The 51,300-nt window shown below is 37.1% G+C and overlaps 1 protein-coding gene across 1 annotated transcript; it reads left to right on the plus strand.

The window, feature by feature from the left end:
• The first annotated feature begins 1,800 nt into the window (after window positions 1-1,800).
• ADAMDEC1 (ADAM like decysin 1) lies at window positions 1,801-26,599 on the plus strand. Its single transcript, XM_054498517.2, has 15 exons — window positions 1,801-2,069; window positions 5,470-5,603; window positions 13,266-13,384; window positions 14,257-14,333; window positions 15,066-15,144; window positions 16,865-16,941; window positions 18,413-18,599; window positions 18,826-18,888; window positions 19,627-19,698; window positions 20,014-20,180; window positions 20,535-20,616; window positions 21,318-21,448; window positions 22,313-22,490; window positions 24,604-24,689; window positions 25,894-26,599. The coding sequence occupies exons 2-15, from the start codon at window positions 5,516-5,518 to the stop codon at window positions 25,898-25,900; spliced, it is 1,413 nt and encodes a 470-aa protein (XP_054354492.1). The 5' UTR covers window positions 1,801-2,069; window positions 5,470-5,515; the 3' UTR covers window positions 25,901-26,599.
• Window positions 26,600-51,300: the final 24,701 nt, after the last annotated feature.

The raw sequence follows: 51,300 nt of genomic DNA on the forward strand, positions 1-51,300 counted from the left end.
AGACATACAAATATTGGTTGTATTTCTATATGCTATCAATAAATAATGGAGAAATAATTTCATTTACAATACCATCAAAAAGCTAAAAATATTTCAAAATACATTTGATTAAATTCGTCCAAGTCCTCTATTTTAAAAACTACAAACCATCAATGAGACAAACATTTAAAAAGACCTAAGCGAAGAAATACACGTGTTTATGCATCAGAATATCAATTATTACCAGTTTGACTCGATGATTCAATGCAATCCCAATCAAAATCCTAGTAAGCTCTTTATTGGGAACTGATAGGTTGAATCAAAATTGGTATCAAAATGTAGCAGACCCAGAAGAGCCAAAACAAACGTGTAAATAAGAACAATGGATTACATACACTACTTGTATTATATATTATATATTATGTAATGTATAAAATATATAATATGTAATTATATATTAAATATACATTATATATACAACCTATGTACACTATCTATATGTATAATGTTAGAAGAAATGTGAGAATTGTAAAGGCAAAAAGATAATGTGTTATACATATTATATATTATATATATGTGTTTTTTTCTAGCTCATCAAGGTATCATTAATGCAAGATTTATTTCATTAATCTCCATAGCTAGAAGTATAATTTATGTGCATAAACTTGTATCTTTATTTTTGCTCTGAATATAACACTAAGTTTTTGCTATGTTACTTCAGTCTTAGCAGTTATAATTTTAAGGTAAAAATGTTCATAATTAGAAAAAACAGAAAAACTGGATGTACTGACATTATATGGGTCAGCAAAATTGGTAGGATCCAGACAAGATATTTAAACATTTTTTGTTTAAATATGTTTTAAATAGGGTTGTAATGAACATAAAATGTTTGAATGCATGCAAGCCATTTAGAACAATGCCTGGCTATATAATTGTTAGCTAATATTACTATTAACACAGCTTTATCCAGTAGGGATTCCTGGTGGGTTTGGACAAGCTCAGATTGGAAAAAATTATCTCGTTAGATAATTCCAATATACTGATAGACCACCGAGGTAGGGAACATGATCCCTCCCCCAATGCCAGTCATAAGCAAATAGGGATTCCTGAGCATCAAAGGAGTTCAGAGCTTGGCCACCACTATGTTACTTCTCATCTCGAACCTCTTTACAGTATCATATCCTTGAGATAGGCTTCTTCTTTGCAGCAGTTGAAGCCATCATAGAGGTCTCCCACAGTAAAATATTTGAAATTCTTTATCAAGCACGTCTTTTCCCACCTTAATGACCTTGGAGACATCTATTGCATATCTGGGTGATTTGAAGTATACTAGATCATCTAACCTCTTTGAGTCATCTATAAAATGGGAACCACAGTCTTTGAACTGACTACTTGTATCTGTTGTTATGACCAAAGAAAATCATGTATGCAAAAGTCGTTACTTGTGCAAGATATTATCATAATTTTTGTCCATGTTACTGTTCTATTTTCATTTGTAGTTTGACAACATTTAAACATCTGCCCCAAATCAAAAATATGTTATTATGCAACATTCTAAAATGTTAAGTTGCAAGCTTTATGGGAATAAAATTCTCTGTAATCAGGATGTTGGTTGTGATTTCTTAGTTTTAGGATCATAAATTAAATCCTATGTTTAGTCAATCCTTAAATATTGTCTTCATAAGGCTCTGTATATATTCTATTTCTCATTCCCTCCAGATGCATTGGGTAAACAATTTCTTCACTGTTATCCCACAGTTTTGATTTATAAGCTGATATTCAACTATCTAATAAAAAGCATCTGTATCTTATGCAGAGTTTAGTTTCCAAATTTTTTAATGGTGTTCATATATTCAATGAATATTTTAAACATCTATTATCACCATGGTGCTGTGGTCCTGAAGGGTGCCCCAGGATATATATCTCCTGTTTTTAATGGATTAGCAAACTGCAACTTCCATCAAGACACCAAATTGGAAGATTTATATAGTGGCCCAAGCTGAACCTTAGAACTCATTCTAGATTCGTCTGTCTCTTCCAACTGGGAGTGGCTACATATAATCAATCAGCAAGTCTGAAAATTGTGTAAGGTAAGTATCTCTCAAATATGTACCTTCTTTAAGATCATTTGTTCCCCCATAACTTGGCCCCTGCATGTGTTATAAGTTTTATATCACATACCTATTACTTTTTTATTATAAAGTTCTGGGATACATGTTCAGAAGGTGCAGTTTTGTTACATAGGTATACACATGCCATGGTGGTTTGCTGCACCCATCAACCCATCACCTACATTAGGTATTTCTCCTAATGCTATCCCTCCCCTAGCCCCCCACCCCGCAGCAGGCCCCAGTCTGTGATGTTCCCCTCCTTGTGTCCATGTGTTCTCATTGTTCAACTCCCACTTATGAGTGAGAACATGTGGTGTCTGGTTTTCTGTTCTTTTGTTAGTTTGCTGAGAATGATGGTTTCCAGCTTCATCCATGTCCCTGCAAAGGACATGAACTCACCCTTTTTTATGGATGCATAGTATTCCGTGGTGTATATGTGCCACATTTTCTTTATCCAGTCTATCACTAATGGGCATTTGGGTTGGTTCCTTTATGTTATGTTCAAGTCATGAGGAACATACACTTCAACAAACAGTATGATTTTCTATATACTCATGGTTTTGCTCATAGTACCAGCTCCACTATTGCTTTTCCAGATATTATCTGATTCTCTCCACCTATCAAGTGATATGCCCCTTCTAAAATAGATTTCAACACAATACACAAACATCAATCATGATACTTCATATTTCTACAGACTACCTGTTTGTGGCTGTGTCTCCATTATTAGACTTTATTGTGGGAATATCTGAATAGCAAGGACAGTGTCAGTCATCTTAGAATCCTTAGAAATGTAGTAGCAATTTATTAGAAACAAAACTTTAATATGATTTCAATAAATATTCAACTGCCCTAGAAATACTAGTTGTATAATTAATAAGCAAATTAGTTTCCACTAAATAGCCAGAAAGCAAAATTGTCCACAGCAATAACGGTCACCAAAAGATAGCCAAATCTCACCCATTAGAGAAATTGCTGGATCAAGTGGTAGTTCGACTTTTAGCTCTTTATGGAATCTCCACACTGTTTTCCATAGTGGCTGTACTAGTTTGCATTCCAACCAGCAGTGTAGAAGTGTTCCCTTTCACTGCATCCACACCAACATCATCTATGATTTTTTTATTTTTTTATAATGGCCAGTCTTATGGGAGTAAGGTGGTATTTCATTGTGTATTGCATGTTTATAGCAGCAAAATTTACAATTGCAAAAACATGGAACCAGCCCAAATGACCATCATTCAAAGAGTAGATAAAGAAACTGGTGTGTGTGTGTGTGTATATATATATATATACACATACCACATACACATATATGATGTATACCATACATACATGCATGTATGTATACCATATATACACCATATATTTGAAGGAATACTACTCATTCATAAAAAGGAATGAATTAATGTCATTTGCAACAACCTGGATGGGATTGGAGACTATTATTCTAAGTGAGGTAACTCAGGAACGGAAAACTAAACACTGTATGTTCTCACTTATAAGTGGGAGCTAAGCTATGAGGATGTGAAGACATAAGAATGATACAATGGACTTTGGGGACTTGGGGGGAAGGATGGGAAGCTGGTGAGGAATGAAAGACTACTAATTGGGTTCAGTGTATACTGCTCAGGTGACGGGTACACCAAAGTCTCACAAATCACCACTAAAGAACTTACTCATGTAACCAAATACCACCTGTTCCCCAAAAACCTATAGAAATAATAAAAAAGAATATGTTTAATGAAGAATTAAAAAAAAACAATAACTGATGCTAAAAGGATCTGTGAGCAAAGAAGTTGGTACACATGAAGAATTTCAAACATCTGTAGAAAACACACACACAAATAATGAGTAACATGGGGGTCAAAATCATGATAAACTAAAATACTCGACAACAACAGGTAAGGCGCTAAAGGGTAGGGCACTGATAAGAGTTCACCATTCCAGGATTCTTTTATCGTTTGATGATAGAGACATAATTAGCATTATACTTTGTTAAAATATTAATGGCGGGTCATAAAGGATATAAGAAGAATGCCTATCTTCTGGATCAGAAAGAGAAATGCAAAATTATAGAGAAAATGCTACTATTTTAAAGGAAGGTAGAACAGCAACAAAATGAAGAATATACATAGAGAGGGGATTTTTAAACTTCCAATTAGATGTTAGGAAACTCCCAGATGTATCATTGAAAAGTAAGTTCAGCAGTTAGAAGGTATGGGTTTTTAGATGGGGAAAACTATACATAATGATTTAATTTGGCCCTAACTTTCTGAAAAGCACTGAGTCAATGTTTATCAATAATCTCAAGTTGATTCACCCTTTTTAGCTAAATAATAGCACTTCTAGACATTTATCCTGAAGTCACCAGAAATTCAATTAAAGAAATATACACAACCACACATTACATGGACACTCAACATATGTACAAAATATGATATTCTAAAGTCATTAAAATTATGTCTTAATATTCAATGTCATGAGAATGCTTATGTTATAGTGCCATGAAAAAAAAAATAAGTTTCTTAAACCCTTTGCCCAATAAGGTTAGCTTTCCTTTTCTGCATAAGAAGATGAAAATAAACTGTAAAAACATAAACAGAAGTTATTTCTTGATGTCGGATCATTGGCAGTCAACTTTTTTCCCATAATAAACTTGTGATATTATAATCATGAAAATCTACCATATTTGTCAGAGAAACGTTGTTATTTTCTAAGGTAGAACTCAAAAACTACACATCAAACGTACTTCATATGTTGTATAGTTCGGTTAAGGCCAGCACTGTCAAGGTTATGTAAATTTCTTGTATATTTCTTATACATGCACATTTCTTTACAATTTTACATGCATGTGCATATGTGTGTGTGCAAATGCATATGAATTTTATAAGAATCTTGAGGCAGTTAATATTATCAGCATCCCCTGTTGACTCATTAGGAGACTCAATGTTAGAGAGATTTGCAGTATCTTGGTTTGTAGGACTTTACCTGGTGCTTTTTAGATTCTGTATTCACTGTGACAGTATCTCAAAATATGTACAGAATACTGATATATGTCCTAAATATGTGGATTTATTTCTATAAGGATACTGAACAACAATCGTAATGGTCCAGTTTGGTGAGTATGTAGATATGCACGCTAGCACCTCAGTCTCAGTTCACACATTCCCACTGCTTATAGGAGCACCAGGGGCAAACAGTGTCCAGATGTGAGTCCTTAACGAGCTATAACCACAGCCATAAATATCTCTCAAAGATGAGGAACATTCTCATGATGTTGACACTGCAATTTTTTGACAATTTCCCAACACTCTTAAGAAACATTCCCCAATCTCACAGGAAAAGTGGGGGTTTTAATGTTCTTGTTCAACTTCTAAAGAGAAATTGGAGAAGATAAAACTGGACACTGGGGAGACTACAACCTCATGCTGCGTGGCATCTCCCAGCTACCTGCGGTAGCCACCATGTCTTGGGTCCTGCTGCCTGTACTTTGGCTCATTGTTCAAACTCAAGGTAAGTACCATCACACCAGCATTTTACATAAAAGTCAAATTATTTGATGAATATTTAAAGTGCCTTTTGAAAAAAAATGGCGTATGTTTTTATGGTCGAAAGATCACTACCATTTGCATTTTGGTATATTTTCTACCTCTCTCTCTGCAAAAGCAAACTATATATACATATGTATGTGTATCTTTTTGAGTGAAGATATTTTAAACCACTATATGAAACACGGCTTCTAAAATTTGTCCTATTTTCTCCAATTGTTATATATTTTAACAAATTTTATGTTTGCACAATATTTTCGAAAATAGAGGAACAAAAAGCTACATACTGTTCCATTCATTATGTCTTTTCTCTAGTAAATAAAATTTTATTAACATCTTCATGAATCACGGCTGTTTAAAAAATCTGCCCTTTGGGATATTTCGTTGAGAAAAATTCTTAAAAGCAGAATGACAGGGTCCAAATGACTAGTTCTGGAAAAGGAACCCTTTTTGTCTTTGAGATTGATCATTGATATTATTGATAGATGAACCATTTTGATGACACACTATACACACCCTACAAATAATTTGCAAGTCACTGGTTATTTTACTAGTGATCACATAATAAGCATGTTAAAAGCCAAGCTGTAAACCTATGTATTTCCATGTATAAACACATTTGTGCTAAACCTTGTATTGAAACAGGTAAAGTACATAGCTGAGGAGTTATCCAAGCTCCCTACAAAATTCTCACTTGCCTAGAGGTTGCCGTGCAAAAGCTGCACACATACGGCTGGCTCTAGCCTTCATATTCTTTTACATTTCCTCATTGTCCATCACCAATACTATACCCAAAAGAAGGATAAAATGGAGTAATTATTATACTAATAATTATGCGATATATACACATAGTTTACTGAAGTCTTTTCAAATTTAATTATTCAATCCATATAAACATATAAAGACAGGCTTATAGTCAACACTTTGTGATTTGCATAATGATTTAGTAAAGATGTCTCTGGAATTGTATTTCTTATTTAATAACCCTACTAGATCTATTTTCTTTTCTAAAACACACCATCCCAATGACAACACAGAACTAACTTCCTGGCCAAAAATCAAATCCATGTATTCAAGACAACTTCCTAATCATAGCTCTGCTAGGATGAAAGACAGGGAAGAGTTTAAAATAGAATGAGGGCTAAATCATATACAATTGCATTATTAAACCAAAATCAGATATAATACATTATAATTGCATTATTAAACAAAAGAAAACATTAATTGACCAACTGAACAACTGTGCCTGTGCTGTCTGATGAGAATTAATTGTACCTAGAGAGAAGTCACACAACATACAATGAAATAGAATTTGATTGAAATAAAAAGATAATCTACACATCTTTTTTTCCCCCCATTCCTTAGAGGTCTCAAAATACTCATTGATACATTTCTAGAAAAGTGAAATTTGTTTCTATTACTATTGTTCTCTCAACATTCTGCTGAAAAAGTCACTGAAATACTTCTGAATTTGATGACAGTCTACGATGCCCATAGTGCCCAAGTAGCCCTAAATTTTTAAACATTCCTCCCTATTACTTTAGATAACCCAATAGTTAACAATAAAAGCTATTATTTTGGAAGATATTCATTAGGTTGCAGTTAACTAGATAATTTTATACCTGGTAATGTTGTTATGTTTACCCATACACAATCTTATCTGGTAAATTATTCTTCTTTCGAGCTCACAACTTTCTGGAACTTCCATAAAATCTTACCATCATTGTTAATAGTGCATCAAACAATCATTTTCAAACAAACTTGTACTCATTGAACTGCTAAGCAAAATGAACTTCAGCATTACATTTGTTTTGCTTTATGTGTATAAAACCACACCAGAAGTTTCTGGGGGAAATGGGAGGGATTGCAAGAAGGTTTTACTGGGTGTTCCGCCATATTCACCAATCTACTTCTCCTTGTCCCTGTATGATCAGCCTTACCGTCTGACCTATCTCTATCTGACCTATCTGTGCTGGCTTAACACCGCCATTTGTCTTCTAGATCTTATCCCTTCTCATACAAGGACATTGACCTAACATTTTCCCTTCTTCCTACTGTATCTATTCCATATTCTCTATGGAATCATTCCCATCAGCATATAAAAATTCTCCCAACTTAAAATGAATATCCTTTTTCTTTCTCTTCTGCCGATTAACGTCCTAAATTTTCTCTCTCCTGCCAGGTCTGTCCCGCAGACCCTGGCTGACCGATGAAGTGAGTACTCAGACACAGGTATGCAGTGTAAGAGCAGCTAGCTAGAGCTGCCTGGCCTTAGTGGCCAGAGAGCAGCTGTTATGTTTCGCCAGGCCAATTGATTCTGGTTGGCTTGTTTTTCCCACAACTCATCATATTCTGTCCACCAGAGGGGGTATTGACTGGTCTCTAAAGTTGTTTTAGCTAGCACTGACCAGTCCCATGGGGTCATATGGAAGTTGTCTGCTGTGGCCTCAATTAATCATTTCATAAATGGGCTACTGGCTGTTTTCTCTAATGCTTTTTCTTATTTCTTTAGAAGTGTTGAAAGCAATGAGTTCAGGTACCTGATTGCCTTGTTGATCTTGCATCACCGCGCAAGTTAAGAGCTCCCTTCTAATTCCACTTGCCTAAGACAGGATAACAGTAGTGTATCCCTTGTATTTTTTCCAATACATTGGGAGAGAGGGCTCAGGGAAAATATTTGTCTCCTCCGTGGGCCTTTACCTGGTAACGGCAGGGCTGAGGGAGGAGGAGGCGGTAAGGTAGATGATGGTTCTTCCTCCCTTCCCTTTTTAGGCTCTTCTGTGTAGAGTGGGGACAAAGCAGCCCTGACTAAGGCCCATAACATTAAAGATGTTACTGGGACCCGTTTCCCTTGTGCATGATGTTAAGATTTCTCCCCACTTGTTCCCAGAACTCTAGGTTTTGCAAGCCTTCTTCTGGGAACCATGGGTTATAGAAAACAACAGTTTGCAGTAGGTTCCTTAGTTGTGCCTCTGAGACAGGCTCTGCTAGCTTTAAGCAGCTGTTTCAATACTTTTATATACTGTTGCTGTTGAGCTGATAACTGTTGTCCCATGACAAAACCCTAGCTTGAAAATCCCCTCAAACTTGGAAATCCGCAGCAGGCACCAATTACTTACTGCGCAGTCACTTCACTTTCATTCTCGAGGGTTTCGTCACAATCTGTTGCAGCATTCCTCACACGGGGCACCACCTGCCGGGTCTGTCCTGCAGATGCTGGCAGATGAATGAAATGAGTATTCAGACACAGGTATGCACTATAAGAGCAGCTAGGTGACTGCTTGGCTCTGGTGGCCAAACAGCAGCCCCGAGAAGCTGGAGCTGCTTGCTTTTATTCAGTGCAAGCGCAATGCCAAAAACCTGGAGCAAAAACAAACTGTAGGTAATTAACATTTATTGTTCCCCTTTCAGGGAACGTCAGGTGTGCGGATGATCAAAGGTCAGTTCCAGGTCAACATAAGTAGATGAGCCTGTTTAAGATAAATTCCCCTACACTCCCTTGTACTTACTTCTTGCCCTCTGCCTCAGGGTTATAGAATAGCTGCCCTTCAGTTATTCTTCCCCGGGGCTCTGCAGAACCTTACGAACTTTCAGAAGGTTTGCGTCCTTTCCCTACAGTTTTTCCCACCACCCTGACCAATCCCCAACATTCCTTTTGCATAAAAAATCTTCAAAGGTACTGTCTATACACTTTCTCTCTAGTTAGTCTCATCCCATTCTCTTCTATCCTACTTCTACAGAGTTTTCATCTCCAACACTCCACCAAGACTGCTCTTACAGCTTCAAGGATGTTAAATCCAGTGGTCATTTTGGGGGCATCATATTCTCATGTTTTTCCTCTCTTTCTTTCTCCGCCTTCCTCTCTCTTTCCTTTTCCATGGCATGAAACACACCATTTCATTTGGTGAACTCCTACCTCACACTGGCCTCCTTTACTGGTTCCTCCTCTTCTCCTCAATTTCCTAATGTTGGAATAGCCCAGGGCTCAGTGCTTGATACTCTTTTCTTCTGTAGCAGCTTTCAGTTATTTTGTGATTTATCTAATCATTAGCTTTAAGTACCATCCACAAGAGGACAACTCCCATCTTTTTGCTTCCACGCTAAAATGTACTTTATTTCCAACAAATCCACTTAGATGCTGTTTCATGGTGGGCAGGTCTATGCAAACCTGCTCCAAAGCCCAAGGAAGCTGAGATGCCAAAGAAAGAGGCTAAAAGATCCAGTTTCTTAGAAAGCAAGTTTTAATAAGGACTTACAAAGAGAAACCATGTCTGTGTCCTGAGTGGTGACGAGACAAGACAGATGGTGGATCCCTATTCCATTACTCTCCAGACCCAGGGCCTTTATACTGTAGGGGAGGGGTGGTTCAGAAAGGATGTACGGGACAAATGAGGTATGATAGCATTACAGTTGTTTGACCTAAGGGCAAGATTTATGATAAGTACCTGCTCTTACACAAGGAACAATGGATACACTGGAAATCTTAGAGGGCTCCCAGAACAGGGATTAATCAGAAGCCAACTTGCCAGATTAGCATCCAAGATGGAGTTGCTTTGGCCTCTACAGATGCCTAGTAGACATTTCAAAACAATATACCCACAACCTTTCCCACATATCTGTTCTTCCTTCACCTTTCCTCAAGTCTGCCAATGGCAATTCTGTTTGCTCAAGGCAAAAATATCGAGTCATCCTTGATTCCTCTCTTTCTCTCATGTTCTATATCCAATCCTTCACCAATTCTACTGATTTCACCTTCAAAATATATCCAACATTTGACCACACCTCACTGCTTCCACTGATACCACTTTCATCTAAGTCACCACCACCTCTCTCTTAGATTACTGCAATATCCTCCTAAATGATCTCTCTGATTCTACACTTGCCTCTCTGCAGGATATTCTTGACAGATCAGACAGGGCAATCTTATTAAACAAAAGTCAGATTATGTTACTTCTCTACTCCAAACTCTCCAGTGGCCCCCATTTCACACAGAGTAAAAGCCAAATTTTCTATCAGGTCTTGCACAATCTATTCATTTCCATAACCAACCTACTTGCATATTCTATTATTCACTCTTCTCATTCCAGTCCAGCTAGATCCCTGTGGTTTTTTAAATGCACTCTCTATTCAGGATCTCACATTAAAACCTTATTACTAGCTGTTTCCTCTATCCGGAACTCTTTGTTCCCAAAGAACAATATGGTTCAGTCCTGCATCTTCCTGAAGTCTTGGCTTAAAAGTGATCATCTTGATGTGACTATCATTACTTCCCTACTGAAAATTGCAACACTCACCTCCAATCCAGCATTCACAATCTCCTTTACTCTGATATATTTCATCACCATAGCACTTATCATCTTCCAACCTGTAAATATTTTTTCATAATGTATGCTTCATATGTATAAATATATGTAATATAACATCATTTCCCAATAGAATGTAAATTTTATAAGGGCATGGATCAATGTCTATTCTATTATTTTATTTAACCTGACAGCCTCAAACTGTGTGTGGCCTAAAGTCAGCATTCAATAAATATTTGTCAAATGAATATTTCAGTTTTCACATAAAAGAAATATCAGAGAAGGTAAGTTGCTTACTGTCTAGAAAAGAATGTAATACTTTTACATTATTTTTTCTTCTATGTAAAAAATCAAATGTAGTGATTTGAGACATCATATTTAAAATAAGAGTATAATATTGACCCAATGTCTCCATGTTTAAAATACGTTTTTGAGTATTAAGAGGTTGAAATTTCACTCAACCTTGTTTGACTATCATTTTGATAGTCATTAAAAAGACACTGTTGGGATGGGCACAATGGTTCATGCCTGTAATCCCAGCACTTTAGGAGGCCGATCCAGTGGATCACAAGTTCAGGAGTTTGAGACCAGCCTGACCAACATGGTGAAATCCTGTCTCTACTAAAAATACAAAAATTAGCCAGGTGTGGTGGTACGCAGCTGTAATCCCAGCTACTCAGGAGGCTGAGGCAGGAGAATCGCTTGAACCTGGGAGGCAGAGGTTGCAGTGAGTCAAGATTGGGCCACTGTACTCCAGCCTGGGTGACAGAGCGAGACTCTGTCTCAAAACAAAACAAAACAAAACAACAACAATAACAAAAACAACACTGTTGGATTTCATTGTATTTTATTTTTTTATTTGTTTTTTACTTTATATATCTTGCAAAGGTTTTTGGCTACTCACATTGTAGTCTACTCTTATAGTTTCCCCAAAGCCAAATAAGGTAGATAGAACAAGAAGCAAGGTAGGAAAACAGGTATTTTGAGGGCTCTTCCAAAATTGCATGATTATTGCTAGCATTGGGACTAGACATTATTAAAATTCATTCTCATTCCAAGCGCATGGCTTTTTCCACTAACGGACTCATATTCTCTTTTAATAAAAGATCATTTACTCATACATTTCTAGATTTCCTGTTTTAGTATGTGATGAATCCTTCTCAGGACAGCATTACAGCAGAACTTTGGGAGCTGACTAGGAGGGAATTCTTGCTTTGTGATTTCCTTTCATTTTCCGTATCAGCAGGTATAAAATCTCCTGTTTTCCCTAAGATCACTCTGTCATACTGAGTGGAAAACTGTCTCTAAGCACAGATACTTATGTATGAAAATGTGAGCATTCAGAAATAAGACTGACCTTGTATGAATGATTGAATAATTAAAAGAAAAAATAGAAAAAGTATACTGCCATCTTCCTAATAGGGTACTAAATAATTTTATATATTTTATCTTATTCAAGTTTTACACTAACCTATACCTTAGATAATAATCTGGTACGAAGCTGAAGTGACTTCTACGAGGTTATTTAGCTAGGGCATAAGACCACATCTTTTGGCTCCAAGACAATTTCTTTTCTACTATTTGTAAACAATGAAAATCTGTCTATGTAATGTAATTTCAAGTACATCAAGAAGAACATTGTGTCCATAAACAATCTTCCTACTTCCTCTCTGAGGCTTTAAAACTTTCAAAGAGAGGCCAACAAAAACTTCATTTCTTTGAAATCTAAAGTCTTGGGGGAAAATGCTGAGAGAAAAAGAATCATGGCTTATTGCCACACTGAGGAATAAAATTACTGCTAGTAGAGTCTTTCCTAAAAGTAAATGATTATACACAAATGAAAAACTTAATTTTTTAATCAGGAATTGTGCTTCAGAGGGAAAAGGGTATAAAAAAGAAAAAAAGAAAAAGTCTTGGAGGGCATAGAGAGAAAAATTCACAATTTTTAAGAAGACTCTAAAGCAAGAAGGAAATGAATTACTACAGGCAGAATTCTAGGCTCACACAATCCCTGTTCTTAATCCATAACCTGTCCTTTCTGGGCATGGTGGTCCAGAGTTTGCATACACTGAGAGATCATCTGAAGAATTGTTTTGTAATCTTCATGTCTTTTCAGAATAGATGGAGGGAGAGCAAAAAAAAAAAAAAAATCCTTGTTATCAAAGCTGAAGGAGAATTAACTTGTTATTCATAATGTTTGTTTTCTACATAGGAATGTAGTCTTCACTGCTCTTTCAGCAACCCAAGAAATGAAAACAAAACACAACACGACTAAAACCAAAACCTTTAAATCTTTTATGTGAATATTATTTCTCTTTCTCTAGCAATAGCCATAAAGCAAACAACTGAATTAACGCTCCATGAAATAGTTTGTCCTAAAAAACTTCACATTTTACGCAAAAGAGAGATCGAGAACAACCAGACAGAAAAGCATGGCAAAGAGGTAAGCAAGGTGAATGACTGTGGTAGATGTTACAGTCATCCAAAGAGACAATAAAAAGCCTTTTCACTAACAGAAGTGATGTTACAGTTACCATCTAATAGTTTCATATTGAAGCCCATGTATACAACTCCCCTATGTTCAGGAGACAGCTCACAATTTCTCAGAATGCCGCTATGGTTAAGCAGCAGAGAGTCAACAGCCTCACTTGATAAGAAAGGATAAAGCTGCTTAGACATTTCTCTTAAGTTTGAGAGTGAGGAGAGAAGCCCGGGAAGGTCAGCCATCTTTAACGGAGATGTTCCTGGCCAGCCTCACCACTCCTTTTCTCCAGTGAATTGTCTTTTTCCTCAGCCATTTTGTCAATAGTGAAAACTTAAATTTTATATCAGTAGTTAACACAACATTTTATTATTGATTAAAGATACCAATTCTTTGACTATTACATTGTTGCAAGTATTTCCCTCATTTTGTAATTGTTACCTAATTCTTAGTGGGTTGAGAGTTTTTGTTGTTTTTTAGTATTTAATTTAACGTATTTAGTTTGGTTTTAAAGTAAGAAAAATACACACCTTGTTTTGATTCCCTGGCTGATCCTGAGACAGTATACTGTACATTAGGGCAAATGAGAAGTCCCTATCTCACATATTAAAGCTAGTTTAATCTATAAGTGTTATTATCACATAATTGTACTTTTTGGAAGTCCACGTTAGTGCATAATTTGTTTTGTCTTCCATATTTTAAAAACACAAAAGAACTGCTTTTATCCTATATGCGTTTGTAATTGTTCTTCTAATACATACTACATATATCATTATAATTATTTTAGTTATGCTCAGAAATGTAAATTGTTTGATGTAATTAAATGTTTTCAGGAAAGGTATGAACCTGAAGTTCAATATCAGATGATCTTAAATGGAGAAGAAATCATTCTCTCCCTACAAAAAACCAAGTAAGTTGTACCTCCAAAAGTCTAATCCCTGGATTAGGTTATGAAATTGGGGAGCAATCTTTTTGAGGCTCCATTTAGTGTGGTTTGACATAGAAGACATGAGGCATTTTGAGCTTTAGATGATACTAGTTTGTGCTAAAAAGGCTGATTTCCTAGGAAATTATATACAAAGTGTAAAACAAAAGGAATGGCATATATAAATGACTTTCTTCTTTGACCTTCTGAGAACTTACTGAACTTCTTTTTCTACTCAGATAAACTCAAGACTATGATGCAGCTTTCCATTCTTTTATGAGAATATGTGTCCAAGGCTGATTCAAAATGCATGGCCTAGAGATAGATTCCAGGGGATGGGGTTCCTCCTAGTTCTATAGCAGTTAGTAAACTTCTCCCTGAATGCAATGGGCCTATAAGCATATTTATGACCCAGCACCCTTCAAAGCTTCTGTGGAGGTGGTGTCTTTGGTGCAAGAAATCTCAAAATTACTAATTTGAAGACAGGGATCTGCAGATGGGAAGAAGATGAGGGGACTTCCTCCCTCAGATTTAATAGGAAGAACTAACTCTCTGATTTGCTTCAGTAGCAGAGCTCCAATGTTGGAAGAGGATTAGTAGGTCAGAACCTTAGCTATTTATCACTGTAAACACTATCACTCTTTTAGCGCTGAAGTTCAGGAAGTTCTGCCGTTCTTCCCATCCTGAGTGGTTCATGCAGCTCTCTGCTCTCTACAGGCATCTCCTCGGGCCAGACTACACTGAAACATTGTACTCACCCAGAGGAGAGGAAATTACCATGAAACCTGAGAACATGGTAGGGTCCGAATACTTTGTGGGTCTGAGTTTTAGATGTTATTAGTTTGTGCTAATGTTAACTAAGATCTCCAAAAGGCTCAATTATTTTACAAAATTCATAGGTCCAAGAACAACTTCAAAAACTAATCAAAGGACTTGAAAGCAAGGTGCTTATCTGTGATCAATGAGACAACAGTTTGGAAAATCACATTCAGCTTTTAAAACACAGGAGCAGCAGAAGGCTTCCAAGTGTCACATTTTTGGAAGCAACCAAAAGTCCACTTGTCCCTAGACCATTTTATCCATAGGCTAGAAAAATTCTTCTCTATAGGTACTTAAAACCTCATGTCACTATTTACTATTTTCTGGAGATACATGTTTTTATCCTGAGGTCAGCAATGAAATATCAATTATTAATATTTTTATATCTGATTAAATCATCATCCCATAGATAATACCAGGGCCAAATGTCAGGCATTAAGAATCATGGCATAAAACCTAAAGTATAATAAAAAAAAAAAAAACAGAATCATGGCATAGAATATCAGGAAGAGAATACAATAAATCTCAGTCAAGAGGTGTTCATGTTCCCAAGCTAAGAGAGCTTCTCAGAGCCATCCTACAAGGTACCCTAAACATACAATTCTCTATATAAAAAAAAAATACTTCTGCCACAAAATGGTTCTTTGTTCCCCATGCTCATTAAAACTTATTTCATGAACATCTGAATTTTTGCTAACACTATCTTCAGCGGACAGTGTCTGATAAATTAATTTATGCTCAATTGTTAATAGCTGATGATACATAAATGAGGAATCTTCTCAAGTCTTCTATGAGAAAATGTTTATGTTGACGATATCTCTTCCAAAAAGGGAGAAAAGACCACAGATGGAATTTCATACCCTGAGGCAGGTCAATTTATTTTGCACTGGAGTTTTTTCACCACCTTTTTTAGATCACTCCACATAAGTGGCCCCTTAACTTTGCTGATGTGGACCAACAATCATGTCTGAATCTCTAATTGTAGACAAATAATTTTGTGTTTATGAGGCTGATAAAGGGATTCCACTAACAGACCAATTAAAACAGCGATTAAATCAGTTAGTCTGAGGAGCTCAGGAGTGATAGTGTGAAATATCAGGGATTCCCCAGTCTAGAAAAATAAATGTCTCATTTTACTTATTTGTAATGCACAGTGCCTTTGGCAGTCAGCACAGGGAAGCCAAATTCTTGAGCACTGACCCCCAAACCTGAGGACCCACTGGGAGTACTGTACATCCCAAGAGGATTGGCTACTTCTCAGAGAAAGCATCCACTTTCACTATGAGCCCACCTAGGTTTAACTTCCCTGAACTCCTCCTTAGTGTAAATTAATGTCAGAAAAACAGCTCAGCCACCAAATATAGAGCAATTCCAGTGAAGCAATTCAGTGAAGCCCACCTAGGTTTAACTTCCCTGGACTCCTCCTTAGTGTAAATTAATGTCAGAAAAACAGCTCAGCTACCAAATATAGAGCAATTCCAGTGAAGCAATTCTGAAAACCTCTGAGGTTCTTGCTGTTTGTGTTTCTGAGGATTGGTCTGGCCACAGTCACTACTTGAAGGATTTTTACATATTCAAGATGGTAGCTTTCCTCACAACTGTGATACATGTATTCTCATAGTTTATACATCACACACACACGCACATACACACACACACGCACATTTCTGAAGCATAATTTCTTTTTTCCACTCCAGGAACACTGTTACTATAAAGGAAACATCCTGAATGAAAAGAATTCTGTTGCCAGCATTAGTACTTGCGATGGGTTGAGGTAAGAACTACCATCAAAATTACTCAAGATCAAGAAGCTTTTTGTTACACAGAATTAAGGGCTACTAGATACTGTCTTCTTACTATTTTGGTAAATTTTTCATTGCTGAAATGCTGAATATATGTGGTTAAAGTGAAGAATAAAGTAGTACCCTGACAATCATTTCATAATCTGCTGCTCTAGGAGAAGTCAGGCCTAGCAATGTAAAACAAGAATGCTACACTCTGGACCTTGATGATATCTGGATCCACTTCTGTATTTTCCACCCTACTCTCTGAAATAGTTACTTCCTGTTTTCTAAAACATTCTTCCCTGCAATTGTCACAGTTGAACTTAATTTTAGAATTATATGTGTTTCTGTTTACATAAATAATTCTTGCCAATGCAAGAAAGTTTGGAAAGTAAGAAAAAGCACAAATAAGAAAATAACAGGCTGGGCGCAGTGGCTCACGCCTGTAATCCTAGCACTTTGGGAGGCCAAGGCAGGCAGATCACGAGGTCAGAAGATTGAGACCATCCTGGCTAACACGGTGAAACCCCGTCTCTACTAAAAATACAAAAAAAAATAGCCGGGTGTGGTGGTGGGCGCGTGTAGTCCCAGCTACTCGGGACGCTGAGGCAGGAGAATGGCATGAACTCAGGAGGCAGAGCTTGCAGTGAGCCGAGATGGCGCCACTGCACTCTAGCCTGGGTGACAGAGCGAGACTCCGTCTCAAAACAAAAAAAAAAAGAAGATAACAACTACCACAAAAGGTGACCTCTGAGTGATCACTGTTATTAACATTTTGTCATGTTTGCACCCTTATATACACATATAGACAAATGTATCTTTCACAGAGTTGAAATAAAAAAAAAAAAACCACATTGTTCTTCCAACATGGCTGATAACACACATGACAAGTTTTTCACATATCACAAAATACCTTCAGGGATATAATTTTGAACAGTTAAGTTGGATTGTAATATTTTATTATATGGATTCACCTTCTATTTATGAACTAATTATCATACTATTGTGATTATAGAAAGAGGGATTCTTTAAGCTACTTCTAATCCCAACTTGTTACTCTGGTTGGCCTGCTGATCATTCATGTTCCCCTCTGGGGTTCTTGCTATCTAAATATTCCCTTACTCCATTTTCCATTATAGTCCTAGGATCTGCCATGAAATATTTGTTAAATGAATCAATAAACTATGGAAAAATATTTACCATGGAGCAAATTCCAAATTATTTGGGGTTGCTTCATCTTTATAATTCTTGTTCAGAATTCTCTTGGTAAATAAGTTAGGCTTCATTTTATATCGACAAATAGTGATTCTAACTTACATTACCCAAAGTTAGCTGAAAGGTCTATGAATGACAAGGCTATGTGTGAAATTGGGATGGAGGGGCAGACATCAATCCATTCTTGGACGCAAATATGACTCTGTATGTCAGGAATCCTGAAATATAAGTCTCTATATCTCCCAGAGGATACTTCACACATCATCACCAAAGATACCTGATAAAACCTCTGAAAAGCACAGACGAGAAAGAACATGCTGTCTTTACATCTAACCAGGAGGAACAAGACCCAGCTAACCACACATGTGGTGTGAGGAGCACTGACGGGAAACAAGGCCTAATTCGAATCTCTAGATCACTCAAAAGCCCAGAGGTGAATACAATTCCCTTACCTCATCACTTACTTCAACTGTCACAGCAAAGATAGGCGATATACTACTATTCTTAGAAATGAGTAGTATGCGTATGTATCAAGCCTATAATTTATTTACTTATTTTTCTATTTATTTTCTATTTTAGGGAAAAAAGTCTCCTTTTAAGCTTTGGAATCTTTTAGGATAAAGATAATGATTAACAATGTTCTTTTATTCTTTGTAAAGAAAGAAGACTTTCTTCGGGCACAGAAATACATTGATCTCTATTTGGTGCTGGATAATGCCTTTGTGAGTATGAAACACACGGGCCTCTCGGCCAGTTCAGTCACCCTTTAAGTATACTTATCAGGCAAAAGTAAGCAACAAACTATTTTAGCTAATCATGGGGCGTTTGTCCACCTGGGTGTCTTGGCTGTTCACATGCCTTGCCAGCAATAGTTATTATCTCCTCATCCCCTTTAATATCCATCTGCCACCAAAATATTTAGATATTGGCAATATACTTAATACCAGATAGCTACAGGCAATCAACCAAAAAAGAAAAATAAAAGGAACGCATTATTAAAATATTGCAATACTTTGTATCTTAATATAAAATTAAAAATATTTAATATAAATATTATGTCAATATAAAATCAACACAAAACTCTATATAACTTAGAAACTATATTGATAGATACAGAGGGAAATACTAGAATCTACATTTCTATCTAGCAAATATTGTTTTGTAATCAAATTTTAATCACATGATTCGGTTTAAAAACCTAAAAATTGTTAATTTGATGTATTCAACTTTAAAATGAAGAACACTAAAATTTTACACGAATGTCTAACTTTTATCAAAAAACTCTTAACATTTGAAATAGAATTTGCCATAACGCAGTCTTAAATTATTTAATTATGGAATGAATAGATGTTAATTGTAGTGAAATGCATAATTTTTCTTAAAATGTGAAATCTTGTATGCCATCAGCTTTCTCAGTGTAATCTGCTATTTCACTATACTTTGTGTTTTGTATTTTACAGTATAAGAACTATAATGAGAATCTAACTCTGATAAGAAGCTTTGTGTTTGATGTGATGAACCTACTCAATGTGGTAAGACATTAGTCACGTAAACCTCATGTTTCTGCATAGAAGCCTGGAACTTCCCTATGATTTCACCAACAAGAAGTTAAAAAGATCACAAATGCCTTAAGTTAAACAGTTCAGGGAAATTTTAGCAGAAGAAGCATCAACATCAAGGTGAAATCACATGCATGGCAACAAAGACAACTTTTAAAATTTTTACTTTCAAAATGGAAATTCATTACTTGCAGTCCATCACTTTATCTATCACTTGTGGTCAACAAAAGCTCTCAAACACGAAAGGAATCCTGAACATTTTTATGAAGATAAATGCTCTTTCCACAGATTTATAACACCATAGATGTTCGAGTGGCCTTGGTAGGTATGGAAATCTGGTCTGATGGGGATAAGATAAAGGTGGTGCCCAGCGCAAGCACCACGTTTGACAACTTCCTGAGATGGCACAGTTCCAACCTGGGGAAAAAGATCCACGACCATGCTCAGCTTCTCAGGTGAGCACATGCTGGCCAGGTGAATGTAGGCACGATGGATAGCTATCCCCAAGGTTCCTTAGCAGGGATTTCCACTCTGTAATATTTCCCTGATCAATTGTCAGAGTGCTTGACATTTTACCACTAGCAATTCACCTGTGAGATTACTGGATCAATAATCCGATGACAGAATGAGCTCTTGGATGTAAGATAAGCATCTGCGGTCATTATAACGCTAAGGAATAGTAGAAGTTTTTTGGGGCCTAGTGAATATAAAAAGGCTAGGGCAGTGAGGCAATTCGTTAACGTAATTAACAAAAGCTAATGGTTACAAAGGCTCAGATTGTGACAATAGTATCTGTGACTTTCACACAGCGGGATTAGCTTCAACAATCGACGTGTGGGACTGGCAGCTTCAAATTCCTTGTGTTCCCCATCTTCGGTTGCTGTTATTGAGGTTTGTAAATTTATAGTAAGGCTCCCTGTGGTTCTGTATTCTCTATGAAGGCCGGCATAATACCTTATATAGAATGAGCAAAATGAACATTTGCTGAATCAGTGAATCAAGGTAGAAATGGAACTACTGGTAGGTCATTGCACTGAAGATCCCTTGGATTATGAAACAGAACATCTCCTTATATCAGCCTTGCTAGAATGTGCCATGTCATTCTTTAGTTCACGTTAGAAAATCAAAGCAGGAATATTGGAACAGAAATGGGATCCAGTAACCTCTGTGGCCTGGACTAATACTAGTCATCCCCAGTATCTATGGCCAGAGAGGCCAGACAAGGAAGAAAGGTGCATGCAGGTGTTATGTGGCCAAGCACTCAAGTGTCATAGGTATCATAGCAATAAGTTTTGGAGACCTCTGATATGGTGCCTATGAGTACTTCCTATGAAGAATGTAATTAATTTAACCATGATTTACTGGTAACTTAGTATCCATTAGTTCAACAAATATTTATTGAATAAAATGTATTGTATTCATAGGACCCAACCACTTCAAATGCTCTTTCAACATTTTGCAATACACAGTGACAGGGAAAGGAGCTAACGATTCACTAATTTTCATCTCTTAAGCCATTTTTAAAGTACTGCACGTTGGCAACAATTGAATAAAAAAAGAATAAATAAATGTGTCTACTTTTTTTTTTCCAGGCTAAAAAAAAGAATAATGTGGCTCTTGTAGGAGTGATGTCACATGAGCTGGGCCATGTCCTTGGTATGCCTGATGTCCCATTCAACACCAAGTGTCCCTCTGGCAGTTGTGTGATGAATCAGTATCTGAGGTGAGACCTTGTCATCCTAGAAGAAGAGAGATGTTTTCCAAATCTTAAAGAATTCGGAAGCAGTCTACAGATGTTGAATGGGCATATTTTTTCCCAAAGATCGTGTGTCCCATTAATTCAACCTCCTGTGTCTTGATGCACAAATTTTAAAAACTACCAGGGCTCATTCTTTAAGATTTCCGAATATGCCAAGATAGAGCTTGCAAGTATGATGACCTTATAATTTTAACTTAAAATAATTCCAACTTAAAATGAACCCATAGTTTCTAAAAGTATTAATCTCGTTATGATGCTGACAGGATCTTCTTATATTCCCATCATCAATCAACCAATCAATCTATTTTTGCATATTTATGAATTACCTGTGAATGCCAGGCACTTTGCAAAGACTTTAGGATAGAAAAATAAATAAAACATACTTTGTTCTTGAAATGCTCACAAGGAAAAGAGAAATATTTCCATACAGCCCAGAAGCCTGCAACTACTTCCCTTCACTAGTTCATTATTATTATCTCTTTCCCCTCATTTCTCAATGCAAAATGAGTGGATAATTACAAATGGTGATGGCTGTCACTGCTGTCCTTTAGAACAACACTAAATGGCCACATGGAAATTGAAATCCTTCCAGCTCTATGACTTAGGCTCTAGGAAAAAAGATTTCCAAATACCATAGTATGCATGCTCTACCACCCACAACATTTAATACAGGGCAGTCCTAAATGGTTGCCAAATTTGGAATTTCCATTGAGCTCGGTAGGACAGTTAGATAAGTCAGAGTCTCATGTTTCTTTATCTTTTTTCTGTGTTTCACATAGAAGGCACCACACTGTATATCATATTATTTGAGTTTTCTTCTGATTACAGTTCAAAATTCCCGAAGGATTTCAGTACATCTTGCCGCACACATTTTGAAAGATACCTTTTATCTCAGAAACCAAAGTGCCTGCTGCGAGCACCTATTCCTACAAATATAATGACAACACCAGTGTGTGGGAACCACCTTCTGGAAGTGGGAGAAGACTGTGACTGTGGCTCTCCTAAGGTATTATGTATTAGAGTTTGACTGGGGCAGAAGAATTATGCAGTTTTCTTTTTGTTTTCCAATATTCTTTTGGAAATTCTTTCTAAAGAAAAACTTGGCATCATAGTTAAAAAGTAGATTTGCACTTGTGTTTTTGCTACTGAATTTAGTCATCCTTTGAAAGGCATTTCAAAAACCAGGACATGATTTTGACATAATTATGTGAAGTTAAATGTAAAGAAGTAAATTGTTAACTGTAACATGTCACTTATGATCTTTCCAAAACGTGTATTAGTCAGAAATCCCTAAATGACATAATGTCACAGTTGATCATCTGTTGAACAGTAACAATTAGAGATCTAGAAGTAAGTTCTACTCAGAGGGAGAGTTTGTCTTTTCTCATCAAGCCAGTGTGTAAACCAGGTTGTAAACAGAGAAGAAACAGGAAAAGAAAAAATAATCACAAAAATCTGTAGAAAATGGGCTATTAACATAGAACATCCAGAATAAGCACTATGATTCTGCTAATTTCTATAAATTAGACTCCTTCAAGGCATTTGTGTACTCTAAAGAATGCTGATCACTAGCAATCCCATTGGCTTCTGAAAGATATTTCTGTTGTCGTAACAAGTTTCTTTTACTTTTAAGACAAAGACTAAGAATTCTTATTTGAAGAGACTTGCACATAGCAGATAATCTGAAAATTACTTTTATATACACCATCTCTTCTATTACTCACAAATATACAAAATATTGTCATTGTCCCAATTTAGAGACAAAGTGAGGCTCAGAAAAGTTACTAGTTTCAAAGATACACAGCTAATCATTGGTGAAGAAGGATGCAGCCCAAGAAGTATCCATTACTTAAGATGGCTCTGTGACAATGAGCATGGCAGCTAAACTCTCTATGCTTCAGTTTATGTATTCAGAAATTTTAGGTGGTTAGATTACATCAGAAGACTACACAGCCTAACTTAGTCATTTGTGAAGAATATTGTAAACTTTCTGTTAATTATAAAGAGGCATGGAATTTTACAAAAGATTTGACATTTTGTAATAAATTAGAGTTATGTTTACCTTGTTCTTACTTGCTTACATCCCTCTGTGGTTTCTTGGGTGGAAGACAATTGAAGATACTCAAAACCCTAGGTACTTCTGGTTTCAGCAAGTAAATGGTATGCATTTACAGAGAAGAAAGGGGGAAAGGATGAAGGAAGAGGCCAAGAGAGGACCATTGTATACACAATATGTAACATCTAAAATTCTTGAATTATGTCAGTCAACTCCTGTATTATTTTCATATCTTGTTGATAGTTTTCTTATGTAATTGAATAAAACCAGAGAGTTCAGGCTTAGGAACAACTGAATTTCTAAATAACTGTTTTCTTATCCAAAAAGTAGTATATATACTTCATACAGTATTGTTTATTGAGTAATCCAATTTCTCATAGATCTGATATCCAAGTTTATTATTCCTAGGTATATAATTAGGGGGTTTCTTTTTAGATTTTAAAAATAAGCTTTCTGTCCAGATATTTCTCCCAGGCATCACACTATTTTAAAGATTGTAACTTGACAATGCATTTTAATGTCAAGTCTCTTCATTGTTTTGTCGTTACTGTTTTTGTTGCAAATTTGCCCTCAAATACCATTGAGATTTGATGGAAATGCATTAAATTTATATTTAACTTTGAAAGGCACTGATATTTTTACAACATTAAGTATTGTCTTAAAAGACAAGTTGCCTTTAAAGTTTCTGAGGAAATTTATATATAAAGTTCTTCATGGAGTTCTTGCACTTTTGAAAGGCTTTCTAAATTATTTTCATACTTTTTTTCTGCTGTATGTTCAATTTTTTTTAGTTTGGACTTACACATCATACATCTAGACAAAATTTATTTTTGAAAAATTCTTGAATAATTCTATTTCTCACCTTTTGAGAAGTCTTCATTGCTGATAATATTTTGTTTTCTATTTTTCAATGTCCTTGGTCATTTTCACTGGAATTTGCCTATCAGAGTAATTTAGCTTAAAAAGTAAACTTTCATTGCCATCTTGTGCCAGAATTCTATCACCTAGTCTATGGGAAGAAAATGTTGAACCCACCTTTTTCCATTGTGTGTGTGCATTGAAGGAATGTACCAGTCTCTGCTGCGAAGCCCTAACGTGTAAACTGAAGCCTGGAACTGATTGTGGAGGAGACGCTCCAAACCATACCACGTAAGACCTTTTGTTTTCTTTGTTCCAAAACGTTTTCTCACTTTTATTTCAGATTTGAGAAAAATATGCCACTGGGTTCTATAATACACTAAAACACAACGTATTTTATATTTTTCAAACGACTCAATTTTGGAGAGGAAAACTAGCAACCATTATGAGCATGACTAAGGATTGTAGACAAACACTCATGAGAAAGTAGCTACTTTGACATCTGTGAGATTAGGGCTGCTGGAATCTGTGCCAAAAACTGTTTAAATTCCTGTTAGAGAATGAAGAGTTTAATACAAACCAAAATGAGAAAAGAAAAGTGTATTTAAAAACAGCCGCAGTTGATGAGCTCGTTTTATTCTTGGTTAAAAGCTGATAGTTTTAATTTGCAAGGCTGTCAGAAAATCAATAGCATTTAAGAACATGCTATAAGATTTGACAATTTTACTCCCTTTAAAGTGTCTCAATGAGTCATAATCCAGGTAGTAGTTCTGCGTCTTATACAATCCTATATGAGTTGGGCTAGGGAACCCAATTACTTGGAAAATGGTTCTTGTTTCAGTGAAAAATAACCTCTAAATATAAAAATGGCAACAAGAAAAGTCAAAAATAGGGGAAAGACTCAGGATACATTTTCTTTACTCCCCTTTCCCGATTCTTTTCTGGAATTGAAACTACAGAGACAGTATAAAGAAAATAATTGACTCAAGCACCATCAATTATCATTTCATTGGGAATGGATCGGCAAGGTCAAAGATAAGGACCAACGCTTGTTTATTTACCAAGCACCATTTAATACAGCCTACATGAATGATGGAATTAATCCACTCTGCAGGGAATTCTGGAAATTGCGCCCAGGCCAGAAACACAGCACCACAAAAGAAAAAAAATCATCCAGCTATTTAGGGGCTTGGAACCCTAGGTGAACATGCCCCTTACTGTGTAAGATAGGCAATTTATACCATGGAAGAAAATTGGAGGTGGACTCAGGAAACTAAAATTCTAGTCTTTTCTGTCAAAAACTAGCTGTGGGACTTTAAGTCGAGATAAATTAGTTTTTTTCCCTCATAAAATATAGCTAATGGTATAGTCTCTTAAATAATCTGAATTGTTATTCACATAATTTAAATTCTATACATTTTCATTATCATTATTACATAATATTTTATAACTTGTAATAACCCTGGCTTCCACATTTTATTTTTCCTTCAATCAGAGAGTGAATCCAAAAGTCTGCTTCACTGAGACGCTACCTTGCCAGGACAAGAACCAAGAACTCTAACTGTTCCAGGAGTCTTGTGAATTTTCACGCATAATGGTCTTTCACTTGTCATTCTACTTTCTATATTGTTATCAGTCCAGGAAACAGGTAAACAGATGTACTTAGAGACACTGACTGTTTGTTTAGGCCTAATCTTTCATGGTTTTTTGTTTTTTTTAAAGATCATGAATTTGTGACTTATTTCTGCCCTTTGGAGAACAAAACAAAGTAGTTTTCCATCAAAGCACCTTAAAATGCACTGCTGAACTATTCAGAGTTAACACTCCAGAATTGTTAAATTACAAGTATTATGCTTTAACGCTTCTTTCATCTTACTAGTATGGCCTATAAAAAAATAATACCGCTTGATAGGTGAAGGCTTTGGCAATAGAAAGAAGAACAGAATTCAGGTTTTATGTTATTCCTCTGTGTTCACTTTGCCTTGCTCTTGAAAGAGCAGTATTTTTCTATATCATGTCAAGAATGATTAAATGTAAATATTTTTCATTCTATCACGTATATCCTATGCACACATCTCCTTCATCATCATATATGAAGTTTATTTTGAGGAGTCTACATTGCTTACATTTTAATTGAACCAGCAAAGAAGGCTTAATGATTTAATGAACCATAATGTCAATAAAAACACAACTTTTGACGCTTTTCTGTGTGGTCATTTTCAAAACTGAGTATTTTCAAGCTTCTTTGTAGGTTTGTGTTAGGTGCTGAAGCCTCACATCACTGGAAAATCATCGCTCTGGTAATTTGATAATATTGTCACAGATAGCCAAGCAATGCTATATAGATATGAGAAAAGGAGGTCATATCATGTTTTCTTGCCCAAAATGGCATGATGTGAGGCCAGTCACACAGGAAGACTAGGGTTCTTCCACAGCTTTCTTTCTCGAAATAATTTTTAACAATTAATGAAAGTTACCTAAATTTCCACAGATGCCTATGCTGGGAGACTAGAAACTTAGACACATTTTTAAAGATTGGGCTTTGAAACCAAGGGCCTCCTGGAATGCCCTGCATGCTGGTGTTGGCCATCTCCCCCTTCATGGCCTCAGTGTCATCGATGGGCTGGCACTGCCAGTGATTCCTGTGAAGCTGCGTGCCAGGTGTGCGTGTCAGCCCGGCTACAGCCCCAGGATATGCCTTGCCAAGATCTCCACTGCCCACGGGTTTGATACGAACTTCCAGCCAATTCTTCGAAGGAAAAAGGGCTTCTTAGGGCATCCTTTCCACCCCACCCCCAACCCCTGACCTTGTGCTCAGGTAGAGGCTTCTTATAGCAAAACTGACTGAGCTGCAGGGATTAAAAGCAGCAGCATGCTGGAGACTTCTAGTACAGGCTTGTGAACATCAACTGTTAAACTTTAAGGAATATTGTGAGCTGGTTGCTAAACATAGCCACTACTGAAACCCAACGTGTATAAATTCATAATTAAATAAATTCTAGCAAAAGCAAAGGAAATACTCAAAACTTATCACTCCCTGTTCTACTACATTTGACTCGTCTAAGCTCTATGGTTATTTAATTCTAACATAGTTATGTGATGGAAATACTATATAACCGTGTGCTACTGACACCTCTTCCCTGCTGTCTGACCAGTGACATCACGTTGCAGTGGTATATGATAGGAGAACTTTAGCACAGAATAGCCAAATGCTACAAATCGAGGTTTGATTTATTGTTTTCTTTATTGTCTATACTTAAGAAAGTGGTGGAGTTTTAACTTAAAAGTAAGTCTTGTTTATAGCAATTAAAATGTGAAAGCATAAAATTTTGAAAGGATATTTTTTCATTATTTGAAAACTATCATCCAACTCAATAGTCACTCACACTTTTAATGAATGAGTGAAATTCTAATATATGTCTTTATTCTTTCAATTTTACTCATTGATGTAAGCAAAAATATCAACCAAAATGTTGGAACTATACTCATTCATTGCTTGCCAGCATAGTTTGGCTAAGGCATAATAGTTCAACAGAAACCAATGAAAGCATTCTGTTAAAATCAATTGCCTGTTTAGAATTATAGTAATATTGTATTTTTAATTATTATTTGAAAACTGCATGCTACACATTATATCACTGAAATTTAGAATAAACATAGGTACTTATATGTACACATCCTTTTTTTCCCCAAGAGATAGCTTTTTTTCTCAGCAATAATTATTTTTTTAATTTTTATTTCAATAATTTTGGGGATACAGGTAGTTTTTGGTTACCTGGATAAGTTATCTAGTGGTGATTGCTGAGATTCTGGTGCACCCATCACCTGAGCAGTGTACATTGTACCCATACATAGTCCTTTGTCCCTCACCCTTCTCCCAACATTTCCCCCCAATCCCCCAAAGTCTATTATGTCATTCTTGTGCCTTTGCATCCTTATAGCTTAGCTCCCACTTGTAAGTGAGAACACAGAATATTTGGTTTTCCATTTCTGGGTTACTTCACTTAGAAGAATGGCCTCCAGCTCCATCCAAGTTGCTGTAAAAGACATTATTCCCTTTTATGGCTGTGTAGTATTCCAAGGTGTATATATACCACATTTTCTTTATCCACTCATTGGTTGATGGGCATTTAGGTGGGTTCCAAAAAGGGAACACCTTTATACTGCTGGTGGGAATATAAACAAGTATAACTAGTATGAAAAACAGCATGGAGATTCCTTAAAGACTTAAAAGTAGGACTACCAGGGAGTCAGCTTTTAAAAATTTACCAGCATACCACTGATTATAGAACCTTAAACATAAACTTTTAAAGTTCCATATGTAGCTACCTGCTCCAAGGCAGGCAAATGAATGTCATCAGAGTGGTCAGGGAATGCAGTAGGATGGATTCTATTAGCCTAAAAATATGATCACCACCCCTTCTCCACTGACTTCCTAGCCAATGAGCAAGTATAGCTGCACAGTGTGGCCCTTCTGTCTTTCTTCCAGTGTTTTTCCTTAAAAAAATCCCTGGTTTCTTTTCTTTTTTTTTTTTTTTTTTTGAAATTCACTTTGGTTAGGCTTACTCCAGTCTATTAAACATGGATTTATAGACATAAATCTCAAAAAAAAGGGGTCAGGATTCTGATTATTTTCTGCCTTAAGAGAATACTCTGCTTGATTGCTTGAGATGCTATACAGATATGGGAAGGGAGGAAATAGGGTGGATCCTTTCTAATTCTACCTAATAGCATCCAACCACTGAAATCTGGTGTATATTTTGGAGCAGAAATGACACCTGACCCCAAGTGCTTTTAGTGTTGAAGATCCAAGCCCTTGCCTAACCCCAAATGTCCTACTCAACAAATTTCAATTTTGAAATGATTCCTCATGTGTCATGAAAAGATCCACTTTTTTAAGAAAACTGACTTAGACATGTGGGCAATTTTTAAAGGTTGTACATAATTAACATATCACCAAATAACTAATTTAAATGAAATGTTTTCTATTGAATTTAGCATGGATCATAGAATTATTTGAGGAAAAATAGTCATTTCTTTGATAAAAAGTTAAATGCTATTTTTAGAAACCTCCAGAGGGTTGGTTTGTTGGTAGACCAAACATCTGGATGGTTTGCTTTTGATGTTTGACAATATGCATACAGTTTAACAGTTAAATGTGACATGACTTTTAACATCTAGCAATTACTTTTCAAAGGCATAATTGTTTCCAACCAAAGCAGAAATAAAACACTATTATTTATCTGTTCAATGGATAAGTTTTTCAAAGTATTTTCTCATCTTTTATCTAGTTTGATTCTTAATGAAATCAATGAGACATATATGATGATAATCTTTGCTATTTAAAATTTATAGGGGCAGAATCTGTGGCCAAGGAGGTTGTTACATGATTTATCTAAGGTTCTATAGAAAACTTATGGCAAACAGAGGCCAGGCACAGTGGCTTATGCCTGTAATGCCAGCACTTTGAGAGGCGGAGGTGGAAGGATTGCTTGAGCTCAGGAGTTCAAGACCAGCCTGGGCAACATAGGAAGATCCTGTCTCTATAAAATATTAAAATGTTGACTGTGTTTGATGGTGAGTACCTGTGGTCCCAGCTACTTGGGAGGCTGAGGTGGGAGGATCATTTGATCCAGGAGTTTGAGGCTGCAGTGAACCTGGAACTACACTCCAGCCTGGGCAACAGAAAGGGACACTGTTTCAAAAAAAAAAAAAGAAAAAGAAAGAAAAGAAAAGAAGAGAAAAAGAAAAAGACACCTATAACACAAATTCAGAGTCATAAAGCTAGGAATTCTATCACTTATCTTCCATTCTGATGGAATTATCTCTTGAGATGGATGAATGCCACATATTAAAGCATTCAGGAGCCACTTTATTTGTTGATACATACAAGGTGTCATAAATCCTAAGAGGACCGAGGATGATGTTAAAAAATGAACGTGAGCTTGAGGCATGAATGCCTGCAGATAGTGCTCAGTAATTTGCTTTCTAAAAACACTGATTGCACCTTGACTAAATTGCCTCACACTAGGAGTTCATTGTTAAAGTAAAAAATATTTAGCCTTACAATTTACATATAAAATTGAAATGTAATTAATTGGAAGAAAATTGAGTCCACACAAGGATAGACAAAATTTCCCATTTTTAGTGATTAAAAAGCACATATATTGAGTTTCTATAAACAAATAGATGTACTATATACTGGAAGCTTATTGAACACATACTGTATACTTTAGTAATGTATCTGGTGTATTATTAAATAACAAGTATAGAAGACATCTTAAGAATATTTTTTCTTCCAAACACTTTTTTAAACTTGTATTTTAAGTCCAGGGGTACACGTGCAGGATGTGCAGATTTGTTACATAGGGAAATGTGTGTCATGGGGGTTTGTTGTACAGATTATTTCATCACCCAGGTATTAAGCTCACTACCCATTAGTTGTTTTTACTCATCCTCTCCCTCCTTCCACCCTCCACCCGCCATTTGGCCCCACTGTGTTGTTCCCCTCTATGTATACATGTGTCTCATCATTTAGCTCCCACTTATAAGTAAGAACATGCCATATTAGGTTTTCTGTTCCTGCATTAGTTTGCTAAGGATAATGGCCTCCAGCTCCATCCACATCCCTGCAAAGGACATGATCTTTTTCTTTTTTATGGCTGCATAGTATTCCATGGTGTATATGTACCAAGTTTCATTTATCCATTCTATCACTGATGAACATTTATGTTGGTTCCTTGTCTTTGCTGTTGTGAATAGTGCTGCAATGAACGTACATATGCATGCATCTTTTTAATAGAATGATTTATATTCCTTTGGGTACATACTCAGTAATGGTATTACTGGGTCAAATGGTATTTCTGTCTTTAGGTCTTTTAGGAATTGCCGTGCTGCCTTCCACAATGGCTGAACTAATTTACACTCCCATCAACAATTTATAAGTGTTCCTTTTTCACCACAACCTTGCCAGAATCTGTGATTTTTTTACTTTTTAATAGTAGTCATTCTGACTAATGTGAGATAGTATTTCATTGTGGTTTTGATTTGCATTTCTCCAACGATCAGTGATGTTGAACTTTTTTTCCTAGGATTGTTGGCCACATCTATGTCTTCCTTTGAGAGGTGTCTGTTCATGTCTTTTGCCTACTTTTTAATGGGGTTATTGTTTTCTTGTAAATTTGCTTAAGTTCCTTATAGATGCTGGCTATTAGACTTTTGTCCAATGCATAGTTTGCAAAAATTTTCTCCCATTCTGTAGGTTGTCTATTTACTTTGTTGATAGTTTCTTTTGCTCTGCAGAAGCACTTTAATTAGATCCCATTTGTCTATTTTTGATTTGTTGCAATTGCTTTTGATGTTTTTGTCATGAAATCTTTGCCTGTGTCTATATCCAGAATGATATTGCCTAGGTTGTCTTCTAGGGGTTTTATAGTTTGGGTTTTTACATTTAAGTCTTTAATCCATATTGAGTTAAATTTTGTATATGGCGTAAGGAAGGGGTCCACTTTCAATGTTCTGCATATGGCTAGCCAGTTATCCCAGTGCTGGTTATCCCAGCAACATTTATTGAATAGGGAAACCTTTCTCCATTGCCTGTTTTTGTCATGTTTGTCAAAGATTAGATAATTGTAGGTGTGTGGTCTTATTTCTGAGTTCTCTATTCTGTTCCATTGCTCTATGTGTCTGTTCTTATACCAGTACCATGCTGTTTTGGTTACTGTAGCCCTGTAGTATAGTTTGAAGTTGGGTAGCATGATGCCTCCAGCTTTGCATTAGAGAAATGCAAATCAAAACCACAACGAGATACCATTTCACACCAGTCAGAATGGCTACTATTAAAAAGTCAAAAAAATAACAGATCTTGGCATGGTTATTGAGAAAAAGGAACACTCATACCCTGTTGGTTGAAGTATAAATTAGCTCTGACATTGTGAAAGACAGTGTGGCAATTCACCAAAGACCTAAAATACCATTAGATCCCCCAGTCTCATTACTGGGTATGTACCCAAAGGAATATAAATCATTCTATTACAAAGATGCATGCATGTGTATGTTCATTGCAGCACTATTCACAATAGCAAAAAGATGGAACCAACATAAATGTTCATCAATGATAGAATGGATAAACAAAATGTGGTACATATACACCATGGAATACTATGCAACCATAAAAAAGAACAAGATCCTGTCCTTTGCAGGGATATGGACAGAGCTGGAAGCCATTATCCTTAGCAAACTAACACAGGAACAGAAAACCAAACACAGCATGTTCTCACCCATAAGTGGGAGTTAAATGATGAGACACATATACACATAGAGGGGAACAACACACAGTGGGGCCAATTGGAGGGTGGAGGGTGGAAAGAGGGAGAGGATCAGTAAAAACAACTAATGGGTAGTGGGCTTAGTACCTGGGTGATGAAAAATCTGTACAACAAACCCCCATGCTACAAGTTTACTTATGTAATAAGCTTTCACATCCTGCACATGTACCCCTGAACTTAAAATAAAAGTTAAAAAAATACAATATATTTACCATGGAATACTACTCAGCCATAAGAAAAAATGAAACGATGTTTTTGCAGCAACATGGCTGGAACCGGAGGACATTGTCTTAAGTGAAATAATTCAGAAACAGAAAGCCAAATACCTCATCTTCTCACTTATAAGTGGGAGCTAAATAACGTGTACACATGGGCACAGAGTATGGAATGATAGACGTTGGAGACTCAGAAGGGTGGGTGGGTGTGAGAGGGGTAGGTAATCAGAAATTACTTAATGGCTACAATGTACATTATTCTGGTGATGAATACAATAAGATCCCAGACTTCATCATTTAAAAAAAAAAGGAAAGAAAGGTGTTAGGTTTCTAACACAGTCCCAGCATTGTGTTGGGATTTAAGCACAATGGATCCTAGCCATAGGAATCTCTGTAAGCTCTCATAGCATTAGCAACTGGCCAAGAGAAAAATAGATATGAAGTGCTCTAGGGGTCACGTCATAATTTTTTAAATGTGGTTATTATCTTGGTCTAAAAACAAATTGAAAAGGAAATATGTACCCTTAATAATTAGACTAGATGAAAAGACTAATCCAACCAAGCCTTAGACATCACAGAAACCAAGGGATATGTCAGATACATGTGCATTTGCGTTTGTGCACACGTATGTACACGCATGTGTATGTTTCTTCAGAGTACTCCATTGGAACAGGAAAAGATCATGACACATCCAAAGAGAAGTCTGGGAAGCCAGCTGCCCTAGAATTTCAGTGAGTGCGAATGCTGGATAAGGTCAATGGAGAGTTCAATCACCCCTGGGGAGACCTAAGAAGAGCACAGATGTTGGCACGGGGCTATGGGAAGGGAGGTGGCAACACGTGGAAGATTACACTGATCAAACTGATTTGCTGTGGATGGTGACAAATGAAGATGCGATGGAGAACTGATGAAGAGTTTGCTGATTAAAGTGGCATTGCAAGGTAGAGGAGGGAACAAAATTAGAACCAAGAAAGGACCTTCATTAAGGAAGTCATGTAGCAGTATGCTTTTGGGAAAGGAAGAAATTAAAATGTAGCCATTTAAAAAGGAAGACAAATATTTTGAACTTTTAGAGAAGTCAAGCTTGAAAGAAACACACAAAATAAATGTTGGAGGTGATGGATACCCCAATTACCCTGATTTGATCACTGCATGTTATATACATGGATCAAAATATCACATGGGCCCCCCAAAATATGTAAAGCTATGATATATCAATTAAAAAATACAAAAAAGTTTAAAAAGAAGGCCATTGTATGAAAGACATGGTTTAGAAGATAATTTTGCAGGGCTGAGATTCAGAAAGTCAATACCAAATGAGAAATATCTATGAATAAGAATGTTAGAGAAGACTTTACCTGCTGTGATACACTCAAATGGAGAACAGACGAAAAGTATGGAACAAATGCTGTGTTTTAAGGGAGGTATTCTAAGGAACATTTAGAATCTTGTGCCAGACGATATCCCTCAATTGGACTTTCTTCCTGGAGTTTTCTTTAGAATGAGGGTTTGAGAAAAAAGGAAAAGGGTGTCCACAGGCCCAGCACCTCACCAGTTAGCACATAGTATAATACCTTGCTCTCAGCTAGACACCAGATAAAGAGAGAAAGAAAGAAAGAAAGAAAGAAAGAAAGAAAGAAAGAAAGAAAGAAAGAAAGAAAGAAAGAAAGAACCAATGCATCATGAGAGAATGGGAGAAGAGGACTACACACAACATATTTCTAACTTTGTCCACCCCCAAACCCACCACCATCTAGTAACAACTGTAAATTGGCAGAATATTTCATTCTGAAATCACATTAACCTATATTGTAGTATCTCCATCTACAAAGGGTAAGAGGCAAGAAGAGAGAAACCTGCAAAAAGAAGACAGGGCCCCCCTACCCATCACAGAGATTTTTTTTTTTTTAAATAAAAAACCCAACATGATGTTATCTCGGGTATAATAATGGCCCCAGGATACAAGAAAACAGTGAGAAATCAGAGGAAAGGGAACATAACAAGGTTTTCATGGACATGTGGGAAGAAACTAAGAGGAAGAATCAAGGTTTGAAAATTCAGTACTGATGAATTAAATTAGAAGTAGGCATTTAGGAGAAAAATGCAAAACTTTTCAAATATTGTGAAGAGAGTCCCTGACTGTCAGGTTGAGCATGGTCTGGGTTCACTCACTCTCCCTCTGGGGATGCACCACGCTGATTCCTGAGAGAATTAGACTTCCTTCTTTCAACTGCATCTTCAATAACAAAAAAGAAAAGAAAAGCTAAATAAAGACCTTTTTGAAAAAATAATTTTACTCTGTCCTTAATAAAAACAAGAAATAAATACTGTGATAACATGCAACTTAAGTAGAGTCACTTTTCCAGGATACAGCTCTCTGACCTTAAGACAAACTCCAGGCCAAAGGACTGGCAAGTCTTTATGTATCTTGCCCAGTTCCCCTTTGGCTCCTCCATTTCCAGGAAGGGAATTGCATTTTATTACCAATTTCCTAATCTTTCCTTCTCAGTTCCTGATACACTGCATTTTAAAAAATCCTGCTTGCAACAGTCGGCAAGGCCCTTCCCTATAAGCTCCCAGGAAAGCCTCTCATCTCCACGGATGCCTTCCACCAGGAGCCCACTTAGCAGGTGACAGGGAACGTGAACCCACTTCCTCAGCCCCACAGGCCTCTGTGCCCACAGAGCAGGGTGGGAGCAGAGGGCCTTCAGGACCAAGGACTTCTTGCCTTTCTTTGCCTTTGCATTTCCTCTGCATTTCTCGTGCATCAGAGGGGCTGTGACTGGTGTACTGTAGGTAGGCAGAGTAGGAGATCCCTGAATCCTGGTGTGTGGACCTGACTCAGAGACAGGCCTGTGTGGGCAAAACCTAGGACCTTTTACGCCCTCGTGTGGCCATAATGTTGACAGCAGCAAAGCCCAGGTCTCCATCTTCTGTTGAATCCTAGGTGATAACGTAACCCGCAGAGAATGGCTTTACTGCACGCCTCTGGCTGTGCTGGTGGAGCCGTATGTGAGCACATGACCGTGGCAGAGAGGAGAAACTCAGTTTCACAGACAGCTTCCACTGGACCTGTCCCTGAACCACAGCCTGCCCACAGCCTCTACCCTCAGCCAATATGCATGCCCTTCAGGTCACCTTAACAAAAGCTGAGCTTCTTGGGCTGAAAACTGCATCCCTGGCCAAGCCTCATTCATTCAGTTCAGCAGAACCAACTCCTCCCTTGTTAACCTGTTGAATGAAGAAATAGTCAATCTCTGTCTTCCACCCAAGTATCTCGGTTCCACTTTTTATTTGAAACTGAATTTGAGATTAAGAGTTTGCAAGGATCCTCTACCTTATTTATGGCCAGTTTTCAGCCTAAGAAGAATCTTGGAAGGAGAAAACCTGCATGCTCTGGAAACGGTGTCTCTGGGGCACTGTTAACGTGCCTCGTGAACACGCATGTTCACAAGCTGAGCACCACCAAACCAGAGAGTGACCAACAGCTTCCACAGAGACCCACAGAACTGTCACCTGGAGTCTGTGCAGGGTATGGTTGAACACAGGTTTATTGTCTCTACTCAGGAGTGCCAAAGGAAAAGGCCAAATACTAAGGAGATTCTGGCTTATTGTCCATGGATGTGAAAAGAAGGGGGAGAAGGGGATTAGAGGAATCATGGGTCCAGGTTAGAGCTTTTGTGGGCAGATCACCAGCTCCAGACTGACATATCTCACAGTCTTTGAACAGAAACAGACCCCCTGACCAGACTAGCAGGCCAGGCAGGTAACCTCAGCTCAGCTGGCCAGAAAGAAGCCTACTCAGGCCTGTCAGGTGGATTTCCAGGTAAGGGATTTTCAGGGAGTTTAGGGCTAAACTCCCTGAGTTTCATTACTAGGGCAATAACTGGCAAGATGACAACATAATCTGTTCCTCTGAAGTATCACAATTAGTCCAACCACAGTGTCTCCTATCATAGAGTACATTCAACCTTTTCTATCCCCTTTTACTCAAAGAAAAAGCTACCTTCTCATTACCTTCTGATACGGTTTGGATGTTTGTCCCACCCAAATCTCATGTTGAAATATAATTCCCAACGTTGGAGGTGTGGCCTGGTGGAAGGTGTTTGGGTTATGGAGGTCGATCCCTCATGGCCTGGTGAGGTCTGTGATAATGAGTGAGTTCTCCTGAGATCTGGCTAATAGTGTGGGGCACCTCCTCTTCCCTCTGTCTTGCTCTCTCTCTTGTCATATGAGATGCCTGTTCCTCCTTCACCTTCCATCATGATTATAAGCTTCCTGAGGCCTCCCCAGAAGCCAAGCAGATGCTAGCACCATGCTTCCTGTACAGCCTGAAGAACCATGAGCCAATTATACCTCTTTTCTTTATGAATTACCCAGTCTCAGATATTTCTTTACAGCAACACAAAGAGTGGCCTAGCACACCCTCTACACAATCTCCCTCCCTTCTCCTTAACCTCAGCCTCAAGCCACAGATGCGGGATGGCTTGTTCCTTTGCTTTCTCCTTGATGGTTCTACTTGCAACTGCAGGCTTGCCTCATTTCCCATATTTAGATAAATCTCTTGGATCATGACTACTTACCCACTGTCATTTTTGAGGATTAGAATTCCAGGCACAAGTTCTTTGTCTCATAAACATTTTCCAAATATTCCAGATATGTCACATATATGTATGTAGATAGAGCATTTCCTCCCAGGCTAGGGCTTGCCTTTTCATTTTCTTAATGCCATCTTTTCAAGGTTAAAAATGTTCAATTTTAGTGAAATCCAATTTATCTTTTCTCTTTTATGCTGTGTATTTGCTCAGTACTAAGACATCTTTTTTCCCTCTAGGTAGATAAGAATTTCTTTTATGTTTTCTTTCATAACTAACATTCTTTTAGATTTTATATTTGGTTATATGATGTATTTCAAATTACATTTCATATATGGTGTCAGGTAAGGTCCAATGTTCATTTATTCCATATATATGGTGAATTGGTCTAGCATCATCTACTGGAAAATAATGTATCCTGTTTTTATTGCATTGCCTTGCTACATTTGTAAAATAAAAAAGTCATTAAGAATATATGTGAGAACCAATTCTTGGCCTCTCTATTCTGTTCTATTGATTTGTATATTGATCCTGTAACCTTGCTAAACTAACTTATTCTAGTAGCTTTTATGTAGGTTCTGAATTTTGACATTGCTTTTTCTTGATATACCTTGTCTACAGGACTGTAAATCCAGGGCTCTCCATTGACTTGTCACATTATTTAGATACCGATGACTATTTCTAATCACATTATGCAGCCAGTTCAGTTATCAATGACCCGGATTAGATCTGACCTACACGTGTGTCCTGTTCTGTATTCTGAAGCTGTCCCCTAATCCTGCCATGTGATGGCCCTCTGGTCCCATACTCAATAGCTTCCTCCGTGCACCAGGTTGTTGACCTGAATGTCATTCTCTCTTCTTCATCCTCCAAGTCAGAGGTATCATTTATATTTGCTTAGACAACAGTTTTAGCACAGAAATTCAATTTAGCAAATGAATCTTTCAGCTTTTACCCTGGAGGGGGCTATCTCTATGTGGTCGTGCAGGGGGAATCGCATGTCCTTTGGTAACTGAGAGTTTAAAAGATTAATACTTTTTAAGTTTAATATTACTTATTGATTCACTTGATTATTTAGGGTACTATTCCTTCCCCTGTAGGTTAAAGAGAGATACAGAAGAAATAATCAATTTGAAGAAGATGGACTTGTATCTGGGAATTTTACAGCTCAGCTACTCTGAGGACATCTTTTTGACACAGTAAATATAGACTTCATACTACAAAAGAATATTCACCAAAACAGATGTAATAATCTTAGCTAAAATGGAAGGCCCTGGGTTGAGTGCAGAGACATGAAAAACTCAATACTAAATTACTTTTTTAAAGGAAAGAAAAATCCAGACAGTACTCAATAGTAAAGTCCTCTCTAAGCATGTGAGCACAGGAAGATAAAAACTTCGGCTGAGGTCGGGTGCGGTGGCTCATGCCTGTAATCTCAGCACTTTGGGAGGCTGAAGCGGGCAGACCATGAGGTCAGAAGTTCAAGATCAGTCTGGCCAACATGGTGAAACCCTGTTTCTACTAAAAATACAAAAATTAGCTGGGTGTGGTGGTGGGTGCCTGTAACCCTAGCTACTTGGGAGGCTAAGGCAGATGAATCACTTGAACCCGGAAGGTGGAGGTTGCAGTGAGCTGAGATCACAGCACTGCACTCCAGCTTGGGCAACAGTTGAGCAAGACTCCATCTCAAAAAAAAAAAAAAAAAAAATTGGTTAAATGCTGGGACATGAACTTTTTCATGGCCTGCTACGCAACTATCACCAGCTAGAGATTGTTAGTGGTTGTGTTTTCTCTGTGTTTTTTGAGTTTCCCCTATGGCCCTAGACCAGGACAATACGTATCTATTATAGGCTCCGATTACAAAGAGCAGAGAGAATTCTTTATTTCCCTGCTAATTACTCTAAAAACGCAAGATGAAAGAAAGAGTACCACCTCCTGTATCCATCAGCAAATTGCACCATGCCTACCACCATCCTTTACCATTCAGATCCTGCTGCCTCAAAATTCTCCATTGTTGTCATGAGTCATTGACCAGCAGGGGCAATGGCACCTTCCAGAGTTAGCCTCTGTGCAAAGAAAGCAGAACTGGGCAGAGAGACACCTGGCAAAATGGAAAGCATTGGTAGGGATGTGTGACTCACTGGGTACCTTCCAAATAGCCTGTGGTTGGTTATCGTATTTCAAGTGCTTTCACATTTTAACATATATGAAGTTGGGATACTGCTTGTAGTATATATGTATGTGTATTTTTTGCACATATACATATACACATAGAAACACACACACTTTATAAGGGAGTGTTCCCCTTTTTCCCCTCAAAAAGTATGATGAAATAGATGCTGTCTATTCCATGTCTATTCCAGCATGATATCTGTGAATGGAGGAAATGCACTCATTACCATAGCCATTGTAATATGTTAATAATACTAACCGAAGGAGTCTGTAGTCTGTATTTTTAGGTGTTGGTGGCTTGCTTTTTTGCATTAGGAAACCTTGCAGCTTGCTTCTCTTTTATTAGGCAATTGTGACACCTGCTGTCAGAAACAAAGAACTTACCCTTTTCTCAAAAGTAGGCCTTTTCTATGGAAAAGAAAGAAACATGGCTAGGACATGGAAACTTCTGGGTGAAGATGAGCAAATAAGTTATTTTTTTTCTGACTGTTTAAAGTCCAGTATTAAGCAGGTAGCATTTTTCATTGAAACATTCTAAACAGCCCCAAACCTGTGTCTTTACCTCCCCATCCCTGGCTTTTTCCCTGAGGATGTGGTGGTGAGCCATTTAGAGACCAATAGTTGGACTAATATTTGCAGGCATCTACCCAACCTTTGGGCAGGTAGGTAGCACTTTTTTCTAGTTTCTAGCTACCTACATACGTTTGCCTCATATCTCCTTTTTGGAGATATGACTTTATTAAGGTATAATTTATATACATACAAAATAAAACGCACTTACTTTTAACAAATGTAACAGTTTCTGCAATCATAATATAAAACATTTCCATTACTCATTCTTTTATGCCCCTTCCTTGTCAGCCCCAATTTCACCCTGGGTCCCAGGCAATCACTGATCTGCTAACACTATAAATTAAGTTTGTCGTTTCTAGTGTCAAGCAAAGGGGATCATCCAGAATGCATGTTTTGTGCCCAGCATCTTTCATTCAGTGTAACGTTTAACAGGTTCATTTATTGTTCCACTTACTATTGCTGCATAACTAGTCACCTCAAACTCAGTGGCAGGGAACAATTATTTTAGCACGCTCATTGAGCCCGTAGGTCAGACTTTCATCAGGCCACAATAGTGACAGCTCTGTGATATATAGGGCCTCAGCTGGGAATATGGGCAGACTAAGGGTGAATAAATGCTTGGGTGCCAGTGTAATGGGGGTGCTCTCACTCACGTGCCTAAGGATTGATGCTAATTACTGGTAGAGACCTCAAAGGCATGTACGGACTGGGACACTTGTATGTGGTCTTCTCACAGCTTCATGGTCTCAGAATAGTGAGAATCATTGCACGGTAGGTCAGGATTCCAGGCAGAAGCCGTTTGGCCTTTTCTGACCTAATCATGGAGGTTACGTAGCGTCACTTTGGTTGCATTATGTTGCTTTTAAGTACATTATCATGGTCAGTGTAGATTTAAGGGAAGACCCAAACAATTTGACAAAGAATCTGTAGATATATATTAAAACTGCCACATTATTTAATTGTACTGGAATCATTTTTTAAAAATCATTGTTAATGATTTTTTAAGAAATCATCTTTTAACTATTCATGGGTAGTTAGGGAGTTTCCAGTTTTTGGCTATTATGAATATAACTGTAATGAACATTTGTGTACAAGTCTTTGTGTGGGCATATATTTTCATTTCTCAGAGTAAATACCAAGAGTAAAATTTCTAGGCCATATGGCAACATATATTTAACTTTATAAGAAACTGACAAAATGTTTTCTAGAATGATGTCACTTTACATCCCCGACAGCCATATGTGAGAATTCAAGTTGCTTTACATTTTCAACAACAGTTAGTATTGTCAGTTTTTTCAAATTTTAGTCATTCAACTGTATATGTAATGTTATCTCATAGTAATTTTAACTTTCATTTCCTTGATGACTAATGTCATTGAGCGCAGTTTTGAATGCTTATTGGCACAAATGTGTTGCAATCATTTGCTTGTCTTTAATGAGTTATTTGTCCTATTATTCAATGACTGCAGTTCTTTACATATTCCCGATACAAGTTCTTTGTTAGATAGACACAATACACAAATATTCCCAGGCTATTGTTTTTTCCTGTTCGTTTTCTTAATGTTGTCTTTCCAAGAAGTTTTTGATGAAGTCTAAATAATTTTTTCTTTTGTGTCTTATTTTCTCTGTACTAAGAAATCTTTGCATCTCTTTGGTTGCTAAGATTTTCTCCTATATTTTCTTCCAGAACTGTATTGTTTTAGCTCTTACATTAGATTTATGATGCATTTCCAGTTAATTTTTATGCATGATGTTAGATGTGGTTTAATGTTCATCTTCTCCATACCTATGTCCAGTAATTCTAGCACCATTAATTGAAAAAAGTATCCTTCCCTCATTGAATCACCTTTGTACACTTGCAAAAATAATTACCAACCGTAGACATGAGAGTCCGTTTCTGCCCTCCTTATTCTGTTCCATTGATCTGTATGTCAATGTTTTGGATGCTTTGGCCTTGCTGAACGAATTTATTAGTTTCAATAGATTTTTTTAGACTCTTTAGGATTTTCTACATACAATATCATGTTGTCTGCAAATAATGAGATTTTCACTAAAGGTGTACACATGAGTACACCTTTTATTCTTTTTCTTATTGTATCACAATATTAGGTACTCCAGAAAAATATTTAGTACAATTGTTGAGAACGAATATCCTTGTCTTATATTTGATCTTATGGGGGAAACATTCACTCATTCATGATAAAGCAAGCTTTTTCAATCTCATACGGAGGAGGTTGACATATGGAGCTAGATAATTCTTCATTGTGCAAGGGGCTGTCTTGTGTATTATAGGATATTTTGCAGCACTTCAGGCTTCTACTCACTAAGCACAAGTGGAATGTCATCCCCCACCCTGTGACAAGCAAACCTGTCTCCAAACATTGTCAAAAGTTCTCTAGGGGCAGAAATCACTCCCAGTTGAGCAACATTGCTATGAAGTGTGATTTTAACTGTAGGTTTTATGGAGATGCACCTTATTAGGTTGAGAAATTTCTCTTCCATTTCTAGTTTGCTGAGAACTTTTATCATCAATGGGTTTAGAGCTTTATCAAAGGATTTTATTGTTGTAGTAAGTCATATGATTTTGAAGCGGTATTGCTGTCTGGGGTAAATACCCAAAATTCATCTGCTCACACCAGGGAAATCGAGGATGTGGACATAAAAGAAGTGAGTTTAAGAGCAGAGGTTTAGTAGGCAAAAGAAAGAGAAGAGAAGAGCTCTCTCTCTCTTACGGAGAGAAAGGGGTTCTTGAGTAGGTCTTCTGGTTCTGTGGTGAAATGCATGGAGTTTTATAGATGGGCTTCAGGAGGCAGTGTCTGATTTACATAGATCCCAAAAGATTAGTTGGGCCAGGTATGCCATTCACATAGCGCGAAGAAGCTGACAGTCCTACCTTAATCTTTTATTATGAAGATGGGGTCTTTACCTGGCTGTTACCATGTTGCCTGCCCTTTTTTTTTTTTTTTTTTTTTTGTAGTATCTCCTGTTTTGGCCCAGGCTGGAGTGTGGTGGTGTGATCTTGATTCACTGCAACCTCAGCCTCCCAGGTTGAATCGATTCTCCTGCCTCAGCCTCCCTAGTAGCTGGGATTACAGGTGCTTGCCACCACGCCCAGCCAATTTTTGTATTTTTAGTAGAGACAGGGTTTCACCACATAGGCCAGGCTGGTCTCGAACTCCTCACCTCAGATGATCCACCTGCCTGGGCCTCCCAAAGTGCTGGGATTACAGGCATGAGCCACCGCACCCAGCCTGCCTGTCTTTTTACTGTACACGTGGCAACAAAGAAAACCGAAGAGGGAACCTCCATTTTGAACATGCCTGCCCGCAGGTAGCCTTTTCCTATTGGCACAGTTGCTGGCATTCACCTATACAAGCTTCCAGCTTGCTTATTTATGTCTACAGCTCAATTTTACAGGCTGCTGTTTGTTAGAAAAGAAATTATTTAGAGGAGAAGACGTGGTTTGGTTTTTGGCCTCAGAAATAACACCACGCATCTACAACCATCTGATCTTTGACAAACCTGACAAAAACAAGCAATGGGGAAAGGATTCCCTATTTTATAAATGGTGCTGGGAAAACTGGCTAGCCATATGCAGAAAGCTGAAACTGGATCCCTTTCTTACACCTTATACGAAAATTAACTCAAGATGGATTAAAGACTTAAACCTAAGACGTAAAACCATAAAAACCCTAGAAGAAAACCTAGGCAGTACCATTCAGGACATAGGCATGGGCAAAGACTTCATGACTAAAACACCAAAAGCAGTGGCAACAGAAGCCAACATTGACAAATGGGATCTCATTAAACTAAAGAACTTCTGCACAGCAGAAGAAACTATCATCAGAGTGAACAGGCAACCTACAGAATGGGAGAACATTTTTGCAATCTATCCATCTGACAAAGGGCTAACATCCAGAATCTACAAAGAACTTAAATACATTTACAAGAAAAAAACAAACAACGCCATCAAAAAGTGGGTGAAGGATGTGAACAGACACTTCTCAAAAGAAGACATTTATGTGGCCAACAAACATGAAAAAAAGCTCATCATCACTGGTCATTAAAGAAATGCAAATAAAAACCACAATGAGATACTATCTCATGCCAGTTAGAATGGCGATCATTAAAAAGTCAGGAAACAACAGATTCTGGAGAGGATGTAGAGAAATAGGATCGCTTTTACACTGTTGGTGGGCATGTAAATTAGTTCAACCATTGTGGAAGACAGTGTGGCGATTCCTCAAGGATCTAGAACTAGAAATACCATTTGACCCAGCAGTCCCATCAGTGATTATATACCCAAAGGATTATAAATCATTCTACTATAAAGACACATGCACACATATGTTTACTGCAGCACTGTTCACAATAGCAAAGACTTGGAACCAACCCAAATGCCCATGAATGATAGACTGGATAAAGAAAATGTGGCACATATACACCATGGAATACTATGCAGCCATAAAAAAGAATGAGTTTATGTTCTTTACAGGGATATGCATGAAACTAGAAACTATCATTCTCAGCATCATACACGGGGGCCTCTGGTGGGGTGTGGGCCTGGGGGAGGGATATCATTAGGAGAAATACCTAAAGTAGATGACAGGTTGATGGGTGCAGCAAACCACCATGGCACACGTATACCTATGAAACAAACCTGCATGTTCTGCACACGTACCCCAGAACTTCAGTATAATAAAAAAAAAGATATTATTTGAGGGCTGTTTTTTATTAAAAGGAAAACCTTACCAAGAACTCTTACCCTTCCTATATGCCTAAATAATTTATTTCTAGCTCCTGTATCAGTTTCTCTTTCTTAATGATGAAATGTAGGGGTTAATTTTTGAATGTTATTCCAAATTTGTATTTCTAGGATAAACTCCACCTGATCATGTTATATTATTCATTCATATATTACTATATTTCATTTATTTGTATTTTTAACTGTTTTCTTGCTCTCTTCATAAGAGAGAAGCCAACCATTTTTAAAAAATGTTTTTGTATGGTTTTGGTAATAGGTTAATTCTGATCTCAAAATGTAATTGTGAACATTTTCCTTCATGCTCAAAATTTTAGAAGAGTTCATGTAGAATTCTTAAGATGCTGGCAGGAATTTCACCAAGGAAGTTATCTGGGACTTGAGTTTGCATTGTGGGAAGGTTTAAAACTACAAATTCCATTTTTCTAGTGGCTAAATCTCTTCAGATTTTCTATATCTTGTTTAATGTGTTTTAATAACTTGAATCTCTTAAGGAATTTTCCAATTTTATGTAGATTTTAAATATTTATTAGCATAAAGTGGTGCTGATCATAATCTCAAACACTTACCCAACAGTGTTGCTAGTCAATCACCAGTACTGTTTCCACCAAATTTGTGGTCTGTATATGAGGATATGTGAAAGTCCATTTCATGAAACAATATAGAAGCATGGCAGAGAAGGTAGGAAAGTTCAGTAGGAAATGCTGACATTGGTGCACATCAATTCACAGAAAAATTTCAGAAAGAACACAGCCACATAGAAAACGAATGTGAATGTGTTTTCCAAAAGCTATGCCATAAGAGAAAAAAAAAAAAGCAGGTATTCATCATTATGCAAGACTTCAAAATACAGTTAATAATCATAAAAGTCAGTCAGTTCTTAGGAACTACTTATGTTCCTACCGTAATCTGTGTCTGTAGTATACTTTTTCACTTGTCCAATTTTTCTATTTAATTTTTTCCCCTCTGTTTTAAATGGTCAGTGTTATCTTTTACAATTTGCTATGCTATGTATTTCATTATTACATCATTTCCAACACTAAAGGTGTAAATTGTGTAAAGACTTTTAGAAAGTTTTTATATCTAAAATCTATCTAATCCATAGAAACATAAAAACATTTTCTCCATATTCCACAGAAATATAAAAGTAAGATCATAAAACTTATATTAACAAGAAACATAGGTTAAAGTAGCACCAGGTAAAGTTCTTAAAATTCTCTTTTCTAGTAAATCCCATAGAACAACTAGTTTTCTAGTTAATTAATTCTCCCTGTAGGGTAAAACACATTCACATGTAGGCCTGAACATGTACACATGTAGAAAACAAATGAAAAAAAAAATCCGTTATTTTTACTAAAAAAAGTGACTATATTGTTTTATGTTTCTGTTTTACTTTCATCTGGGAAATTAAAATAAGCTTCACAGAATTATAGAATCAAAACAGTTTGCTGTAAATTAGAAGGAAACATTCATTTGATTGACCTAAAATATTCTCTCAGTAATTTTACTCTTCAGATAAAGTACTTTTTCTCAGGGCATGCGATTGAAGTCAGATTTCATTATTAGAAAAAGATCATTTTAGAGCTAGAAAAGAACTTCAATGTCTAACAACCTTAATGGATTTAGAGCTAATTTTAGAAAAAGGTATATTTAGGACACATATTGATTCCTAGTACTGATTAAGTTCGTGTTTCTTCAGAAGTACATATTGCCAGTTACCACTCTATTTTCCTATTACCTAAATGAGACCTTCTAACTGCTCTGAATCATAAGTCTTGGCAAGAAATAGATACTTGGTATTTTTTTTAAAAAGTTATTTACTTTTAATAGAGTTAGTGTGATATCCTGAAAAAACAATTGGATTTTTAGGACATAGAATCAGGAATCCTTATTCTGCCACTTACTGTGTAAATTTAAAAAGGAGAATTAGTTTACTTATCTATAAAATTACCACCCCATCCTCCCATTTTAAAGATGAGCACATAGGATAGGTAAGCCCTGAATAAAGCATGGTTATGTTTTGCCATCTTTAGAAGGTTTAATAGAGATTGCTTAGCAGTGTGTGTGAGACACAGTAAGCATTCAGCAAATGGAAGGTAATATTAGTAACTGTCAATAATAGAAACGTTTTTTCTCTTTGTTTAATCTCAGATGTAATGTCACAGCTCTGCTGATTTTCTGCTGCACCATTATCTCCCTGACCTAAACCGGTAGGCCAGGACACATGAGCACCTTTCTTTAAGTCCACTTTTTGGGGCCTACATTCTTCTGTGTCACATGTACTCACACATTCAACAAAGATTTCAACAAAGAGCGGTGCCACAATGTCTAGGTAAAGAATTCCCAGAAGCTTTATTATGAGGTTGGATATTAAAGAGACAAACTTGGCTTTTTCTAAAACAAAATATAGCATTAAGTTACACAGTAGGTCAAACAAATTATCTTTGTTTCTTGCTTTGTCTTTTCTTGCTCTTCTATTTACGTGTGTGTATGTGTCTGCACATGCACGTATCTGCATGTACACGTGCAGTGCTCTGTTACTTTTACTATTTGAGAGGCCTTCTATACATCTTCGTTCTTCTAATTTCCATTTCAGTTCTTCTTAAGAGCTCTTGTCAGCAAAATGTAATGCAGTAAACCTCTCGGGATAACAGATACTTCAAGCCAGAAGTATATCCTTAAGAAAATGATTCCTCCTTCTCTCCACCTGCCTTCTTGTAATATAATAGTGAGTTATAACTGCAGTTGTATAATTAGTAGAAAATCTATTTTAGAAGGAATATGATTTATTTATGCTCCATGTTTATTTCCTTAGAGTTTAATCTACTTAGCATTACTCTTTTTGGTGGGCCAAAACCTGGCCCGGAATCTGGTCGCCCTAAATAAATACTATGAATATTTTTCTCTTGAGTGGTTCAAAAATCTCCCCGAATTTAAAATGCTTACAAAAAAATGGAAAATAACACTAACATAAAAAAATGGCTTAAGCCAGAGGTTGATATACATTTTCTGTAAAGGCCAGATAGTATGTACATATTTTAGATCTCACAGGCCATATGGTTTCTCTTGCAACAGCGTTGCCATTGTATCATGAAAGCAGCCACAGACAAGTAGACCTGGCTGTGTTCCAATAAAACTTTATTCATAAAACTTGTTGTGTTCCATATATTGCAGTATCCTTTCCCCTTAAGAAATACAATGGCTGTCATTTTATTTCCCAATTTTGGAGAAAATCATGCAGCAGTCTTCCAAATTACTGAGAAAATCTTCCAAAATGCCTTGAAAATCATCATATTTAATATACTGTATTAAATACAGTTTGAGTACCCTTTCTCCAGCAAAAGAAAACTCCAGGAATAAAATCTCTGAGCCTGAAGGATAAAAATAAAATATATCAGTGTGAGAAAAAAACTAAATTAAGATCAAATCTGGCCCAATAAAAACCATTTTCTTCTTTCCCCATTCCAATCCATTATTCCAGATATCCTTATAATTCAAAAAAAACAGGTTGAACAATTTTATGTCTGCATTTAAAATCTTTAGCAGCTATTGCCATCAGGATAAATTATCTTTTTACGCTAGCAAACTGACCTCTTCATGATCCATCTCCACCATCCCTGAGTAGCCTCATCTCATGCAATGCCTTTCCTCTTCCCCAAACCCATTAACCGATTCCATTGCTAAACACATTTCCATTGAGCACCCAGTTCTAGGAACGTGTCAGAGTTTACATGTGCATTGACTTCATCTATATTGTTTTCAAGCATTTTCATTTCAATTCGTAACAATACTGTACTAGAGAGTACTTGTGGGCAAATTTCATCTTCCCATTATCATCTAACTTTTTTTTAATCTTTCTTTCTTTTTTTTTTTTTTTTTTTTGAGATGGAGTATCGCTCTATCACCAGGCTGCTGGAGTGCAGTGGTGTGATCTTGGCTCACTGCAACCTCCACCTTTCGGGTTCAAGTGATTCTCCTGCCTCAGCCTCCTTAGTACCTGGGACTACAGTTATGCACCATCATACCCAGCTATTTTTTGTGTTTTTAGTAGAGACAGGGTTTCACCATGCTGGCCAGGATGGTCTCACTCTCTTGACCTTGTGATTCGCCTGCCTTGGCCTCCTAAAGTGCAGAGATTACAGGCGTGAGCCACCACACCTGTTTTTGTTTTTTGTTTTTTGTTTTTTTAAATCTTCTTAGAAGAGTATTCAATTGCTGCAAGCATGTATTACTCAGGCGAAGCAACAGAGAAAGTCCAGCAAGGAATATGGTGGAAGCCAAGGCTGGATGGCCTTAAACCATAACAACAAACAAAATAGAGCAAAAGAAACAAAAGAGAACAAAGAAAACAAAAGGCTACCTCCTGACTTCATAGGGAGAGAGTGAGAATAGCTTTTTTGTGAATTCTCCTTAACAATTAGGGTTAAAGGAACATGGTTTTTTAAGGAAGAAACTTTGATGAAAGAAAATTTAAAAATTCTTAGATTTGAGACAACCATTGGCATGAGCAGGCAGCAGGACCACCAACAAGGCACAGAACAAGGCAGAGGCTCCAAATATGCCCTTGACCTTTGTATCATTTGCGGTTAGAATTTGAAAATGGAAGAGATTGGTTTCCTTAATTTCAAAACTTGTGCAGGTGGTGGTTACCTTGAGAAGCAAAAACATTTTTCTAAAGACTATCATTGATAAAGGGTTTCTCTGTGATGCACATAAGTGAGAGTTAGAATAGTGGTAACCCAGTAAATTAATTGTCTAAGAGACTTGGGCTAGGACAAAGCTCCCCCATTTGCTGGTTTTCCTAGAGCAGGTGAATTTTTCTCTTGAGCCTCAGTTTTCTCATTAGGAAAATGGCTAAACAATAACTAACATATATTGTTAAAATGACTGAGACTAACAGAGCGAATGCTCAGGATATCAGCTGTATTTCATCTTTAGCTAGAGGGGTTAATTTCAAACCTGCCTCAAGTGCACGCTTTCCGAACAAAGGAGGGCTTTCTGGGTGCCAGAATACACTCCTTTACTCTCTATTGCCAGGGGACAGTCTTAGCATCAGGGAGCTCTGAAACAAATTTGAGGGCCACACTCAGCCTCTGACCCATGATTAATGGAGATCTGCTGGTACAGGCACACAGAGATCAAGCTGTGCCCAAAGGAACAACTGTGGGTGAAAGCAATCTTACAGAGTTTGAATGAGCAGACTGTAGAGATGCTATCACATTCATTTCTCTTTTCAAGACAACAAAACAAAACAATTATGGATATTCAGGTTGTTACAACTATCACTATCGCCTTGGCTCTGGTATTCGATGGCTCATGAATAGCTATTGATTCCAGATAACTCTGGAGCTTTTCAGCAGCCTTGGGCTAACTGTAGAGACCCAGAGCAGTATATATTTTTAGGAAAATAGAGGTTGCAGTGGTAACGGTTTTTTAGTCACATCAAATCTATAATATTTTTAATCTATTCTATAAACTGAGTGTGGCAATAAAGTTACAATAAATCAATTAACTTCTTAAAAAACTAGTTGCTGAGTCCCAACAATGTGCACGGTCTGGTGTTTTCAGACCCTGTAGAAGACACATGAATATTAGCCATGGTTTCTGTCTTCAAAGGGCCTACACATACTGTAGAAAATAATATGAGAATGTGACCTATGATTCCTGGCATTGCAAACGTTCAGAAGCAGGAATAGGCAGAGGACTTGCAAATTAAGATTTATTACTTTATTAAGGTCTAAACAAACAAACTAACTGAATACCTCACACCTCACTACAACTAGTCCACAATAACGAGGAAAGAAAAGATCAAAGACTCACTCAAAGATCTTCACACACCAACAGGGAGACTGTAGAGCGGAGGGAGGCAGGGTATTAGGAGACAGGGAGGAATAACAGAGTTCTCCTGGAGAATGTGATATTACATGTGTGGGTTTGGGGAAAGTGATGGGTACGGGGCTGGGAGCCCCTCATGCCGCAGGATGATTTATCATATTGTCAAATTGGAGGAGAAAGGTGACATGGAATCAAAAATATGATTAAGCTGCAAAAGGCTTTACAGGTGCTCTCAAAGTTCTGTTCAGTCAACCTTGAAAACTATCTTTCAGCAAAATCTGTAGGAAGATGAAAGCAAAGACAGCTGCATGGGAGAATTCACACAGGCATGCCAATAAAAGCAGCAGGAACACCAAGATCTGAGCAGGCCAACCAACCAAGTGATCGTTGGCCAAAAGTAACATCTCTACTCTTTCTTAGTTA

The sequence above is a fragment of the Pongo pygmaeus genome, chromosome 7, assembly GCF_028885625.2.
Source record: "Pongo pygmaeus isolate AG05252 chromosome 7, NHGRI_mPonPyg2-v2.0_pri, whole genome shotgun sequence".
Taxonomy (NCBI): domain Eukaryota; kingdom Metazoa; phylum Chordata; class Mammalia; order Primates; family Hominidae; genus Pongo; species Pongo pygmaeus.

Excerpts from the sequence above, each read along its gene's own strand:
- ADAMDEC1 (XM_054498517.2), top strand. The coding sequence starts at position 5,516 with ATGCTGCGTGGCATCTCCCAGCTACCTGCGGTAGCCACCATGTCTTGG. Across the intron at positions 19,699-20,013 it reads TGATGAACCTACTCAATGTG|ATTTATAACACCATAGATGT; the intron begins GTAAGACATTAG and ends CTCTTTCCACAG. Across the intron at positions 20,617-21,317 it reads CTTCGGTTGCTGTTATTGAG|GCTAAAAAAAAGAATAATGT; the intron begins GTTTGTAAATTT and ends TTTTTTTTCCAG.